This window comes from Anopheles cruzii, chromosome 3 (genome assembly GCF_943734635.1).
Source record: "Anopheles cruzii chromosome 3, idAnoCruzAS_RS32_06, whole genome shotgun sequence".
Lineage (NCBI taxonomy): Eukaryota > Metazoa > Arthropoda > Insecta > Diptera > Culicidae > Anopheles > Anopheles cruzii.
The window spans coordinates 52,098,591-52,168,760 of NC_069145.1; the positions used below are offsets into that span (position 1 = coordinate 52,098,591).

At 43.4% G+C, this 70,170-nt stretch overlaps 3 protein-coding genes and 1 non-coding gene across 8 annotated transcripts; 3 read left to right on the forward strand and 1 right to left on the reverse strand.

Annotated features, from left to right (window-relative positions):
- Positions 1-16,971: 16,971 nt before the first annotated feature.
- LOC128270578 (solute carrier organic anion transporter family member 5A1) lies at positions 16,972-22,541 on the forward strand. Its single transcript, XM_053007989.1, has 15 exons — positions 16,972-17,039; positions 17,122-17,440; positions 17,548-17,764; positions 17,855-18,050; positions 18,131-18,291; positions 18,382-18,489; positions 18,567-18,667; positions 18,823-19,063; positions 19,154-19,696; positions 20,432-20,654; positions 20,721-20,909; positions 21,007-21,155; positions 21,216-21,372; positions 21,461-22,343; positions 22,446-22,541. Exons 1-15 carry the CDS (start codon positions 16,972-16,974, stop codon positions 22,539-22,541), a joined length of 3,651 nt encoding a protein of 1,216 aa, XP_052863949.1.
- A 2,014-nt stretch (positions 22,542-24,555) lies between these two features.
- On the forward strand, positions 24,556-48,079 carry LOC128275018 (PRL-1 phosphatase). 5 transcript variants are annotated; one of them, XM_053013387.1, is made up of 7 exons: positions 24,556-24,792; positions 42,412-43,311; positions 43,530-43,848; positions 44,276-45,622; positions 45,744-45,910; positions 45,984-46,127; positions 46,224-48,079. In XM_053013387.1, the coding sequence occupies exons 4-7, from the start codon at positions 45,500-45,502 to the stop codon at positions 46,333-46,335; spliced, it is 546 nt and encodes a 181-aa protein (XP_052869347.1). In that variant the 5' UTR covers positions 24,556-24,792; positions 42,412-43,311; positions 43,530-43,848; positions 44,276-45,499; the 3' UTR covers positions 46,336-48,079. The 5 variants fall into 5 exon arrangements, with proteins under 5 accessions (XP_052869347.1, XP_052869346.1, XP_052869349.1 ...); XM_053013386.1 differs by lacking the exon at positions 24,556-24,792 and adding an exon at positions 38,184-38,912; XM_053013390.1 differs by lacking the exon at positions 24,556-24,792 and adding an exon at positions 38,187-38,912 and having other exon boundaries at positions 45,996-46,127.
- A 2,287-nt stretch (positions 48,080-50,366) lies between these two features.
- Positions 50,367-52,984, reverse strand: LOC128273410 (dTTP/UTP pyrophosphatase). The gene is made up of 4 exons (XM_053011365.1): positions 52,845-52,984; positions 50,986-51,230; positions 50,760-50,906; positions 50,367-50,685 (listed from the first exon to the last, which is right to left on the reverse strand). The coding sequence occupies exons 1-4, from the start codon at positions 52,932-52,934 to the stop codon at positions 50,541-50,543; spliced, it is 627 nt and encodes a 208-aa protein (XP_052867325.1). The 5' UTR covers positions 52,935-52,984; the 3' UTR covers positions 50,367-50,540.
- A 3,813-nt stretch (positions 52,985-56,797) lies between these two features.
- LOC128275799 (U5 spliceosomal RNA) lies at positions 56,798-56,915 on the forward strand. The gene has a single exon (XR_008269337.1). It is a non-coding gene; the product is annotated as a U5 spliceosomal RNA (small nuclear RNA).
- The last annotated feature ends 13,255 nt before the right edge of the window (positions 56,916-70,170 follow it).

Below are 70,170 nucleotides of genomic sequence, written 5' to 3' on the forward strand. Positions count from 1 at the left end.
CATAAATCCTTTACAACAAAAACCTTGAAATCTTTTTTGGCTTTCTATCAAACTTTTGTAGTCTGTTATGTCTCAAATTAATTATGATGCAAGATTTTTGCAACGAATATTTTCATCTACTCAGCATTCATTCAGCATTCCAAGGCAGTTTGCCCCAGCATATGGGGCGTAATATTTTCGATACACTGTATATGACTTTTTCGCCGCCTTCGTCTAATCTTTGCCGAATGAATCCTACTTTTGGGAACAGGTGGCTAGCATAAGGGCGTTTCGCAAGTCTGTCCCGATGGTCTGCCATGGTTGTGATGCCTGGACCGTGTTAAATAACAATTCCATTCCATGTCCGAGAACAAACGGTTGCGGTTTGCGGTTTTTTGGGAGAATTATTCATCGTGGAAGAGCCCGTTACATTTACAGCTGAACAGTGTGGAACTTACAACTACAACTCTCATCATGACGTTTTTATGGGCTTGAAATGATCGAGGGCGTAGCGGGTCCCATTATCCGGCGAGCTCATCGATTCGCGTTTCAGATGACTGATGACAGTTTCAACTGTGGAAACTCTCGCCAGGATGGTTGCTAAAAAGGAATATCGTTCTTTTGATTGATTCTGATGGCAAATCAGTGCGTGCGTCATCATCCTGATGGAGTTTCGAGTGCCCGAAACACGACGTTTTGTGCTTGATCTACCGTGGTGAAAGTGTGGCGAACGAAAAGTTCTGGGGGATGCCCAAACTTATAAAGTAAGATAATTACTCCTCAGTGTTGGTTTATTTATACCAACGATGGTACAGTTCATTCAGTTAATATTATTGTCCTTCAGCAGGGATCGATCAAAACAACATGTTTCTGTTTCAATTTTCGGCTTGATTAAATGGAAAACAGATATACCGTTGACGCGTCAATACAAGACGCTCCCCGGAACCTCCAACAAGTTACTTTCTCGAGAAAACAGTTGGTGATTCAGTTGTTTGGAAGTCTCACCTGATGACTGATGACTCACCTGAATAAACGAAGTATTTCGAACTTTTGGCCACTTATTAGTACGTAACCTTCACTTGGGGTTGTTGGTAGGGCTGAATGAAATGAATTTGTCCTGATTGTCGATTATCTGCCGACCGAGATTGTTCGCAGCATCCTTATGTAAGCCGGAGCTACATCGGAGTGCCTTCCTACCTATAATGTATCTGTAATCAGCATAGGCCAGGATTTACGTGGACCTGCAGTAGGTGATCGTTGAGCTACCTGCTCCAGTCGGAGACACCCATGTTGGCAGGTTCCTTGCAGATGCAAAATTGATCAATCTGTGCCCCCATTATCGTTGGACCTAGCTTGGATATGTTACCATTCTTTACGGTTTCGCCGTCTTTAGAAACAGCAGGGTAGGAGCGCCCCAATAGCGCTCTTCGAGAGGCCTCATTTGATAATACCGCTTTACAGAGCATACTTTTTTGTGTGTTCTAAAAATCTTTTAAATCATCGAAAGATTGATACAATCCTGCATACATTCTTGACACTCTTAAACTGTAAAGCAAACGTTTGCCGGTAAGCTGGGCATTGTGTGACCCAGTTTGCTCAAAGCGGCTTCTAAAATGCGTCATATTGTCTTTTGAAATCGTAAATCACTTGTGTACACATTGTGATTTGTCCCAAAAGTTACACCTCTGTTGATATCATGTCATGTTAGTGTCTTTCCGTTGTTTTATGCTGTTAGTAAAAAACGCAATGTTTCCTCACGCACTTCTCAATTTCCTCAGAAGACCTCATCAGCAATTGCGGCTTGACGAAGACCTAGCAATATCGCAGCTTCCCAGGTGTGAATTCGCACCTGCTCAAAGTTCTTTTCATAAACAACAAACACTGTGTACGATCAACAGTGACTCATTGCGCATCCCTTTCGTTTGTTTTAGACAACGGAACGGTCATTGACGTAGCGTTTGCGTAACGGAGAAGCAAAGCGATTTTCGCCGTGGGCGGCACTCACTATGCTTGTTTTCTCTTTATGTGTTTATGGTTTCTATTAACACTTTTCAGGTTACGATTGTGGTTTTTATCACACATACACAATGTGAAGAAAATGTTGCTATGCGTGATAATATTTTAAAGATTCATCCGGTGATGAATATTAAGACATGCAGTTTTGTAAATCCGTCCCCGTTGGGCGGAATTATTATAGCTAAGATGTGTAATTTGAACACATTTAACTTCTATTTACCCTTCGTTTTACTCGCCGAAAGTACCTGTCACTTGTCTTCGCAATACTGACTCTTACATTTGCCTGAATCAACGCATTTGTTCACACCGGTTAAAGATGTATTGTTCGAAATCCGAGTGGTTTCCTGGGACTATCTCCATTTGTGCGAATCAGTACAAAAATTGTGTGCTTCTTTGTGTGGTGATAAGTTTGAATTTACATGCTCCATTATTTTGGGTTCAATTTTTCTTTCTTCGATCGCGGCATTACGCTCACGCACACTGCAGCTGAACGTTATCACCCGATCACGACGGTGTAGCAGCGGTTATGCTTTCCCGAATGACTAAATCACGAGGCTTCGATTCAAAACAACTCCATCGTATGAAGCGAAAGCATACGTTACGTATCGCTGACGCTCGAAGTGACTACGGATGTTAGTGCGCCATTGCGAGTTGCTGGCAATGTGGTACTAAGTTATGTTGAAACGTAAGTCGAATCCAACGCGGGTGAATTAGATTAGATGTGCACGATACGATGACTATATTCAGTTTTTATCTCCTAAGAGCAGTATTTCGTGTGATAAGGGCCCTCGCATCTTGATGGCGTATCATTGGAATTTTGTAAATGACATTTTGCGCATTCTGCAAACAGAATACAAAGTACGATTGTTCAGTCTACACAATAAATCTTTTTTTTTTTCAAAAACAGCACTCCATTTGAAGGCATTACATGAACGATAAAGGCCTTAAATGATGCCGATAATGACTTCACGAAGTGACGGATCATGATAAAAAATGTGAATATGTTTATGTTCCAATTTCTGTATCCTGTTTGCTGCAAGGCTGGACCGTGACTGCACGTGGGTACCTCACGTAAACATTTAGTTATTCGAATATTTTCTTAGCAAGGACCGATCTCGATTTTACTTTTGTTTGGGTGCCGATGTACTACTGATTATTGTTTACGTTGTGATTCGTATTCGCAGTTCGTAATGTATTATTGCCAACGTCATGTACCTAAATATTCAGAAATTGTGAAGTATAAAGAAGAGTTACGCAGTCCAAGTAAAAGATTTGGAAAAAACTTGCGTATTTATTTCAATTGAATTTTATTTCATCTTTTACTGCTCCTTTTTGACGACTAAACAACCTCGAGGACGCGTGTCACTAGTGTTTGCTGTAGTACGAGAAGTAGAGCGTGTTAATCCCTAATTCAATTTCTTTTGTCGAGAAACTAGTGATTAGTGATTACCTTCAGTATTGCGAAACAAATCCAATTATGTGAATGATTTATGATCGCGACGAGGCGTATGTTACACAAGAATGTCATGTTACGGTGCATTACATGGTGTTGATGATCGCACTGCGTAATCTTTCATTGATGAAATGATTGGGCTTGAAACAAGGATTGAACAACCGAATTGGTGTGAATGTAATTAACTTGAACTAGTGAACCTTTCGAGAAATATAAACACAATACAAATAACCCCATAGAATGGTCGTTCTAACGGCTAAAATGGCTCGTTGATTGTACTCGAGGTGCTGGAAAATCATTCAGCTGGCCGATCTCCATTAATAAAGGAGGTCACATTAATCTAGAGATTTGGGACATTGAGAAACAGAGCTGTTGCTGAAGAAAACGGAATAAAGTAATCGGCTGTCACCGAGCACTTGTGACTAACTTTAATTGAAACTAATTACTAGTACATCCGTGCTACAAAGTCTTTTGTAAGCATATGCTGGGTTAGGGTATTGGTTTGGTTAAAGCAATTGGTGGTCGTTACAAATTTGATAAAATAGTGAAATCGTAAATGAAGATTAGTCCAAAGATTAAATCGGTAGACTATGAAAACGAAAACTTCTGCATCGGCACAATTTCAACTAAGCTTGCCGAAAGGCTTACTTCTCAGTTTGTAAACGCCCAAAAAAATCGCAAAACATCCCAGAAACATTATGAAGGTTTCTTGAAAAGATTTATCAATACTTACCAACCTACAGCCGTTGAGCGGTCCTGCTAAAAAACAGAGAAAAATCATTAAGTATGATCACAAAATCCCAATTAGTGATCACCAATCATCAAAAAAAACGATCTAAGTATCTTCCTCTCGAAAGCGACTTAGAGGGTTTCGAATTATGAGTGTTCGGAATTGTTTCATTTACTTGGTAGTATTGAATGATCTTGTTATGCATGAACTGATTGCAACCCACATGATTGATAGTGACTAATCTTTCTTCCACTCAGTCGCTTACCACCGACTGGAAGTCAGCTAATTTCACAATAATTACAGCTCGATTCTACCAAGCTAGTGTTTCGCCAGTAAACGTTTCTTACGTTTGTTTAGTAAACATTCTGAAGATTATCAACCGACCGACGGATGCTGCTTGACTTTGGGTTCATTCGATGGCTATTCACAGAGAGCTATTCTGATAATATATGGTGCACTTGACTGACTAACGATCCGATTAAACGATTTATTTCACCTGTTTTGGAAGGACTTTCGAAGGACGAATTAAAATAGCTAATGCACATCGATCGTCAAAGTGTAAAGGGTGAAACATCACGCAGCCAAACTGCTGCCACATTGCCACACATCCATTAACAGCCGTGGTAGAGTAACGTCCGCATGAACTGTGTTGCGTAAACACAAACCATTTGTTGCGCGGGAGGACGAAACTGCCGAAGAAAAGGCATTTCTTCTCCGTGTCTCGATACTTTTATTGGTTCAACTTGCGTCAAACGAACCGGACACTGATTGACAAGTGTGCGTCGTTTTCAATTCCTATTTTCATGCTACAACGCACATCTCGAACTTTTCGTTCGCTAAAACGACTTGCAACCGCGATCAGTGAAGACGCTGGTCTGAACCGAACGTTCCTTTACATTTTTGCCAAATTTTGTTTACCTCAATGTTCCATCAGTATCGGAGTAGGTTTAGTGTTATGATGTGTGCTATTTATACTTATATAACTCCTTTTTTTCGTTTAATTTACCGAACGTTATTCGGAAACTAATGTGTTCAATCCTTACAATAGCCTGGTTCATTTCGAGATATTTTTGTCTGATTTAATGTTCCACTGTCGCAAACAAACCTAATTAAAAAAAGCTTAAGATCACCTCGTTGGCAGCAAAAGTAATCAAGCAGAAAATTAGAATTGATTGACATGACTTCTCAACCTCCTATTGAGTACCTCTGTATCAAAACTTTCTACGCATTGCGATGTCATGAAAGCTGAGTGGTTGTGTTGATTGTGCTATCAAATTTGGATTTAGAAAAGGGGAAAGTATACTTGGGTCACGGAAGGTATGAAAAGTGTCCAGTACTGAACACAGCCAAGGTCACTTGTTCCTATTACCGATATTAGAGAAATCGATAGGCACCCGTTTTACTTAGTATGCTTTTATGGTATGCGAAAGTAACAAACGAACTTTGCTGGCGAACTTCAAGTAATCGTTTCACTGTTTTTACTTATTTAGCGAAATACGGTATGGCAGACGGTAGAACGTCCAATCACTATTTTATTGATTCGCGGCAGCTTACCGTCGGCCATGAATGCATCGTTAGATTATTTAAAACGATTGCTAGTCTGTAGAAGGGGTATCTTCATTCCTGTGACTCTGGAACTTGCAAAGAGTATCGAATAATTTACGCCACACACCGCCCAGCGTGGTGTGTGATTATTTGCTGGTCAGCAAAAAAAAAAACTCTCATCAACAGCCTTTTACACGATTCTTGTAGCTTTATGCAGTAGTTTGTAAATCTCATCTTTTATAATTAGCTTACTCATCTCCGAATTTAACTGAGATTTGACGAATTGTGGCTCTACTTTAGACAGCAATTTCTTTTTTTAATGGACAATTTCGAGGGAGATCACAAGATCAATACTTGTTGAATCGTCTTGTTCACTTTTACTGCAACTTTTTTAACACACTGTTTGTCGGCACTGTATCTTCGTCAAACCATATGAACCCTTTGGGGTCAGTGTTAGTTACCCCACGGTTTCTAACATTTGGACCACATTGATTAAGACAACGAATTCAATGAATTTCGCTACCAGGTCGTTAGGTGTGTTGGATCACTCTGACAACTCGAACTGCGGGAAACGACAATCGATCGAGCCAAACTCGAGTTCCGGTTTTATTTTCGCTATTTTATAATTTGTTTAAAAAAACGGTTCTATATAAAGAATATTCATGTAAAAAACTGGTAAACTACAACTTGACGCAGTATTTGTCATAGTGCATCAAAAAATCCTGTACATATCTCATTTTAAAGATGTTTTTGTTTAGAATCATACGTATCATTCGATTTTGACATTTGCCCTTCATTTGTGGAAATGGCGTCGAAACAAGAGAAGCATCGTCTCAAAGCTTTGCACCGTCAGCACGAAAATCCGAATTACTCGCGCGCCAAGTTAGCGAAATTGATGAATGTGGCCAAATCAACGGTCACCTATGTATTAAAAGTATTCGGAGAACGTTTGACGACAGTCAGAAAGACTGGATCAGGTGGAAGTCGGAAACAGGAGACCGCAAAAACGACGAAAAGAGTGATCGGTTGATTCAGGCGCAATCCCAAACTCTCCTTCTGATATGTCGCAGGCAAGCTGGAAGTTTCGTTTTCAACCGTGCGATGAACTCAAATACGAGCTAGTCTAGGATTCTAGAAGAAAGTAGTGACTCCAAATCGTGACGACAAGCAAAACATGTCAGCCAGAAAACGATCGCGGAATCTGTGCATAAAGATGTTCACGAAATTTGTTGCGTAATGCAGGATGATGAAACCTACGTCAAGGCAACCTTTAAACAGCTTCCTGAACAGGAGTACTATACGGCAACTTAAAGAGGAAAGGTAGGGGATATTTGCAAGGACATAAAGCTGTCGAAATTCGCAAGGAAATATCTCGTATGCGGGCTTTCTGTTCCTATGGTTTAAAAAGTGGCATTTTCATCGCGATCGGGACCATCAACCAGGAAATTTATGTCCGAGAGTGTCCAAATAAACGTCTGTTGCCTTTCATGAAAAAAGTACATAGGTTCTTTTCTATTTTGGCTGGATTTAGCATCTTATAATTATGGAAAAATGCCCATGGAGTGGTATGCCGAAAACAAAGTCCAAGTGGTGTCGCGACCAAGAAAACGGTGCAAGAGTTGAAGAAAGGGGTAAAACGAAAAGCTCGGCAATTCGCATTCCTTTAGACGGAGGACTGAACGATATTTTTTTACATATTCTGTATAAAATTACCTTTCAAAAGAAATATGACTTGATTTTTTAATAATTTTTTTGACTGATTTACAATTTTTTTTGTACGACCAGTTTTTTACATGAACACCCTTTAAGAATCAATGTTTTTGTTATAACCATAACTATCACACTAACTTAGTTTATATATTACTATATTACTTTGCTGAAAAAAGAAATTTCTAACTGCATCAGGCAACCTGTCTGCCTTTTACCGCCTGAATGTTTTATGAACGGATATTTCAGTAGCGAGAAGCGACGATTTCAAATTTTCCTAGTAGTTAAATATTAAAACCATAGCCATTTGAACAAAATCCATCAAAATGTATCAATGCGTATTATGTCAATCATGAGATAAACGAGAAACGAGGGTGTATACTGTGACAGAAATGGGTAACAACACAAGGTTCTGTTGGTTTCTCCACTCGAGCCAGTGTCGGCATTTGCGTTTGTGTACTTCTCGAAACGGTTCCCGTTCCATAATGAAACGCCATGTTCGTTGTTATTCGACGTAGTTTCTGCGCCCTCAAAAAATGGATAGACTTTTTCTTTGCTGGGAAATTTTTCTCACAACAATGCCCGTTGTCATTGTTGCATTATCGGCCTGACTCTTGAAACTAGGTGAATCGCCGTATAACAAAAAATAATATAATGAAACGTAATGCTCAATGTTACATTTTTTCCGTTTTGTTGTGCAAAATCAATTACCGTTGGGTGAGCTTTTTCTTACCATTTCAACTAACGGCGTGTGTGTATGGTTTGTATTTTTACAGGAACGAAAGTTGAAATCTTCAAACGCGGGTGCTACGTACTAGGGACAATTTTCAACCTTGGACGGCGGCCTTTTGAAACATGGCACAGGTAAGCTTGGCCAGGGTTTTGAAGCAGTGCGTGTATGGTTCAACATCATCCAAAGAGTGGTTGGATCCGCGCGGGGGCCACTTTCTTGAGGAAACAGCCTCCCACCGACAACTCAATCAAGCTCGCCTCTCGGTGGAGAATAGTGTTGGTGGTTTCACACCGATTTTAAGGTTACCTCTCACCACCCACTTCAACAGGATGTGGAACAGGTTTGTTCTCGTGCTTCCCATGAATGGGACCGACACCCATTGATTGTTGGAAGTGTCGTTTTAAAGCCACACCGAGCGATGGAGGATTTTTTAAATGTTTGTAGCGTTTTTTGTCGTGTGGCACCATGCTTACTCTACGTGCGGCATTTAACACGAAGCTTTAACCACGACGCTCCGGTCTTCGTTTCGTCTGATTCGCACGAATGGGAGTGAAATGATGGTTGAATGCCTGAATTGAGACTAGTGTTGCTATGCATTGCTGGTTGAAGCGTGGAAAAATAAGAAATTATGATGTAAAACTATGTCAAATGCATAGTCGGTCAACGGTATACTTACTTGCTATTTGCATTACGGCCCTGGATGAGGTAAAGGCCTGTGTTTGGAGGTTGTCACGATTTCTACTTGCTATGGGGTGTGTCGGACCTTGAATGAGAGTTTTAAGATTTTATTGTTGTTTCAATCAAAAAAGCTGATTTCTAAAATCGAGTCAGTTTGAGGTCATCTACATCGTTGCTCAAACTAATTTGATCGGTGCGATTGAATAGTTTGTCTGTCAAGCGATCTGTCGAACGCTGTGGTTCCACAATCTCGGAGTGGCTTTTTTAGTGAATCAAGATAGGTAATTACAAGTGGAACTACGATTTGTATTGTATTTGTATTTGTACAATTAGTTTATTCCATGTATTGAGTGTTGCAATTCATATATTGAAGAGTTTGAGGTCCAATATGTCTAATGATGATTTTTTCTCAGTTTACCACGCTTTATGAACGCTTGCCAAATCTTCTATACGTTACGTGGTCCATCAATTAGTTTTAGGAAAATATAATTTGCTCTTATCTATTGTTGTACACAAATTAATCGTTTCATTTCATTCTGCTTGTAATTATAAAAGTATTAGTCCCATCTTGTCGTGGACAGCCCTGGCGGTTTTTGGTGAATATCCATTTTACTTACCGAGGTAGACGTGGTAGGGTTTTTTACAATTTATTTAAGCTGCAGTGAACTTCAACTGTCTCGGATGTTAACGAATCTTAGTATTTTAGCACATTCTGGTATAGCACATATTTTAGCACAATCAATGTGGGGTCAGTAATGATTACACTATTTAATCATATTATACTATCATATGTTACAAATACATTCGATATTATGTCGCTCTGCCAAATTGCCAAAGAAATCTGCAAGTTTAAAACGCGGAAAAGGTTACGCTGTTACGCTTTAATTCGAATTAGCAACATTTCCTATACAATTACCAACGTTGTCATCGGATGTTGTTAATAAATACTGCATTCCAAGCAGTATTGGTGTCGTTGCGTTGCCGATGCTTCTTAGAATTGTAATAGGCTGCCTTTAAAGTGTTTGCAAAAGGCCAACCTAACTGTTCTTTATTACTTGCTTGTAACAAAGCGCTTGTTAATCGAAATATACAGTAAACGATATTTCAGTAACTAAAACGTAAGCACATTACTTCATGCTACTACAAAACGAATTTATGTGTTGCGTAGTACAGTAACGAGTGGTAAATATGAGATAAACATAACTTTTTCGATGCGCAACGCACCTTCTTAGTTATAAATAATCCGTCTTACCTTGTGATTTGAATTGTGGTGTTCTTGGCTACTCTTACCGACAATATGTAAAGCGTTTAAAAGAACACTAATGCACGATTTAAGTAATGTAACGAAAAAATTCCTTATTTGTATGAGCACATTCTGGAAGTGCTTTTTTGGGAGACATAACACCCCTGTCGTTATATTGTGTTGGTCGTTTTCTTCTAAATGTTATGTTTTGGATAAAGTTCATTGGTGCACTTCTGTTCGTTGTAGGTTAATCTTTCGTTCGAGACGAAACTCAAATATCGACTGCATTAGATCTATCAATCATTATTTTACGATCGACTGGGAACATATTTATTCGCCATGGCACAATTTAATGTAAATTTCGATTAGAAATAGTCAACCAAAACAATAAATTTTTGATACAAATTTGAGCAGTTCGCCGAGATCGCTCCACTACATTGTGAATCACATTTTTTTACTACTTGAAATAATTACTTAACTTGTAGGGAATGATGAAACACTCAAGTCTTTCTAAAGATACTGCCAGTCCCTCAGCTCTTATTTACCGTAACTATTATGGATGAACTTGATTATGCTACTGCTGTTGTGACGATGCGCGTCACTTAGTTTCAAAGCACATCAAATATGCATCATTCGCTAAACTCCACATAGGAATTAACCCGGCTGCTCAAACTAAAGCAAGCCAAAGCCATTGGGATCGGTGGTACGGTTGTGCAATGCTGCATATCGGCGCACTGCAGTAACGCCAGTGCTGGCCTGTGGTACTGGTCCCGTTCCCCCGCTTTCCACCGAAAAAGCACTTACATAAGAGCCTTTGCCTGTGAAGTAAAATTAGTACAAGAATAATTCTCTTTGATCGTTTACAGCGTTTTGAGATTGGTTGCTTAAACTACGATAAAGGAAAGGAAAAGCTAAAAGCGATAGTAAAAGATACTATCGCTATCCAATTGTCAATCTGCTAAATTATGGGCTGATGATTATTTTTGATTTAATTGCGAATCTAATGATCACTTTTCATCAATTGCACATGGAGATGAAAACGAAAGATGTGAAATATCTTTATTCTTCGATTCTTCGACAGTAGACCGATTGACAGTAGAGCAGTGAGTTGAACCGGAGGGGTCCTGACCTCAGGAAGCCAGCTAGTATGGCTTCCAAGGAGAGCGGCACGATGGGGAGATAAATTGATTTGATTTCTTCACCAGCGACCTGTAGGCGAAGGTGCACGCTTTTCGGTCTGTTGTCCTTCGTCAGGTGGTGCTTATTAAGTGACCTGTGTCTTTTTCTCTTTCCTAACTCAGCAGCAGTTCCGTAGCCGGTCGGGTGGCAACGTTGAGTAAAGTGTGTGAGCTTTTGACGCCCAGTGCTAAACCAGGCGTGAACGTCACGAAGAAAGCGTACGACGACGGTTGTCACAGTACAGTTGCTGAAGATGGCAAAACGATACTCGATGTCACCTAGTTTTTGGTATTATTTTTAATGCTCTTCAGCATGTTGCTTACCTGTTGTTTCGCAAATGGTGTGACTAGTGGTAATCGAAAATCGTAAATGGTAATCGAAACTGTAAATCGAAAAATCTTGTAATTTTCTCATTTGTTTTATGGTGTTAGGTATAGTGTCCTTTCGTATTTTGATTTTTGTTACTTTCTGGTTTTTGAATCACGCCAAGTCATTCTATCTGCATCTTCTGAACAACTGATTGATTCACCCCACCCAACTGATCGAGATCGTGACTTAAGTTTTTAGCGTTTTATTGAAGAATTTTTCACAAATCCGTAGATTGTATCTATATATCAGGTTGGGGAAAAAGTAATCGACGTTTTTGGCGTGAACTTCAAAACTTTATTTAAGATATTTCCAATGGTTCGATTTACGTCAAATATGCACCGTTTTGTTGGAAAATTTGTTGCCTTTTTAAAAAAATCTTCATATTGCCTCTTTTATACAAGGCTTAGTCGTTATTGGCGAAAAACTCGAGTAACCCATTTTCACAATCCTTTTTTGATCTCAGTTTTTCATCACTTAGGAAATTTTGTAATGCGCGAAAAAGGTGTCAATCGCTTAGTGCAAGGTCCGGACTATACGGTGGGTGCATTAAAACTTCCCAACCAAGCTCCCGGACTTTGTGACGAGTCACTAAAGACGTGTGTGACATTTCGTTGTCCTGATGGAACACAATTTTTCTTCCGTTGGCCGATTCTGATGGTTTCTGGTCAATTGTTATCTTCGAACGGTGCAGTAATTAAAAGTAGAGATCTGAATTTAGTGTTTGGCTACACGGAAGCAACTCATAATAAACGATTCCTTTAAAGTCCCACCAAATACCCAGTAGAACCTTCCTAGCCGTTATTCCTGATTTGACCACCGGTAAAGCTGCTTCACCACGTTTAGACCACGATTATTTTCACACAGTATTGTCGTATGTATCCCATTTCTCATCCCCAGTACCCATCTGTTTATGAAATTGTTCGATTTTATTCCGTTTGACTAAAATTGTGCAGATGGAAATTCGAGCCATAATGTTTTTTGGTGTAAATGGGGTGGTGCTCAAACATCGAGCTTCTTTGTGAATCCAGATTTGCGCAAATGGCTTAAAACTGTCTGACGGTTAATCCTTAGCTCCTGGTCGATGCTCTGACTACTAACATGCCGATCAACTTTGATTATTTCTGTGATTTTATCGACATTTTCGATGACAGGTCTGCCTGTGCGAGATGCATCTTTAACATCAAAAATAACCGAAACGGGTCAACGAACCCAAAATTAAACGTTACTAGCTTTTAAAGTATCGAGACCATAAACACCATGCACAATTTCAGCGGCCTAGCATGAATTTTCGCCTTTATCGGACAAAAACTTTAAAATATACCGAATTTTCTCTGCGTTGACCTCCATTGTTAACACCCTGTAACACACAAACGAATGGAACAAACAAAAAATAATGAAGCATTTTTTGAAGTGTAAAGTATCAGCTTTAAAACGAGCCTAAACTTGAAACTGTACGATCGATACTTCACGAGATATCGATCACAAAAGGCATCTGTCGTGAAAAACGTCGATTACTTTTTCCCCATCCTGATATATAAAAATGGTTGTTTGTCTGTCTGTCTGTCTGTCTGTACCGCATTTTCTCCAAAACTACTGAACCAATCCGCGTGAAATTTTGCACAGCGTAGTTTTGTGACCCCGGATTGTGAATAAGAAAGTTTGACCCTCCCACGCCTCCGGGGAGGGGGGGCTCCCATACAAACGTAACGTACCGTAACGCCCATACGTTACGTCCAAACGTTTCAAACAAATCGAACCAAACTCGGCAGGCGGGAGTTTTGGGGAAGGGGAAATGTTCTGGTGAATGTTTGAAACCCCTCCCCTCTTTACAAAGACCCTTTTTGTAAAGAGGGGAGGGGTTTAAAGGGAGAGGGGCATTAACCCATACAAAATCTGGGTTAATGTCAGCAAAGCTCGGATAATTTTCAAGCAATTTCAGCCAAACTCAGGTGGTGCGAGTTTTGACATGTATGCAACGGGAAGCCGATCGGATACGTCACCGGGAAACGAAGGAGTAACGGGAGGCGGGAAGGGAAATTGAACGAATACGTCACCGGGAAGCCCGATCGTTTGAAAAGTATGAGTAACGGGAAGCGAAAAGCGAAGCTGTTCGGATACCCCACCAAGAAGTCCTCTAAAACGCCTCCCAATCGAGCAATAAGGATGAAATGAGGCGCAGCGACGCGCGCCGGGATCTGCTAGTTATTTAATATTTCTCGACACCTATAAAGTTGTTCGCTTCTATGAAAATAATTAATTAAACGAATAATTCTTCGTCACAGTCGTGGTTTAAAGAGGTTAAAGGCTTAATTAATTCTAAAGTGTGCATTCTTTTCTGGCTACTTTTCATCGATAGCGAATTCGAACAGAATCGGTCGAACGAACGCCTCGAATGCATAAATAATCACTAATGGAGAGCTGCCGATCGGGTTCAACAATGCGATTACAGACATATTAACATTTCTAGTGAAATATCAGGTGTCATTGTCGTTAAGCCTGTGTGATGATGGCAATACGCTGATGAACTACCACCAAATTAAGTAAAGTATTAAAGTAAAAGAATCACCTGATTAAAGTCAAATTAAAATTAATCAATACTGGATAAGCTAAGATAGTTAATTTTTGAAAATGCTCTGAACTCTGTCTCTGAACATTAACCATCTTTAGAAATAATTTCTAGATTTCAGCTCTCAAAAGCTCATTTCACTGCAAAAGACGACTGCTATAGTCCATGGAAATATTGTCGCGAACTAGATGTTTGAAACCGTCAGAAATAGTTTCAGAAATTTAGAAAAAAACTCAATCTGATCAATTTCACGCGCATGCTTTCTACTTGTTTCTCGCTCAGGTGGATTTTACCACTTGTACTATAGATTACTTGTGTCCTTTGCAAGGAAAAAAAATCAGTTTCAGGGGCTTAGTAAAAACATTTCGTAGGTAAATCTTTTCCACAAAGTAAAGTTTGATTGTCAGAATAAAACGTGTTCCAGAAAATGTTATTCATAACTACTACCGGTTTCATAACTCCCAACGTCACATATTTGTTTGGCGCATTCCAAACATAGCAGTTCATAACTCTCGGCAGTTTGGTGTAGGTCAGGAATCATTTCAATATGTTTGGCTGTAGTAAATAGTCCCCCAGTGCAACCGAACAATGTTTGAAGCAGGGGCTGTTAGTATTATTTTTAACATCGAAATATTGTTGCATTAAGCACGAGCTGCAAACCGAAAATAATATCATCGAGGCAATTTGAAAATTCTTGTATTAACGCTCACTTTATTTCTTTTGCAGTTTTACATAGCTTAACGTTAATATCTACCTATCCAAAATCTTTATTATCATTGTAATATCAATGTTTACCTTTTTTATTTTCATTACGTTACAAATAAACTTTATTTGTAACAGCGCAATCTAATGTCTAACAAATATTCAAGCTAAGTTTATTCAGAAAACACTGCAAAGTTGAGCAAGACCCTAAGCGGACGTAACTCCCGCCATGCTGTTCGAGCCTGCCTAGCTCGTCGATTTTAATTGAAATGTTTGCTTTCTTCGCGAGAGTGTTTTGGTAGATGGGTGAGATAAAGCACGCTTTCCATCAAGTTCATGCACGAATATAACGTGTCATCTGTCGTGTGAATGCGTATGCTTCTGAAACTTTATCTTCATTGAACGGATGTTGTTACTTCAATGATTTGTTTAGGTTGCCTTTTTCCTCTCATGTTGTCTATAATTCCTTCTTACCGGATTGGTATCGAACTGCTGTATTTACTTATTTTGTATTATTGTGGAGGTTTTATGTATTATATATTTTAAATATATTTTTTTCGTTTAAGATGATATTTCAGTTATCTACTTGGTTTCCAATAACTTAGTTCAGGATGTAAATACTCTTGAAATTATGCTATAGGCAGTGAATACATTTTTATTGCATTTAAAAAAACATATCTTGCTACGCGGTAGCAAAAATCGTATGAAAATCCATTGGATCCATTGCATTTCCCACTGCAGCCATATCAGATAACGGGTCTTGGTACTTTGTACATTGCTCTCTAACCACGCAGCATCAACAAAACGAACTATAAAACAAAAAAGTCATCGTTTGTCGGAGGATGTCTAGGCTCACGTTGGTGGTAGCCTGAAACGTTACCTTTGGCGGGTCAATGAACGACGAGCATCGCAAAGTTCTGAATAAATTATAAACTTATTCTCCAGCCAGCCCACCGTGTCACTTTATTGCCAATGCGGGCCTGGTTTGTTCAGCGTCCTATTTACTCAGCTGTTGGAATACAAATCCACCAGGATTCAGTAACATACTACACTTTGCAGAAAAGTTAAAGCCCTTCACCGTCAGTATCGTAAGGTGCACAATGTTGAAAGTGTATAATGTGTAGATACAAGTTAAACTTAGCCACTGTAAATTGACCACCATGTACCTTTACGCTGACTTCTTTTGAATTAATTTCGCAGTGTAGGTACCTCAACAAAAATATGTTTATTTACATAACAGATTGCTGCATTTCACAAGATTGCGCCTTAAGATTCCAAAGCACGGAATCATCATCTCGATTCTCTTTCTAACATCAACCAATCCATCATCAACCCATTCGAACTCAGGCATCGTGTGAATGTTGCGTAAAAATTACACTTCGGCTGATGAGCGCACCATGATCTGCCAACGGTGTGGTCTTAACGATGATTTGATGAGCGGTACTGCATACCGCTGCCTGGCTAGTGGCGTCGGTGCTTGACATTTCGTTTTGGCCAACGTTCTCGCAATATCCAGCGCAAATATTCAGTGGTCCACAATTAGGTCAACAGTATCGGTACGGTGCATATAAATTTTGTCACCTTTTTGGCAAACTTCCTCTTGTCGCGCCGTTACGACACGCTGCTTAGCTTTGCCTAGCAGGAAATAATTCGTCACTATGTGAGTGATCCCGGCCTTTTGATTTTTAATTGATAATTTGTCTTTCTTGTGTTTGGCGAAATTCCATCTGCTATTTATCAAGGGGAAAGCGTGTATGCCCTTTAGCTAATGAGTACTTTTGTATTTTTTTACTTTCACAGGAAAAAGTATAATCACATTCAGAGTTGTATGTCGGTACGAGCAAAAACTCGAAGCTGATAACGGTGAGCTGCTCTGGGCTGCGTGAGCTACCGCTGCACAGACATGTTGTCTGTCGAAAATCTGACTGGATGTTGGGTTCAGCCGAAGAACAGTCGCTAAATATTTGCCTACCGCAAAAGACGAAAAGAATCTCCTGTCGGCTCTCGCTTGGAGGACTCGCTTGGAGGCCGTGAGCTTTGTTGTTGTTGGTCCTACTTTTATTGGAGTAAAATGAATTCTTCCGGCGTAGCAATCGATGGCAGCGCGATCAGTGCAAACACACAACGGAAAACGCACAGGTGAGGGCTGAATTTTCAGGACTCAATATTTGTTTCACCTTAAGGACAGTAGTTTACGGTTAATTCGTTTCAAAACCATCAGGCGAAACGAGTCGATGTATGCGATGACCGGGCTCTACTCGGAAGCGCAAACCGACGACAGTAGCGCGGACATTCCTCAGGACACGGAGTCGGAATCGTTACCGATGTCTATGAACACTGCCACAACCACAACCACCCCGGCTACCGCAACAGTGGACACCACCGTCATCAAGTGCCACAGTCGCCAGCCGTCGAGCAGTGTGATGATGGACCGCGACAAGCCGTTACCCAACCTGCTACTGATCAACGACGACTACATGCGGGATTGTGGCATCCTCAGCTGCCGGCCGTCGACGGTGCAACATTTTGCCCGGATCAAGGTACAGAACAATTTGCTAGAAACCAATCGTGACCGATATGAATGCACATTATTTATTGTCTGACATCAATTGTTATATTCTGTTCTGTTCTGTTCTTCCAACAATAGGTTTTCGTGCTGCTTCTGTCGATCCTGGTTACACTCCAGCAGGCGCTTAGTTCTGGATACATAAACTCCGTGATAACTACCATCGAGAAGCGTTTCGAAATTCCATCGAGCCTGTCCGGTTTGATAGCGTCGAGCTACGAGATCGGCAACGTAATCACTGTCATATTCGTTAGCTATCTGGGCAGTAGGCGACATATTCCGGTTTGGATCGGCATAGGTAAGAAGGGGCGCCATCGGAAAGTGTTGAGAAACACAACTTATCGTATAGAATGCGGGCTAATTGATCCGCTCAAATTTCTAACCGCAGGAGCCGTTATCATGGGTATCGGATCGCTCGTTTTCATGGTGCCTCATTTTACTGGCGAAGCGAACCCGGGTATCATGATCGACAATAAAACATCCGACAACATCTGCCGCATCGTGTCGGTGCGCGAGCAGGACATGGGACTGGGACGGCTATCGAACAGTCTTTCGAATCCTCCTCTTACTTCGCACAACTTAAGGTAATATAAGCAACTCCCCTAGAACTAGAAACTGTTTGAAGCAGATCAACTAACAAACGCTGCCCTGTCTTTTACACCAGAGGAGACAACTGTTTGAAGAGCAAAGCATCCACCTTCGGACCAGTGATATTGTTTGTGATCGCGCAAATATTGCTCGGAGGTGGCGGAAGTCCACTGTTTACGCTAGGCACGACGTACGTGGACGATCACGTTCGCAAAGAGAGTTCGTCTATGTATATCGGTAAGTGACGCGGTCCTTTCATGAGCTATTTATTTTCAAAGGAAACACATATTTAATATGGGTCACATTTGTTTTTCTACATAATCGTAGGTGCAATGTACAGCATGGCAGCCTTTGGGCCCGTGCTCGGATTTCTGCTCGGAGCGTATCTCTTATCCTTTCACATGGATTCGTTTTCCGGAAGTGACATCAATATTGGTATGTAAGAACGAAATATTTTAACAAATTGGCAGTATTGAGGAGGTGTTGCATTTTGTTTCCCGTATCGCCATCAGACCCCGATGATCGACGGTGGGTTGGTATGTGGTGGGGCGGTTTCTTAGTGTGTGGATTGCTGCTCATCCTTGTGGCGATACCATTTTTCTCTTTCCCCAAGGTAAGAGCTATGAGTAACGTATTTGTTGTTCCGCAACAGTACGTCACAAAAACAACCTCTGTTAGAGTCCTAATGGAGGCCATGGAACGCCATGTCGTGCCAATAGTTATTTTGTGGTATTCATGGTTCCTCCATTCCCCCCCATTCCCGCACAGGTACTGACACGCGAGAAAAAGAAAATTCGCATTGCCGAACAGCGGCTACCGCAATTGCAGCAGTTATCGTCGAACAATTCGAGTAGCTTACCACGGTCCCAACCGAACCTATCGCAACCGCCAGGGAGTCTGCAGCAGCAACAGCAAATTGGGCAACATGCTCAGCACAACCCTAGTACCGGTCCGGCGGCGGCGACAAACAAATGTAGCGAGGACACCGGATATGGCAAAGATATAAAAGGTACTTTGAAGGTTGCCATAATTCCGTCACGGGAAGGGAAAACAATCCGCTCCGCTCCCCACTACTCATGATTTTTTTGCCCATTTGCAGACATTCCGCAGTCGATGTGGCGCCTGGTCACGAATCCTGTGTACATCTGCACCTGCCTCGGTGCGTGCATGGAGCTGATGATTGTTTCCGGTTTTGTGGTATTCCTGCCAAAGTACCTGGAAACGCAGTTCAGCTTGGGCAAAAGCCAAGCGAGCGTTTTTACGGGGTCAATTGCGGTACCCGGCGCTTGTATCGGAATCTTCGTCGGTGGCTGCATCCTGAAACGCTTTCAGCTCAAGCCAAAGGGTGCCGTACAGTTTGTGCTGATATCGAACCTTGTTTGCCTGTCGTGCTATGGCTTGCTGTTCTTTCTGGGTTGCGAAAATCTCAAGATGGCGGGCACAACAATACCGTACTACAATAACTCGGCCCAAAGCGTTGAACCGTTCCAGGTGAATCTGACGGCGGCATGTAATTTCGGCTGCGAGTGTCACATGTACGACGTTGAGCCGGTCTGTGGCAACAACGGACTTACTTACTTCAGTCCGTGCCATGCCGGCTGTACGGCGTTCTCGTCCAGTTCAAACTACACCAACTGTGCATGTAAGTGACTTGTGTTCCTTTTATACGTTGTATAAATGGAGTAATACTTTAGGATAGTTGAAAAGATGAGTGAGTCATTAACAAATTTTAATCGATTTCGAAGGCCCGGAATACTGGCTAAACAAACCGCACGAGCCAGGTGAAGGGGCAAGCTTTCTAATCCATTTGCTACTCCGAGTAGACAGGATAATCTCGATGTGCAGAGAAAAGAGTATAAGATCAAATTCAGGCTGGCAACATCAGCAGCCCTATGTGTGACAATGGCAAGCGCAGTGGTTCGATTCAATGAAAGCACGTTGGATCAATAAATTGTTTTTGAATTTCTATTCGAGCTAGTTTCTTACTGGACATAGGTTTTATCGAAAATATTGTAATTATTTGGGTGTTTTCGTGTCCAAACTGTGGACATCCACAAGAAACGTGTTCCTTTTGGACATGAGATCGGGAACACAGATGTATAACGATTACTATTAGAGTAAACATAACTTGAGAGTCAAGAAGGTTGCACTTTTTTCTTAAATATTTTTATCCTCATAAAACCGATGATAATAGGCATAACAGTCACCGTGAACCTAAGGGGTACCCAAAGGCAACCTAAAATAAGAATGAAGATTTTAAAGAGTATAGTAATTTTGTTATTTTGGTTGAGCTATTGTAATTTATTAGAATTACTTTCTCTGTACTCTGCGACAACAAATGTGGTGAACCGTATTATTTTCTCCTCTCTTAATGTAGGTGTCCAAACGAATGTAACAAACATATACAAGGGTGTCGAAGGAGCGCAGGCACAGGCGCTGAATGCGCACGAAAACTTTGCGGAGGTTACTGTAGTCCCGGTTGCAACCGCTGGTGTGTGCAACACACCGTGCAGAACGATTTATCCATTTCTGATTTTGTTGTTCTTTATGACGTTCGTCGTGGCGTCTACGCAAATGCCACTGTTGATGATTGTTCTAAGGTAAGCATTATTGCCATTTCAGCGAAGCGATGGACACATTATAACGATTATGTTCTTGATTTATAGATCTGTCTCGGAGGAGGAACGCTCCTTTGCTCTCGGCATGCAGTTCGTGATATTTCGCCTTTTCGGCTACATACCGGCGCCGATCGTTTTCGGCAATCTCATCGACTCGTCCTGTCTGCTGTGGAAATCAACATGTGGCGAAAAGGGAGGGCGTTGTCTTCTCTATGATATTGAAATGTTTCGTTACAAGTAGGTTTTCTGCAAATAAATACGGCCCAGTTCGTCCCATAGTGAGCAGGGTGCTATTTTTAACAACTCCTATTATCTCTGTGTACTCCACCAACAGGTACGTAGGGCTGTGTGCGTCAATTAAAATCATTGCCTTGGTGATATTCATCATCGACTGGTGGCTAGTAAGGAGGCGGAAATGCTTGGACAAAATGAACCCAATGTCAGCGAATGAGCTTGTCGGATCGATCATAAGTTTGGATAAATGTAAGTGATGTGACACCAATTCCAAACAAATATTTTCTTATTGATTGGTTTTTCCTGCAGTATTTGAAGAAAAATTACCCATGGAAGACACCAGTGCTGCCGTCCCCTTCAATGGGGAATGCGTTTCCGGCGACACAATGACGGACAACAGCAAACGAGTCCTAATCGCAAGCCGCCATCAGCGTAATGATTCGAAAACAATTCAATTAGAATATAGGTAACACTTGGAACGGAAATTCGATATTCATTCGATCCAGGCACGGTCATACAGGTACTAGTAATTCTTTTTCTCTGTTGCCTCCTAGGTATGATGACGGTGGTACGCACCAGACATACCGCCTGCCGCCGGTGCGCAAGCACTACCGCAGCAATTCCTGTGATATAAAAATTCAGCGTAGCAATTCCGCCACTAACCGGGAGGTAGATTTTCACGACTGGAAGTTGAAACGCTTCATGCGCCGTCACACGCGCAACAATTCGCATGACTACAATAACGATCTGCATCGTCATCAGCAACACTCGGTAGCGACTGGTTCTTCTGTGCAGCTCGGCCGGTGGATCGCGTTGCAAAATAACAACGCCGGAAACGCCGAGCAGCATCAATCGGCCTTATCATCGGCAGCTCCTGCTGGTGCCAACAACATTCGCTACATTTTGAATCACTTAAAACAAGCAGCGCCCGGAGCTGCGCCGGAACATGTAAAACTGGCCTACAGTAATAGTTGCAGCGGAGCTGGTGGCAGCGGAGTAACGAAGAAAAAGCGCCACACGCGCAACTATTCGTACGGGCAAGAGTTTTCCTTCTTACCGAATAACGTCATTATTCGACTCGATAACGATATCGCTAATAAGTTCCTAAGCTCGACGGGCGCCCCGGTTGGAGGAGGCGGTGTTGGTACTGGCGTGTCTTCTAGGAAAAGTTCCTTCTCGCATGACGTGACGGCGGTGCTGAAAAATAATGCCGCACACGGGGCGAAGCTAAACAACATCAAGCAACTCAACCACAACCATAGCAGCGATCTCACTGAGGAGCTGGAATCGAAGTACGGTAAGGGGCACTCGCGCACCAATTCCAGAGATTTAAATCTTTTGAATTTGGCCCCACTCAGCGCGGGAAGTAATGGGGGTGCGAGCGCGGGGAACTTTGAGACCAGTTGCGAACGATCGGCGGGAGGGATACCTGATGAAGTAAGTTATTCACCATTTCAAGTAAATGTACCTTACTAACAAGAGTTTCTTTTCGCAGATGTAATGTGCGATTTTCGATAACTTCGATTTGTACGAGTTAAGCCTAGCGTCCGGCGTGTGCCAACGTTGGTCGACGCACGCATGCTCAACACGCTAGACAGTAACATCCGTCTAAGGGCCGGAGCCCTAAGTGTATAAACGCGCATTAAATAAATGGCAAACGATCTGCTATATTGAACACGAAAACAACCTTGACATCAACCAGGAAAGGTGCCGAGGAAAGTTCGGCAAGACCGTCAACGGCACTTTACGATCAATAGGAAATCGCGATGGAGGATGGCGCATCCGATGTCATACTGCAAGACTTGCCATATTTCATCACCGACGACGAGATTCGGAAGGAACTGGAGAAATACGGCGAGGTAATCGACATCTGGGAACGACGCCATCCAGAAGGAACACCACTTGCTGGTATTCTGATGGGAGTTAGAGTGGTGAGGATGGTAAGAAGCCAGCATATTCCCTCACACATCACTATTGGTGGCGAAATGACTCAGGTCACTTACCGCGGCCAAATTAAAACCTGCCGTGCTTGTAGGCAACGTGTGCACCATGGAGTTAAGTGTTCAAAGCTCCGTTAGACATCCCAAAAAACACGAAGCGTCCAGCTGACGCGGGATCCGAAAGCGACGCTTCGTGCTCCTCAGTGTGCGTGACAGCCAAGCGCAAGCCTGGTCGTCCGCCGAAGCACACAAAGGCTTAAGCCACTATCTTTATCTCCTACCCTCGATCTATTCTTTATCTCCTAAACGATCTGCTATATTGAACACGAAACAACCTTCTACAAACCATTGGCGCGCAGTGGAACCGGAACAGCGGAAATGAAACCAGCAGTAGGTTCGCCTTGCGAGGAGCAGGTCAACCTTCAGATTTTGGAAGAGGAGCTTAGTTATTAAGAAATCGCTGAATTCGAAAATAATGACTGCAATGACAACAACGAAGAGAAAGCGGAAGCGGATCAAAAGCAGCTGGAAAAGAAACGCGAAGAAGAGATTGCGAAACTTAAAGATCAGATTGATACGCTTTTGCAACAATTACAGGCCAAATGAATTCAATGAGACAATCCAATCATTCCGATGCAGTCGCCCGGATCATCATCTTCTTTGACGATGCCGCAGCGACTCCCACCTTTCACCTTTCAGCTTTGGGAGGCAGAAACCCATATTAGAGGAGGAAGAGTTTACAGAGTTTAATCCACATACGATACGATAAGATAACAAAAATCAGTTAAATTTTTCCTTTCTAAATTCAAATTCAATTACAAAAAGAAAATAAAAAAATTGCGTGAAGTTAAAAAAAAGGATCAGTGTTTTATGGTTTTGTTCATGCGGGTTCATCGGCGGCTGCGTGCGTTTCCAGTGGTAATGAACATCATGCCAGCGAGCTGTCATTTGTTTCATTGGTGCGTCAGAGTAACTTCGGTTCATTCGGGAAAACTTTGGTGTCGAGTGGTAGCGTTTTTGCGTACGTCCGTGATTGTGAAAGAGAAAAATCCTTTCCAATTTCCAAACCGCACTATCTGAGCGACAGAAATTTACAGTTGTGCTCCTTCCGTTTGTCTGTGTGGAAAGTCTCGCGACGCAGTGTACCAAATCCGATTCGAGTCGTTTCGACTGGGATCGTCCAAAGCAAATTTGCGTTTCTTCTGAGCAGTAAGCAATCCCGACGAGCGCGCGATTCGCGCTATTAGTTGGCGAAAATAAATCCATCGTGTATCCTCTCGTGGTGGTGTGTATACGCGCCTCTTTATCATCATCTCTGTGCCAGCAGCAGCAGACGGGGTGAAAAAGTAAAATTGCCGTGGCGGAAGAAGAAGTCCAATAAGTGTACAGCAGCAGCAGGATCGTGCGTGTGTGCGTGTGAAGCCAGCGAGTGCTTGTGTGCGTGCCACTTTGTCAAAACGTCGTCGTCGCCGCCGCCGCCGTCATTACCACTCGGGGTGTGTATTGCTCTGCAGTTGAAGTGAAATTGTTGTTCTCTCCAGCATCTATGCATCGGAAAGAAGCTGGAACCAACCGCGGTACCGTGGTAGCGAAGGAAACCTACGTTCCGGTCTAGAAGCGGTCCTGTTGCCAAAAATCAAGGCCCGTGAGATAAAGATTGGAAGAGTAACAGAGTAGCGAAAGGATTGGCTCGTGGCTTGCAATATTGCGAAATTTAGTCTGCGATCGCCGGGCAATTACATACTGCTGCTGTGTGTGTTGGTGTGAGTGAGGAAGGGTTACTGAAATTGGTGAAACCAGACGCAGAGCTGTTTCGCCACCCAACCTGCCGTCTGCTGCTGTATCGCACGCCGTGGTCCAGTGCTTGGCACTTGTGTGTTTCTCGACCAAAATCTACGCGGTTCGATCCCGTTATACTCGCTAATTCAATGTGTATGGCTTTAGTGGTAAGTAGCGACCGCCTTCAACCCACAAACTACTCAACATTATGGTCATTTCCTTCGCCATTGTATCGTAACATGTTGGAAATCAGCTGTCGCAACAGCGCGTCTCATTCATGGACGATTCATTCAACACCGAGAAATACGGATGAGCATCGGTTCTGTGAACGGAACGAAAGGCCAAGTTTAAGTTGCTTTTGTTACCAAAACCACGGGTAGTTTATTGCCATTCGTTTGTTGGGATTTGACCATGGCCACACCACCACTACTACGATTCCGACCCGTTCTAATACCCGTTTCAGTTTTGGTACATTCCCCGCCGTCCAGAATAAATTTATAACTCATTTGTGGGTGTGTTAGACCCACCGACGCTCTAGACGGATGTGCAGCGAAACGGAGAAGGAGATGTAAAATTTTCGCATCGCACAATCCGCCGGAATAGAGCGCAAAAAGACGGGGAACGCAGGAGACCGAAATTGATTACATTTGGTGTACTGTTTGTGCTGTTGGAGTGGAGAAAGTAGTATGGCGCAATTCGGTCCGTGTGACACCTTCAGGGCTGTTGTGGCCCCGTTTACGTCATGGGCTCTAGATTTTCTCTTGCATATCGATCGCAGGTGCCCCAGCGGCGATTTGCCCATTTCACGTACGTTAAATTTAGATCGGCCAAGGCAATGAACTTCCCTGCGGCTCGCGAAGCCGCCCGCCGCGCCCGGGCCAAGCAACGGTCTTCTGTAGCAGAAAATGTAAAAAAGGCGGAACGAATCCCTCTCGGTCGGCCGCTGGTTCGCTGTTGCGTGAGAAAGAACCCGCCGCGAAATGTTGGGCCGACAACCGCGGAATGGAAGGATCCGAAGAACAAAGACGAGCTATCCGACACCGCGGTTGACGCGCCTTGCGGAGCCCGAGCGGGGGTTCGGGTCGGGCGGAAAACGGGTGGAAACTATCATAACTCGAACTGTGTCCTAGATATAGTTGCCGAGTGCCGCTCCGTGTCGTTCCGTTCCCAACACACACACACGCACATGCGGTGCCTTGGCCCTATCCGGAAGGAATCCGGGGAGAAGGAAGTTTGTGTAGTTCCAACGTCTGGGACGTCGGTGTAATATACCAAAAACTACATCTACAATGGGTTCCGTTTTCAATACCGCGACAAACGATGTGTTTTCGTGGCCTTAAAATAGGTTCCGCAAAATCTAATGAAGCTGCGGCCAATAATGTTGAAATATTCCGTTCCTAAAGGCAATCAATAACTTTGTTCAATGTGATTTCTGGGCGGTCTTTCTGACCTGATGGTGTGCCTGGTATGGAATGTTGTTTACCTTCGATAAACACATCGTTTGAAGCCCTTTGCCGTGGAATAATTTATGATGCTTTTAGGCCAAATATCTCCAATACACAGGAGGTTAGTTGCGTGTTGAGAAAATATGTAACTTTGTTGGACATCCTCGACATCCAAAACTCGTTTATTAGCTTATTATCGGTTAGAGTACTTTCTGCGTCGTATAAAAATCAAATAACTAATTTTCTCAAGATCGTGGATGGATATTTTAACATTGATTGTGCCGGAAATAATTCGGCCATCGTCTCGAAAACCACAGTCCAACCAATATTTACTTGATTTATTAACTCGTAGTATCTCCGGAACATGAGAACTGAGCGAAGCGAACGGCTTGGTGGATTAGTTCCAAAGTCTTTCATTCTCATCTTCTCCCCAAGTTATGCTACCAAATTCGGTGTCCGTTTCCGAACCCCTTCTGAAATTGCACCATTTTTTATCCGTCTAGACGAAAACCCCTTCGCAACCCGATCCGTCGAAGATCTCTTCTTGAAATTACCGTTCCCAAATATCGCTTTCATACTAATACATGAAAAAAGCACGCATCGTCTCGTGTCTTTGTTGAATTTTTTGCATTTTTTTTCATTTATAGCACAGGGCCTGCGAATTTGTGTGAATATTAATATTATGTAAAAGGCTGGTGGAGTTTCTACTATTACCAAACTTGCGTTTCATTCGCAGATGAACTAAAGGAAACGACTGACTGTCGAATTCTTTTCGTGGTAATCAATGTCAGTGCTGATCGAGATTTTAAGTCTTTGTTTTAAGGTTGGTTTTCTTTCATTAATTGCGGCCTCATTTTTTAGCATTTTTAGGCGAACTGAATGTACGCCTCTTTTCAAGATCTAGGTCTGGCCATAGATTCGAATGAATGTTTTTACACATCAAAAGTCTCACTTAACGCGTTAAAAACAACGAATCCATTCTGTGTTCTGAATCAAGAAAAATACGAAATTGGCGGCCACAGGAAAAAGGGGTACACGCCGGCAAAGAGGGACCAAGGGTTTTTTTTTGTTGCTGAATCCCGTGTCTGGTTGGTTGCAAAGGAAGTCGAGGGGGTTGAATAACCTTGATCGGGTCATTACCCTTCGGTTCTGCAACATGTTGCTCCGCAAGGAATCGCAAGTAAAGGCAGAGCAAACGATGGCGGCGATTGAGATGAAAAACGAAAAACCAAAAACGGTTTTCGGTTTCTTTTGTTGGGAGTCTTTTGGGTTCGCAGTGCAGCCAGAGAATGGCCACGAATGCACCAAAAATTTTGCGCCATTAGCAACGAAAATGCATGCGGCTCGAACGAACTGACGTGACCGCCGATTCGACGGGGGCAAACACATTATTCCGTGCACAGTGTGTCTTCAGGCTGTTGCTTGAAAAGTTGTTGTTGGGCTTATGTTCGGATCCGTTGCACCAACAACTGGCAAAAGTAATTGGCCTCGTATGCACTGAATCGGGAAGGGTTAAAGGTAACGCGATCATAACTCCATTATATTTATGTTCTGCTTGAATGCTTCTGTGAATGCTACACGTTAGGACCTTCACAGTTCATCGAGTGCCCTCGACAAAATGAAGCCGCGATCAAGAAGCAAAAAGGATGTCGGATACAAAGAATATAATACAGATGCGGAGTCATATCATGAGGATACATCGCACAGCTTTACACGCGTTTTCCAGCCATTATCCGTATGGAGAAGAATCTGAATTTTGTTATCAGTTTTTAAGCTCGTTGGTGAAGATGGAAAAATATATTAAGCCGCCCTCTGCAGAGGAACTCCCTGTAGCTTGTGAGTGGAATTGGGGATTTGGGACTGGTACTCTTTAAACTGCTCCCTGTCAGCAACAGCTTTAAGAGAGGTCGTACAAATTTATGCATGCCTTCAACGATGCCCGCAGCTGACCCGGTGTAACGATGTTGGATATGCACCGAATTCCTGGTCTTTTGTCAGTTGGATAACGGTTGCAGAAAAGAGGAGGAAAGGTGCGGATGAACCCGCTGCTTCGTGTGTACGACTCCAAACGAAGCATAATAAATGCAGCCACTGCTGCTTCGCCATTTTGTTTCTCTGCACATTTTGCGCACTGCAAGGAAAGGAGCAAACGGGCGGTCCCTTTTTTTTACTTGCTTTGCTTTAGGCTTGGTTTTAGCGCGATTTTCTGTTTCACCGTCTGTCCGCTCAAAGATGGGAAGATCATATGTTGTGCGGTTCTTGAATGCGGATCAGTTTTTGCTTCAGTTCAATGATCTTTACTTGCATGATCGTACCTCGAAATGACACGCTCGCTGTTTAGTTGAAGCATGGTCAAACTCAGGGTTTTTTATGTCCAAGAAAAACGGACTGGGCCGTTTTTATAACTCCATAACCTCAGATTGTATTTTCGCATTAGATATTTAGCACTGCAATTTCCACGGATGTTCTAAAGGTTCTATTATTATAATGACCATCATTATGCACCTTTGATGCGGCTACCATTCAATATACGTTTCATGGTGCCAAAAACTAACATTCGACATTAATAATAAATTTAAATGCAATAGATATGAAAATGGCCACAATATTTCAAATGTACTTTCGGCTAATCGATTGAACTTTCATCTTCTATAAATTTATAAAATTGGATTGATTATCATTGCAATCGAAATGAAAAACGATCGTTTCGTTCGAAATGAGCTGAGTGAGTGACTTTAAAAATGCCCTTTGAAGTGGTATGTGTAGCGGAAAATTACGTGTTCAAAGAAGAATGGATAGACTCCAATAATATGATTTACAGGGTGAATGTATAAAAAAATGCAACAAACTTCAGACAGCTGTGATTTCTAAACCTCTCGTCTGACAGCTGTCAGATTTATTCCAGTGACAGCTCATTATATTGTTTAGAAGCGTGCAAAAGCATTTTGGTGCGAATTTTTCAGAAGAAAAGTTATTCGTGATGGAATTCAAGCGTAACAGTGTGATTTCATTATATTTGGCTGGAAAACCACAAGTGGCTATCGTTAGAGCCCTCCAGCATTTAAATGTTAATAAATCTTTTGTGTCTCATACCATCGCTCGTTACAGTGATACTGGTGGCGTAGCCTGACGTCAAGGAAGTGGACGAAAAAAAACAGCAACATCACCAGAAATGGTTCGAAAAGTGAAGCAGTGACTTGATCGAAATCCGCGTCGCAGTGGCAGAAAAATGGCCCGTGAGCTGAACATATCGCAAACTTCCATTCGGAAAATATTGAAAAACGAGCTTGGACTAAAGCGCTTGAAGATCCAGAAAGTGCAAGATCTTACCGATGCACAAAAAAAAGATAGACTCGAAAGAGCCAAAAACTTGCTTCGCTTGGCCGCGAGTGGTGAACTGCCGAATTTGGTTTTGTCCGATGAGAAACCATTCGTTATCCAGCAGTTTGTAAACAAATAAAATGATCGTGTTTACTTGCCAGAGAGGTCAGCTGAAAATTTACACCTTCGGTTGGCCACCAGAACTCAAGCGCCGGCCATGGTGGGGGTGTGGGCCGCCATAACAGCCGATGGTCGCTATCTGCTCGTATTAATCGACCGTGGCGTCAAAATAAATGCCGAATATTATCGCAAAATATTCTGAAGAGTGTATTGGAGCCTAGGGCACGCAAACATTTCGGTCGCAGACCTTAGACATTCCAACAGGACTCAGCACCATCGCACTCAGCACGCGCTACCCAAGAATGGTTAAAAAATGAGGTTCCTCGCTTCATTTCCACCGCACAATGAGTACCAAAATCTCCGGATGCCAATCCGTTGGACTATTGTGCCTGGGGTATTTGAGAAAGCAAGGTTTGAACTAAAAAATACCAAACTTTCGATCACCTCAAGCAAACGCTTCGCCGAGAATGGGACAAAATACCGCAGAGCCACTTGCGGGCAACGTGTTACGGTTTCATTGGCCGTTTGAAGGCCATAATTCGTGCCAAAGGTGACCAATTCGAACAAACCTAATTTGTTCTAAAATTTTATGAAATTTCCGACATTTTTGGCTTTCATTCAATAAAATTGAATCAAAAATGAAAAAAATATGGCGTTTTACTTTGTTGCAGTTTTTTATATTCACCCTGTACTAATTGTTATACTAATTGTTAACCCTTCGACAATATCAACCTTTGAGGAATGTTCTGTGTTTGGCGTTCCCGTTAAATACTAAACAAATTTTGACTTCACCTTCAAATCTTATGTGCAGATAATGTTAGTTGAATTGAATTGATCGTATTGATGTGATGTACACTACTTTCTAACGTGATCGATGCATGCATACTAATGATGCCAACAATTGTGACTTGATAAAGTCACAACTTTTCTTCCAAGGTTTCTTTAATAATTCCCATTTTAATGTGGAAGACATTTTGTGAACTAAATCGTGTAAAACATGTTGCTCAATAGTGACGATAAATTCCCATTTGCTTTACCTTTCCTTCGTGTTCTCTAATCTTTCAAGTATCTTCCCGTGACAAGAACGCAAAAGTCAATTAGCTCGTTTAATTGAGCTCATCACGCAGCGGCGACGATATTCGTGTCCGTTTTGGAATGTCTTTCAGCGGGCAGTATGACTCCGGTACAATCTCCTGGGTGTATCACCCTACAGCGCGCGCGGGTCCTGCGGGGATTAAAGGTCAAACGTTTACACTAAATGGAAGCCGGCAGTTTGATAAAAATATCCAGTGTTTGAAAAATCGATAATAATACGCCGGTGTGGCATTGTGGCGCAATGTTGCGACACTCGACGAAGCGCGCGGAAGGGCTAGGTCAATAAGGGCCCGTTGCACGTGGCATGGAAAAAACGTCTTTTGGATTTTGCGTGACATTCGATATTCTACAACTTTCTGCTCCGTTTGTTTAGTCTGTCGTGTGATGGTTGCTGTCCAGTGGTGGTGGTGAGGGAAAAGGAAGCGCAAGAATAGTCTTGTGGCTTTTGTAGCTTTCGTAGTGCTGCTGCTGTTCCGAGCGTCCCGTAAGTTAAGCTGCGGAATGGACTTTATGATGGATCGTTTCTGATTGCTCCGAGGAAGTGATAAACAAACAAATTAATTATAGTTTGAAACTATTTATTGGACAAGTTTTCTGGGTGGCACTGCGGTACTGAAACACTAAACATGACATGTTGATTGCACTAAACCGATCAAACAGTTAAATAACGAGCGGGTTTGTTACATGAAAATTTCAAGCAAACGTTTCTAAATATACTGGTTTTTATAAGCTTTCAATATAGTATGTTCAATTACGTAAGAGTGGCAGAGGTGTAATTGACAATGTTACGATCATTACTCCTTCGAGAGTCCAAGTTTTGTGTGACCCACTGTTCTTCTCTGCTGTTAGTTCCTCATTAGTACTCTGTAACCGTGTATGCCAGAAACAAGCGGTTAGGAAATATACCGAATTGTTTACTCGTCAACGGAAGGGCTCATTCTGGGACAGCACTTGAAACAGATGTGCCATCACAGGAGCTAAATAAATATACATTTTCCTCACGAGAGTACGTCTGAAAAGCGTACATTGTTGAGCTCGCGGGTTGAATGAATACGTTACGTCTAATTCGCAAGCAATTTGTTCCGCTATTTGCCAATTCGCTAACGTGCGAAAAGTGTGGTTTTGCAGCATGCAGCAAGTGTCTTACGCAAAGTAATGACAAATTGGTGTTTTAATGCAGCAATATAAATCAAGGAATATGCCAACGTTCAAGGATCAAGGAAACAGGCTATGACGCTATGACTTCTTGGCATGTTTTGAGACTATCACACCGTTCAAAAAGTCCCGGGACTACCATAGAGATGGCGCTAATAATGCAATTCATATACCAGGGTTCGGAAGTACCAACCTTCAGATGAGGTGTGTCAAAATTTGATGTAATTCGAAGCATAACCAAGAAAGCTATAGTGGTTAAAGTGACGCTACTTTTGCAATCCTGAAAAAATGGACCAAAGCGAGTTTCGTGTGTTGATAAAACATTGTTTTCTAATGGGAAAAAACACTGTTGAAGCTCAGCAATGGCTTGAAAAACGTTGTCCGGACTCTACTCTGTCTAAACCAACCATTTTTCGGAGGTATGCTGACTTCTATGCGGTCGTGCTGATAAAAATGATGCGGAACAATCGGGTCGGCCAAATGAGGCACTAAATCCAGAAAACACCAAATAAGTATTGAAAATCGCGATGGATGACCGCAAAATGAAAGTGCACGAGATAGCTAAGATGGTGAACATATCAACTGGTAGTGCATTTACTATTTTGCACCAAAAAATGGATATGAAAAAGGTTTTCTCAAAATGGGTGCCGCGTTTGCTCACAATGGAACAAAAGCCACCATGGCACAATTCAATCAAAACGATGATTAACTTCAAAGAATTAGGCTTTCAACTGCTTCCTCATCCGGATCTGGCCTCTAGCGACTACTGGCTCTTTACGGATCTCAAAAAGATGCTCCAGGGAAAAAGATATGGCTCGAATGAGGAGGTGATCGCTGCTACTGAGGGTCATTTTGAGTCAAAAGACAAACCGTTCTACAAACATGAAATTGAAAAGTTAGAGAAGTGTGGAATAATTGTATTACACTTTAAGGAGATTATGTTGATGAATAATTAAGAATTTTGCCGATAAAATGTTGTTTTCATAGTTAGTCCCGGGACTTTTTGAACGATGTGTTACCAGTGTGTGAGTACCTCCACAGCATTTTTATTTTCTCTCTTTTATGTTCATTTCTTAGCGATTATTGGTTAATAATTTATTTTGTTACTCGTACGTTTAATATCTTAACGCGTTAAAGAGAGGGTGCGGAAAGTCTGCTCATTTTTTGAGGTAAATATTGAAACCCTGGCCGTCGGTAGATGTTCGCAACGTGCGCGGCGCTCAACAGTTTATCGGCAGCATGTTGCAAGATAGTAGCCATAACGGGGAGTGTCTTCGAAGGTAATGTTGTCCGGCAAGAATCAATCAATTTTGCTAGTCGTGCACTCCACGCAATTGTTTAGGGGTGCAAATTTACTACTAAAGATATTGGTAAACAACTGGAAAACTACGCTTCGAATGGTAGCGCGATGACCTCCGGCTGAAGCTAACCTTGGCGCGTGGCATTCGTCCTCGTGCCGGCAATAATGCCTTAGTGTGATTTTTTTTTCATTCGTTGTTTTCCTTATTCAAACAACCACTGGGCGGCGCGCCTTGACTGGTGTCACAGCGAATGGGCTAGATTTATTTTCAGCGCAGGTCGCTGCGCTGCTTCTGCCGCTCGATTTGCTGAAGCCGTCTGCTCGGAACGTGCCATTACGATTTCGGTCTAATTTCGTAGCCTCGGCGACCCACGCTTATCGGGAAATTATAGACGAACGGAAGTTCGATGTCGGCCACCACGTCGGTTGTGGATGCGATGCCGAGTGCATTTCTCACGTCGTTCGAATCCCGAATACTAACTGTTACACGTGCCTCGTGAACTACCACACGTCTAAGTGGCTCCTGCTTACCCCCGTGGCATCTGCCTCGCATAGCTCCGGTTGCAGCATATGGCGAAATAGGTTGTAATGCGTTGGAATTCTTGGCAATCTATACATTTTCCGAAACGAACATTAGCACGCTTCGACTTCGACGGGGTCGGTGGACAAGAACAAGTTCATAAACCTGGACGCTAGGAGTGCGACATCAGAGTGCGAAGGATGTCAGAGTTCTGGAGGCATATTTGGATTTGGTTTTTGTCTAGCCGTGTCCGCTCTAAATCAATTCTCTTAATGTGTTTATATACGTAAAGTTTGCATCATGATTGGATGATCTTATTACGTCAATCGGTACAGTTACAAAACTACACGCCTCCCACAAAGCGGTGGCAACCGTGATTGCTACTGGTGCTCATGGAAACCACAAACGGATGCAATTATGCAACCACAAATCGATAGTCAAATGATGTCGGTAACGAGACACGGGCCGATAAAAAGTGCTTCCTGCTTCCTGCACCCGTAATCATCACGTTCACTCTCCAACGGTCGTCGGTGTCGGCGGCGCACTGTTGACGAAACGGACGAATGGGCGGTCGTGTCACGACCTTTACTGACTTAACAAGGGCACAACAAGTCCTTCCATGCGCTATCCTTCACCTCCGCACGGTGTGCCAAGATGTGGCGCATATTCCCGGCTGCTGGTCGGGTAAAATTGATTCGAAAGGGCTTCTGGCTACTGTCGAACTGGCAATGGTCTGCCCTACAATCCCTGATTCTGGCCCTGTACACTTGTGGCCCTTGCCCGGCACCATTTGGGGTAAGATTTTGTTAAGTATGAGGATCAATACTAACGTTAGTCAATAACGAATAACGAATAATAAAGTATAACGAAAATGTAATTTAATCGTCATAACTTCGGCTCTTAGTACCTTAAGCTTAACGCCGGACACCTCTGAGTTCATACCTGAGTGATTAGCACCACATTCTGCTCTTACATCCGACTTCAGCCAAATGTTTCTTCTCGTGTTTGCCTCTTGGTGCGAGTTTTACCCGTAAGAAGCCGCAAAAGATGCCAACTCTAGTGCTGCTCTGGTTTACATTGGCACGTTTAAACTTTGAATCATGTAATTAGGTCATAAAAAACGTGGTTAGCCATTTATTTCCGACCGCGCATGAGAACGTGCACGTCCACGAGAGTGCTGTAGCCAATAAAGCGGTAAAGTGTTGCTTTTTCACGCAAAACCCTCACCATACAATCCATCCCGCCAGTCCGCCGGCCGGGGTTGACGTGGGAGATATTTCAAAGCAGCAGCAACTAACGACACACAATTGTCAACATTTGAGGTGGCGCTTTCCGCCCCTGAAAATGGTCAGATGACCGCGCGCAGTAAGACTGAGGCGCAGTTTCCGATTTCGCCAATATTTAGAAGCAGTGAAAAGTTTGGCGATGCTGAGTGGAGATTTTTTGTTCAGACTTACAACACCAGCTGTGTCCTGTCAGTTGTCACCCCCTGAGGACTCCACCTGGGATTTTTCAACCTTGACCAATGTTTATCTCCCCGCGGACCGTCACATGACCTCTATGCGCACGCGGTGATCTTGCTTTTGCGCCAGGCACTGATTGATGAGCTGACAGAATGCAAACAAAACCTTCGCGTTCGAGGGTGACTTCGATCCTTGAAATGTCAATAGTTCTCTCCGTTTTTGATTTGTAATTTTCGCGCGGTTGTAGATGGATGTTCGAAAAGGCTTCGATGATTCGGCGAAGAAACAAACATTGTTCCCATAGCTCCCGATAACGATCTTAACCGGATGTGCCTTCCTGGACTATTTTCGTAAGGAATATGGGGTACTTTCAAATGTTTCCAAATCGTGGCTTCGTCGAGCGCGTGTATCGATTGTCGGTGACACCCAATACTCTCAGGTGATACATGAGTTGCTCGGCAATGTCTGCCTGTAACTGGTTCTGTGAAGCCACCCAACCGGATCTCTGCTGGGTGAACGAACAACTTGAATGTATTCAGCTGCCGATTTGAGCCTCTTCTCACCAATACGGGGACGATGGGGAAACCATTAGGGCGCAGAGAGCTATCTACTGGGGTGTTCAATAAGTTCGAAGCCTCGATAACACCCTTTTTTTTTGTTATGTTGATACACTCTTTCTATAAACGTATGTGATGTTTCATTTCAATCGGTCGCTCAATTCTTTTTTACCAGCCATTTAGTATCGACATGTCACAGTATGTTTTACAATGGAAAAAATCAAATATCGTGCAGTGATTGAATTTTAAAAGGTTTCAAAGCAAAGGAAAATTATGAACGAATGTTGAGATTCCTTATACACATGAGGAATCTTCGTCTTCAATTGAAGGGTGTATGTCCAACGTTGGTTAAACAAAAAAATGTGTAAATCAGTCAAAAAATTTATTAAAAAATAAAAAAAAAAAATATTTTGAAAGCTCGTTTTTTACAGAATATGTAAAAAAATATTATTCAACTGTCATATGTCTTAAGGAATGCGAATTGCCGAACCTTTGGTTTTACTCCTTTCATCAACTCTTGCACGAGTCTTCTTGAGGTTCCGGTTGACGATGGCCCAATATTTTTCGATTGGGCGGAGCTCTGGGGTGTTGGGAGGGTTCATGTTTTTGGGCACCACCTGGACCACTCCATGGCCTTTTTCCCATGAATACATGATGCTAAATCCAACCAAAACAGAAAAGAACCTTTTTTTTCTAGGAAACGCAAAAGACGTTGATTTAGGCACTCTCGGACATATGGTGGTTGATGTAAATGCCACTTTCAAAACCATAGGAACAGAAAGCCCGCATACGAGATATTTCTTTGCGGATTTCGACAGCTTTATGTTCTTGCAAATCTCTTCTACCTTTCCTCTTTCAGTTGCACTATAGTACTCCTGTCCAGGAAGCTGTTTAAAGTTTGCTTTGACGTAGGTTTCATCATCCTGCACTACGTCTATCTCTATGCACAGATTCCGCGATCGTTTTCTGGCCGACATGTTTTGCTTGTCGCCATAATTTGGAGTCACTACTTTCTTGTTGATTGCCAGAACAGCACGTTTCATAGTTCGATGCACGATACTTCCAGCTTGCTTGCGACATCTTGGACGGAGAGTTTGTGATTCGTTGATTTGGCCATATTCAACAATTTCTCTAACTTGGCGTGCGAGTAGTTCGGATTTTCGCGCTGACGGTGCAAAGCTTTGAGATGATGCTCCTCCTGATTCGAATGAATTCGTCACGTTGAAGTTGACCAATTTTTGACAGGCCCACCCTTTAGTACATTAAAAGGGGCTTTTTTAGTTAAAACGTGGTCGTACTTGCCTTCAAGACGATCCATTTCAAAATCGTCCAAAAACAGACCAAGCACCTGAAATCGTAGAAAAAATACAGGATATCGTATTGGAAAATCGTCGAATCACTGAAAGAGGTTTAGTACAAGGCCTAGCCATCTCATTGAGCAGTATAACCAGTATTTTGACTGAAGTTTTGGGTTCCTGAAAGCTGTGTGCAAATTAGGTACCGAATTCGCTAAAAATGGAACAAAAACGCATTCGAATGCAACATTCTGGGTAACATTTGGGGCAAGGATTTTGTGCGTCGATTCATCATTACGGATGAGACTTGGGTCTATCACTATGATCTTGAATCAAAATAAGAGGCTAAAGACTGGTGTGAACCCGGTTCTCCGGATCCGAGTTCGGGGCCAGAAATCGCCCAAAAAAGTGTTCAGTATCAGTTTTGTGGGATGCGAATGGAATTTTGTAAGCGGATTACTTACACACTGGTAAAACAATAAATTTCGATTGTGGTTGTAACCTTTTAGACCAACTGAAAGTGAAAATGGAAAAAATCCATGAATTAAAGTTCGAATTGTTGCAGTATCCACCGTATCCACCAGATTTGGCCTCTAGCGACTTCCATCTGTTTTCAGACCAAAAAAAAACATGCGTGGAAAACGTTTTTCATCAAATGGAGACGTCATAAGAGCTGCGGAGAAGCGTAGTTTGAAGCCCTTCCAGATAATCACTTCAGGGATGGAATTTATAAATCGGAGTCTCCTTGGCACAAGTGTATTGATGTTCAGGAAGGCCATATAAAATAGTAAAGTGCATTTAAAACCGTAAAAATGTATTTTTCTTGTCGAGGCTACGAACTTTTTGAACAGCCTAGTACAGCCAAACCCCAAACAGGGATTGTGCGTCACGACAAGCATTGGCCATTGTCGTTTGCGCACACAGCCAGCCCCCAGTACGTCGCGATTGGTGGCAATCGAATGATGTGAGTGATGCCTGCCCCCCCACCGGTTGTTATCTGACCGGGGGGGAGGAAGTGCCGGCCGGCCCATCCGCCACTTGGAGCCACGCTTAACAGTGAGGTTGAAGGGTACATAAGCCGTTGGCGCGATGAGACACTAAACCCCACGGACACAGAGACACGCACACGCCGTCCATCAATCTACTACGACGACGAATGTCGTGGGAACAACGGTCGATTCATCGCGCCTGGCAATGGCTCGCGGCAGAGTCGCAGAAGAGTTTCTCACGAGTCTCTCAGTCAGTTAGTAGAGCGCCCACAGAGAGCACATCCCCGGGGAAAGAAGCTCCGGAAGCTGAGAGGAAATTGTCGGCGAATAGTTCGCGAATCTGGTGCCTTTTTTGCGTCGTTCTGTGTGTGTTACCAGCGAAGCGAACCATGGGTTTTCCCCTCGCTTCGGTTGAACTGTGTGACTAAGTGTAGAGCCCCGTAGCTCTCAGTTCGGTTCCCGTGAACCGCCAGTGTTGTTGTCAACTTCAAACTGAACATCAAACAAAAATAAAAGTGTGGCTGCTGCGTCTACAACTCGAACTCGAAACCCACTCCGTCAAAGACCAAGCGTCCCGTCCCGTCCGTACGGCGTAGATTGCTTAAGCTTCCCGAGCCAAAACCTTGTGGAAACTTGGCGCGCGCGCGTATGTGACCGTCATCACGGGTGCATCTTTCGTTTTTCATGATTGACAGTAAGGGGGGGCCGTGTCCCGAAATCGTATCACAGCAGCAGCTGCAGCCACCACGATCCTCGCTCGCAGCTCATCGATACAGCGCCAAGCCCGGAACCGTTCGACCCGGGCGACGGCGAAGGAGACTTCTGCCACCGAGTGAGCTCTGCTGTCGGCGCGCCATCGTACAGGCATTCTTTAAGGAGAGCGTCACATGAGGGGATCGGGATCGGGTGATCAACAAAACTTAACCCAACAACACCCACCGCGGACCGCGGGTGGACCGAAAGTGTAATTGTTTGGACGGGTCCTGTTGCTTGACCAGCAGCTGCTGAAAGGAATAAGGTCTCTCACGTAAGTGGCCTGCCTTAGGCTCAGGTTTCTCTCCTGTTCGACTGCCAGACACGTGAGGGAAGATTTGCATCTCACGGGGGCGCTCAGAGCTTATCAGCGCGCATTGCAGTTGGCGTTAGTTGTTATCTTTCGACCGCAGAACCATTTGCCCCGCCAGTGTGATAAGTGATAAATTGTAGTTGCGCATCCTGTGCGCGGGCAGCTCTTCGTTGTCTGCGCGGTCGGTGGATCGATAAGAAAATGAAATTGAAGCACAATCTGCAGCAATGCTATCATCGGGGAAGCAACTTTGCATGCTCGAGCTCAGGCTCCTACAGGGTGGCCCATTAAGGACTCTTTTTGCATTTGGTTATGAAAAAAACGACGTAATATTTTACGATGCTTGAACGTTCATTTGAAAGGATGTCAATTCACCAGCTTAGCAGTAGCCTATTAAATCGACCTATTGCTGAGTACATTTTCGACTGTCTGTGGCCACATATCGAGAATGGCAATTTAAATTTCGGTCTTGATGTCTTCTTATGGTTGCTACTTCGTTCGAATAATATTTATCTTTCACCGCAGCCCAAAGATAACAAAGGCCAATGGTGTCCAATCTCAACTTCTCGAAGGCTAATTCATATTCATATCACGTCGGGGTCACCAATGTAGAAATCTTGTTTTATTTCTCAATTTTTATTTTTATGATCGGGAGATATCGTTTAGTGCTTCTGAATGCATTGAGTGTCACACATGAACTAACTTGAGTAATATCCGATTGTGCGGAGAAAACATTGTCAATGAATACTTGACGATTTTTCGTAAATCCTGCTCGACGATGCTACTCGACTGCTCGAATTCGTATACGCGTACTTTTTCGAAAAGATATTGCTACGACGAGGTCGCTACATTCATATCACCATTTCTGTTGAATGTTCCATTTCCGAACACACGATCGTGGCCGACGATGTATGGCTGTAGATGGTTGATGTCGATAAATTTGGTGAATTAACCTCTCAAATAAATGTTCAAGCATCGAACAATATTCAGCCCTTTTTTATTTCATAACCTAATGAAAAAAAGAGTCCTTAATGGGCCACCCTGTACTTACTGCTGTTGCTTAGCGCTGTGTCCCGCAAGCCCGTTGTTTGGCGTCAAAGCATCGGTTTGTTTTCAAGGCGTCGCTGTTTTGTTTTTATCTGAGAAGAAACGCACCGGGCCCCGGTATTTATAAGCGAAGTTGTTGGGTGCAAGAAATACAATCTAGCACCTTGTGTGTTGCGTCTCGCCAAGAAAATGCAAACGGTGCAAGAATTTCCACTGACCACACCCGGGCAGAGAGAGTGCGTTGGCGGGTAGAGGCGGGCAATCTATTTTCATGTTCTCAATTCATCAACCACAAGCATCAGGAGTGTCTCGCGACCGCGACAGGGAGCAACCCCGACGGAGAGACTGCTCTCACACAGCTTCGGAGAACGCTCCTCAGTATCACATTTCACGGGCGGTGGAACTCGTGCGAAAAGGAACTACGAAGCGCGCAGTAGACCTAACACACGCCGATCACACGATCTTCTAAGGTGACCCAACTGCGCGTTCTATGGGACAGACTGGGCTAGGCGGTGGGCGGCCGACACAGGACGGCAAAATGTGGTACCGCGGGGGTTTGTAATTATCCCGCTTTTTTTCGCACGCAACAGGCGCCACGTACATCGGCGACATCGGCTCTCTTGGGAGGATCGGGATCTTGAGTGCAAAACATCTTTTCCCACACATGAAAAAGAATGGGTTTTTATTTTGACGAGCGGACGCGACCGACGATCGACGGGGCCTGCGATGCACAGCTGCGGGCTATATTTACTCGGCGCGTTTTCTTCTGGCCGCGAAGATGCGCAATATGATGGTGCTGCTGCCGGTCGGTTCTCGAACATCATTGAACTCGCTTCGATCTGCTCGGCTTTTTCGGCTTCTTCTGATTGTCTGCCAAGTTCAGGCTATTTTGCCCATCTCGGGACATATCTTCTAAATATCGTCCAGCTCAAAATCCATGATGGTTTTGAGTTGTGAGTTCACAAATAAAAGGTAGTGGGTTGGGCTATGTTTTCTTAGCTAAAAATAATACCTTGAATATGTCGCGCGACATGCCGCGAAAATTCCGCGCTCTCCTCCGGCGGCGTATAGATGATGTTTTCGTCGTAAATGTATGTCCACAAGTACGGGTTTCTAACGTCCAAGTGATAAGACCATGACTCAACCGCACAACCGTCTCTGCAATACTTTTTTGGTTTTAGGCTGTGATGTCATCGACGTACGTTTGTGACTCTTTGAAGAATGCGAAACGGTTGCTCCATTGACGTACATTGCAGATAATTGTGGCGGCGAGCCGTTTGGTGGTAATACATTGCAAAAACATTGGCAGATTGGCCAAACAATTGGCAATATGTAACGACCAAACCGAAGGAGCTTACCTTGATCCTGGTTCATTTATCGGCACACTCGGTTTCAAGGCACAAGAATCAAATCATACATCTGTTGACAGTTGACTGTAGTGTTGAGCAGCCTCCCAACGGTGACTACGATTTGGGTTTTACTCTAGCGCTTGTTGTGTTTGGCTGAGTGTTTACAGTGAGTGCACCTCTGCCGCTCGTGTACGTCTCACATCTCGAAAAACTAGAGGCCGCCTTTGTGTAACCGACCCGATTTGCGGTAGGGAACGTGTAAATTGTGTCACGCGCAGTGCCACTGGTGCGCCTCGTGCCGCGATGCTTCTGGAAACGACGGAATGACGGTATAATTAGAAGGAGCTTGCGAATCCGCGCGTAACCCTCCGCTGACGGCGAACGTCGTATCGATAATTAAAATAGCGACGCCACCAACCTTCAAGAGGAAGTGGACGACGTAACCGGTGTGGCCATTGCGTTGTGATCATGTTCCTGAACCTGAAATTAAACACACAAAAAAACACTTATTTCGCGTCCGACCGCTGGGTTTGCTGACGTAAACGCTTCGCAACGTTTTGCGCAATAGTTGTCGCAAAGGAGGAAACGGGCCGGTTTGAGAGGCACAGCGCGGCACATTGGTGGGCGGCTGCTGCTGTGTGTGGGGAGCCACCACTGGGCGATAAGATAGAACCCAAGCCGGTTCTATTCGCACGCGGACGGGTGGTAATGGTGGTGGTGGTGTTCCAATGAAGTCACCGATAAGGTGTGACCACTACCAAAGTGTGGCGCCAAAGTTGCACTTGAAAACATGTTTCTATCGACTGAAAGTGTGTTTGTGGGCCAATCGAACGATCGACGTACGTCATATGACGGCAGGAAGCAGAGAGGAATGGCAATAATGTCCGGCACATTCCAAGTTATGCTGTACGGCATTTTGTCAATTCTGACGCAGGCTGACAGTCTGGGACTGCAGATAACAGTTTCCGTGAGGTGTTTAGTTTTTGGACACCAAAGATAACAACATCTGATGGAATCATAAGAAAGGCTCTAATCGTTGTCCTTCCAACCCTTTTCTCTTCCAGCTGGTGCGGCTCGTTCCAACCTCTATGGAGTTTCAGCTCGACAGCGCGGAATACTGCCAGGCACAACACAAATAAGCGATTCGCACGCTCTGCCACCCCTCCCTCCCCCAGGCCGAGTGTCGTGAGCGTCAAGCGGAGGACTCGGAACGCAAAGTTGCAACGCGAGGATCGAGCAGAAGCCGCGCGCGGTGCTGCCAGGACAGGACAGAAGAGCGCGACATCCGACTGACCGACGAGAAAGTTCAGAGGTAGCGGTGAGGTAGCAACAGTGGCGCAGCGTGATAGCCAGGATCTAAACGGCTTGCGAAAGAACTTGCGATCTTTCGAATGAGAGGCCCCGAGCTGGCGCGTAGTAAATTGGAGAAGCAAGTGCTACACGTCGACGTAGTAGAGCACATGCGATTGTTTTGGCCGTAGCCTTCACCAGTCAAGCGAAGTTGTTGTCATTCATTGTTGCCGTCATCGCCGATTAGTCGCCATCTTAGTCGCCGGCATCTTAGTGGGACTCACTGTTTTTGTGCAGCAAAGGAGTGCAGCACTACGATCGTTGGCGCTAATTCAAAATCATCAGACATCAAATCTCTTGTGTTCCTGCCGTTACTCGCAACCACAACAACAAAACAAAGTAACGGATTTTCGTACTCCACGGAGAGCTTACTGGAACGAAAAAGCGTCCCACATCGAGCTCGTTCATCCGAAGCGCATACCGCGTGCATACCAGGAACATCGACATTTCCTCCCCCCGAAAACGTGGTCCCTTGGTTTGGCTGCTGAAACCGCACACGACAACTATTGACAGGCGAGCTTAAATAATCCCATCGTTCGTATGCTTCGGCGGCTCCCCAGCATAAGTGTGCAACAAATTCTTCGACAATTTCATGCAAAACTCGGTGGCAGAAAGTAAGTACCTAGCAACCCTAGCCTAGATCCATATCGATCGCTTCCGACTGGAGCAAAGCTTGATTCTAATGTTGTGTTAGCTCGTCAACTCTGTGTTCGCAACTTCTGTAATCTAAATCTAAATTAGAAGCAATAGTAGATACGATTTTTGCTCCCTCCAGTGGTCGATTATGTACACTTTTAGCATTGTGCCGACAACTAAAATTATTTATTTTCAGATTGAGACTGATTGTAAAATAGATCTACATAACATAGTGAAACCACATTTAAGAGTCCATCAAGCAAAAGGAGAAGAAGGAGTTGCTTGCAGCAAGCTATCTAACTTCCTTAAACTACTTTTCGGCGACAAAGTTTTGTCCATTTCATCCGCAAACTGACCAAGTGAAAATCTTACAAAACCTGAGGCAAACAACCAGAAGGAGCACCTATCCACCGAATTTTGATTGATGAAGCAGAAAGATTCATAGAAACTGTGTAACATTATTTCAGAAAGTTGGTGGCAGTGTTTTTTAGACCTGAATGTCGATGGATTAAAGTGTAAGTTTCAGCGTAGACATAATGGTTAACTTTTTTTTTTTAAGTGTCCTCTCAGGTGCATTATTATTGACAGGCTTTTTATTTTTTTGGTCTAAAGTATTCGAACACGCGTTTTGTAAAACACACGTTGCTTATGGTTTCTATCTAGCATTAAATCTAGAAATTCTGGTTTCGACCTCTGTCGGTCGGGACAATTTTCATGGATTGTAGAACATAATTAATATTGATACTAATATTGACTTTTGATCACAAATCACGAATGATTTTTTTTTGTAGATGCATTAAGCAATTCAATTATTTATTTTGTACCTTGGTCCTAATTCTAAACAGTTTTTAACAAAAACTTGGATTTTTCTCCTATTAAGAGACTCATCCAAAATATACGGTATTAGTAATAGGATTTTGTATTTCTATTTCGTAATTGCAGGTTGCTTGGAAAAGTTGATACAACAGTCTTTACATGAGTGTTTCGTTTGTTTCGTTGATGGTTTAAACGAGGGGAAAATCATTAGTTTTGTTGCAACACACTTGAAGAAAACACGCAAGCAAATTCACTGAATCCAGTGGTAGCACATTTCGACCAGCGCCGTTTGCCTATTTTCACAACGCCCAATGAGTAAGGTTTTAGTCAGCAGTACTTACCGTTCGATTTGAGAACTCTGCGGGTCCGTCGCGCGTGTGTGCTTTAGTGTGGTTATAAAGAGACGTGGTTTTGAATGCTGCATGCTGAGAGGAGCATCTGATGAGATAAAAGATAAGCGTAGCGCGAGTCTCAAGACAGATAATTTTCCGTTTTATGAGCCTGTTACTCGGTTGACAGTGGCTAGTACTGCGTCTGCCTTTGCTGGGCACCTTTCTTAGATACTTCCCCGACACGAACTGTTCCAGAGGAAGTTTGCAAAGGTCACAGCGTTCATCTTACGCTGACGTAGCAGTCAAAACCCACCCTTCGAACACGCCACACTCAAAGTCCTCGTGATGCCGGTTGCGTGAACAAGAAGAGAAACAAGAACGAACCAACTGACATCAAAGATCGAGATCACCGAAAGGAAGTGCACGAAATCGCGTAAAGAAAGCGTTCGGCAAATATTCAAAACATTCAAAAACATCGCATCGTTCAATACGCAAAACTACAGAAACGAGAAAGGACGGTGTGACGGAGATAAGATAGTAGCGAGAATTGTTTGATTACAGCTGAAAGCTGAAGCGTTACCGAAAGCTGAAAACAAACCAGTGGACGGTGAATCATACGGTCGTCCGTGGCGCCACCCATCGCCAACCGAAACGCTCAGTAAACCACAAGGGCTTGCGAACAGATTATCAACGGTTGCCCAACAGGCGTTTGTTTTGTGATAAACTTTTTTGAAAGCTTAAAACCGGCTGGGCAAAAAAGGACACTGTCGTCGTCGTCGTCGTCGTCGTCGTGTAAAGAGGTGTGATAAGGATTCGCGAAAGCGTGCGACGCTTTTGTTGGTAAAAGAGAAGCGGTAAAAATTGACTGAACGTGGGAAAAATTGGTATCGTATTAAATTGCCCATTAAAAGCGCATTCCTTCGCCGTCGTGTGTCTATCAGAGAAGGGGCGTCTCCATTGCCGCCCACTGCCCGTTGTAGGTGAATCGTTGTTTGCCACTCGAGAAGCAAGGATTTTTATGACAACCCTCATCATGCGTCAGAAGGACATCAGACCAGCACCGGCTCGGATTGAGTTTAAGGGAATGAAATTCCTGATTACCGATCGGCCATCAGACGTTAATATTCTTCCGTACATCGCTGTAAGTAGCAATACCTATTTGGTGAAACTTTTAGCCTCTGGTTGAGCTTGTTTCATTTCATTATTTTAACAACGTATGTTTTGATTCACTTAATCTATCATTACTTTTCTGTGCAATGTAGGAACTGAAGAAACATAACGTGTCGGTAGTGGTTCGCGTCTGCGAGCCAAGTTATAAGATCGACGAGCTGGCCAATCAAGGCATTACCGTGCGAGACTTGGCATTTGAGGACGGTACCTTCCCACCGAATGAGATCGTGATGGAATGGTTCGAAATTCTGAAGCAAAAGTAAGTGTGTCGCCTTGGAGTATGGCTTGATCCTGGATGGCTCTGGATAAGCGATCCCACCAGTAAATAAAAGCTTTCTTTACAGGTTTCAAGAGGATCCGGAGGCATGCGTTGCGGTACATTGTGTGGCAGGTCTCGGTCGGGCACCGGTTCTGGTGGCACTAGCTTTGATTGAATTAGGTCTTAAGTACGAGGCAGCTGTAGAATTAATAAGAGAGTAAGTAAATGTTTGACGTTTGACGTTGACGCAACAACATCAATCCGCTGCTCTCATACTCTCTGTTTCTCTCTTTTTCGGTTCGCAACGAAACAGCAAACGAAGAGGTGCTATTAATGCCAAACAACTATCATACCTAGAAAAGTATAAGCCCAAGTCACGATTAAAGCACAAAAATGGTCACAAGAACTCGTGCTGCGTGCAATAAAACTATCAAAATTCCCACCAGTTAAAGTGTTCATTTTAAGCAGGAGACAAACAAACGAAAACAACATTTATAACCAAGGATTTAGTTATCCAGGCAACAGATCGAAGTGGTAGGCGGACGTGAAATGATCATCCGAACAGATATTGTGTAGATGATCAAAATGATCGAAACGAGTCGACGGATAAACTGCGCAGCCTCTGGTGGTTCTGGCTTGTTGAGTGAATTATTTTAATGCAGCCCGAAGTAAAGGATATCAAGGAAACAAGGACCTCGAATCGATCACATCGGTCTCAAAGATAAATGCCCCCTTCTATTTGTCTTGATTTGTCAATCAATTTTCTTTTTTCTGTGTGTCTAAGGAGGGCCGAAACTATGTAAATTATTTTATTCTCTGTGATGATTTATAGGTGTCTTGAGGTGATTGACTTATATTCTGTTTCCTGTTTTAAAAAATAAAAGTGGTCTTCACAAGGCGGCTGTTAAGTGAGAAATCAGGCGTGGTTTACTCCGTCGATTCGCTTCGATCATATTTGTCGTAATAAAACCATTAAGCACTGAGCAATAGTTCAATGCTGTGAAATAGTTGTACAATAACACTCTGAAACAAAACAAAACTAATTAAAGAACTATTCAGCAGCGCTAGGAAAAACGTTTTTCTTTAACTTCCTTCACCGTCCCATATCATTTTTCAACACAACCGCATTATCAATGCAGGCCTCGATGTGGGAACTACAGTTCCTTCCTGAGCATTGCCATTCTCCCTCAGCTAGCAGGATTATTATTAATAATTGAACAATTGTTTGTGAGTCGCATGCAACGTGCGGTGGTAAACCACTGACATAGTGAAAAACTCCGAAAAAAACGATTGAACATTTTCCGGATCAAATTGATTCCCAGGCTTACTACTGAAACGCGTGAAGCAGAAAGTAAAAAACACGTCGCATAGTGTTCAAATGAATCAACTGAATGACCTTCGTCTCATGTCTCGTAGAAGCTTTTGCAGGCTTGAAGCAACGTAACGTGCACAGATATTTGAGTGTTATAATGGGAATTTGCGCCTCCGTCGTTAGTGCCACATGACTTCTTAGGTGTGATTTTTTAACTTAAATTTTGTATCTTCAAAAATTCACGGCTGAAGTTTGGGGACTCACATGAAACAACTAACTACTTCCGGGAAACCAAAATAACCGTTATTGCGCATAATATTTGTAAATTCGTCACAGGTGATCGCAATCAGCTCTTCTTGTTTTTTTTTACCAAACAAATAATTTGGTTTGTACTGAATACGTAGCAACAAATAATGCATTTTCGCATGTCCAGTGTAGCAGCGAATCTGCGATCGGCTTAAAAATACTAGACCGCCTACTGCATACGATTTTACTTATGTTTAGGAGCATACCGACGTTTCGTGCAATACTAAATGTAACATAATAGGCCCACAGTGTGTTATTTTAGTAGTTAAATGAATAAATGTATACCACCTGCGATGTTTACGCCGTTAACTCGTTATCGTAACCGGTAAAAATTCACGAAAACTTTTAACGAAATCATCGAGTTTGTGATCGTATAATGATTTTACATGACCATACGATGCTTTATGCGTTGATAGAGTCTTCTCACGAATGTTATTTTAATCGATGGCTAGTTTTTACTTTAGACTTCAGCTTTGTGCATAAAATCCTTGCGTGTCTGTAGTAGATCTCTTACCTAGAAAAACCAGGATGGGCAATCTGGTCTAGTCCTGAACAATCATTCCATAAATGTTTTATGCTATAGTAGATGGGGCACACTTGTGCTGCGCTTTACTTTACTAGTGATTATTTATTTTTCCTGCCACTCTTAATAGACCAATTCTTTCGAAGTTTCCTCCCACAACGCAGTGTTCCATTCGACAGCCGATTATTGGAGAAATTCCTGAAGAGCTTTTATGGTTGTTCTCTCGCCTGTGACGAACCTTCTTATGCTGCTAGCATCAATTCATTATCTTTTTTCTATGCCATGCAAGGCACGATTTTCCGCGAACGAAGTATAGGTTTTATTGTAAATGAATTGATTCGTCATTGAAACCATCAAGCGAACGACGCAGAACGAACGAACAAACGAAACGCTGAACCATTAATAAGATGAACAATGTTTACAATCTTCCATATTGGAGAGGGCCGGACGAGAGTATTCAGGATCAGCTCTACTACTCTTGGGGATGGCTTTTACGCGAATGTCTGCATGTGTGTGCTTACGGTGGTGTGAATTGACATATTCGTTATGCGACTTGTAGCGCTATATGTTTAATAATTAAGTGAACAGTGTTTGCGATTTGTTTTAGAAGAATCATATCATAAATCAATATACTTTGAAAAGGATCACTACATTAATTATTTCAAGGGAAGGATTTTTGGATGTATTTAGCTACCCACGGCTGCTGAGTGATAATTTGGTTCTGCAATGGTCAGATTCAATTGATTGATATTTTGATCTTTATTGTCTAATAGATTTCACTGTATCTATTTTCGCGGTGATTTAGAAGAGGTTATTCAATTTTGTTTGCATGACAAAAAAAACACACACACCTAACAGCAAACATCCACGAGGCAGCGAACAAGATTTTTTGGCGGCTGGAACTTGAACACGGTCCGAACATTATGTTGCAATAATAATAATAATGAAAATAGAAAAGAAACAACTAATACAATATACATCGTCAGCCCGAAACTAAAGAAAAGAAAAATCTGTTCTCAGAATTCATCCATACCACATTTAAGAAGTGGAAACATAACTACATTAACATACATAAGACATATGTGCATTAAAACGCGCAATCATGCAAGTGTGACTACATTAAACTCTATTAGCTAATGATGGTGAACAACAAATATTAGAAAAGTGACGAAAACTGTACGCAACTACGATCTATAGATATATACACACACATCTATATATATATAGAAGATATATATATATATAGTTGAGCAGTGAAAATTATGAAAAATGAATCACTAAAAATCGCAAAATAATAAAACAGTCACACAGCTAATGCAAATAAACTAACAAAAAACTGAAACAGCAACATACACGGTTCGCACGAAGATCGACTCAATTGCTAAATCATATTCATATTTTATACACAATGCTAAAAGAAAACCAATGAGAGAACAAAAAATCATGCAACAAGCGAAAAGGATAATCGAGTTGACAAAGCCAGCCGAAACTTGCAGTGATATCGGCTGACAAAAGAGTTATATTGATGGAAACGGTGAGTCAAGGGTCAAATCGCGAACGACAGTTTTAAGTGTTTAGAAGCTACTAAAACCAGCGGACTAGAGGGCCGAATGATTTGAGGTTCAATGTAGAATCCGAGGGTTTAACATTAACGGTTAGAACACAGTGTGGTTATTGATGCAATGGGGTAAATTGTGTAATGTTGCCTGCGTGTGTGTGTGTTTGTTTGATTGTTGTAATTCATCAATTGTGAAAATAGAACAAAATAATAAACACACACACACAGAAAAGGGCAAACATCAATTGTCACTTGAGGCAAAAGAGTCTTGTTAGTTCATAAAAAAAAAATACACGCAAACATTGGTGAACGGAGTGCAACGCCAACGATAGTGTCTGTGGCTAAGATATGGAACATTACAAACCACATACACATATATACTACCTGCGGGAAACAATAAAGCGATCACACAGGACTCGACGATCCACTTCCTTGCGGTCGGCCTCTAGGGGGAAAATTCGGGAAAGTCAAGGAAGAAAAACACTATCTGTGAGAATCTAACATGAAGATGAAGAATTGTAAAAAATCAGCAAAATAACTCGACACAAGGATAGCAAGAAAAGAACGAAAAAATTAAACAACAAACTGAATACTTATACTGAAATAGATATTGTAATTTTATGGAATGATTTGTATCAACTATTATGATGGAACTACTCTTACTTTCTTGATATGATGACCTCTAATGTGTGTTTTCAAATCTGAAACTAATTCACAATCTTCCACAATCGGAAGCAATAGTTCCTGTTTCGTCCCAATCTACGTTAGATTAAGTTACAATTTACTAACTATTCTCATTATTTACCTCTTTTTTATTTTTCTAATCGTTTGACCAAGGTTTGCAGTGAATTTCGTGTTATTTTAGTCCATTTGTGAACACGTGGAAGTTCAACATGTATTTGGTTTTCCTAGTCCTATTCCATATTGGCAATCACTGCATTTCGTAGCCGAACAATTTGCACAGTTCTACCGACAACCGGTACATTGGTAAGCCAACGACGGTGAAGTAGTCTCCTTCAATTTTCTCCACCAAGTTTCCTCCCAAACCCTGTATGCCATAGCCGCCAGCTTTGTCTCTGGAAATATTTTACAAAAAGAAATATGACTTTCAGTTTTCCTATCGCTTGTTTGAAGCCATACGGAACATTACAACGGCTCTCCTGTATCAACGTAGGCCTTGATCTGCTCGTCGGTCGCTTTTCCAAAATGTACTTGACAAGATTCGGTAAACTTGACCTCTTTCTCGTGGTGCTTTATTACTACGCCCGTATAGACAATGTGCGTTTTTCCCATCAACCTTTAAAGAAACGAGTTCACTTAGTTTTGTGAAGTACGTGGTGGATCAGAACAATGATGATTCGTGGCGTTTTGCATACTTTTTCAGAACCTCAAATGCACGTTCGGGAGTTTTTGGTTTGCCATACATCTGCCCATCCATCGTGACCATAGTGTCTGCACCAATAACGATATCCGGTTTTGTTCCTTCGTCTTTCGAAAGCCGTTCGTATACCTCTTGTACTTTGCCGTACGCAGTCATGGCAACATATTCATCAAAGGAGTATTCAGCGGGGTTCAAATTCTCTTCAAACGTCGATGGACACAGTGTAACAGTGGTTAATCCCTGCCGGAAATTATCAATGTGCAACAATTGTTTGATTCACACTTTCGAAATTTAAAGGTCCCATCGATTTGATTTGATTGATGCAAGATAGCTGGCTTTTGAACGGCTGGATAATGCGTACCATCGGTACCAAGTGTACCTACCTACAGGAATAAAATAGATCCCACACGTGATCCTTAGCCTCTTATCCAGCCACTCCTATCCCGACCTCCACGCGGTGCCAGCTGGGATACGAGCAACTAAGGGAAGATCGGGTAACCAACGAACTTGGTCGTATGCTAACAGGGAAGGAGGACTTTTTATGAATTTTTGAGCGTCTGTTTTCCATGTTAGGGGCGGCTCAAAACGGCATCTGTACTCCAGGTAAGGGGCGGCCGAACAAACTGGCCGAACTGGAACAATCGGCTCAGACCAAAGCAACGAAAAAGGACTAGAGATTGGAAACTCGGGACGTGGAACTGCCAATCCCTCAATTTCCAAGGGAGCACACGAGTGCTCTCCGAAGTATTGAAATCCCGCAGATTCGACGTCGTAGCGCTGCAGGAAGTGTGCTGGAAAGGCTCAATGGTACGTACGTTCCGGGATGGTCATGCCATCTACCAGAGCTGCGGCAAAACACATGAGCTGGGGACAGCTTTTATAGTGATGAGCGAGATGCGGAAATGGGTGATTGGGGGCCAAACAGCCCTCGAATGTGGAGGTTGAGAATTAAAGGCCGGTTCTTCAACATCGGCATCATAAACGTGCACAGTCCTCACCTCGGAAGTACCGAAGGCGACAAGGATGAATTCTACGCGAAGTTGGAGCGTGAGTACGACCACTGCCCAAAACATGATATTAAGATCGTCATCGGGGATTTCAACGCCCAGGTCGGCCAGGAGGAGGGATACAGACCGGTGATTGATTGGCGTTGTCGGCGGAACCGAAGCCGACCCACAACGCCTAGGCAGCAGTATTGCGGTCGACGGCGATGAGTTCGAGGTAGTCGACGAGTTTGTCTACCTCGGCTCAATGGTAACTGCGGACGATTCTACCTGCCGTGAGATCCGGAGGCGCATTATCAACGGAAGTCGTGCCTACTATGGGCTCCACAAACAACTACGGTCGAACAGACTTAGCACCCGTACGAAGTGTGACCTGTATAAGACCCTCATAAGGCCGGTTGTTCTCTGTGGGCATGAGACGTGGACCATGCTAGAGGAGGACCGGCGAGTACTCGGAGTTTTCGAACGACGAGTACTGAGGACGATCTTTGGTGGCGTACAGGAGAACGGAGTATGGAGGCGAAGGATGAACCACGAGCTCGCGCAACTCTACGGCGAATCCAGTATCCAGAAGGTGGTTAAAGCCGGAAGGACACGTTGGGCAGGCCATGTTGCAAGAATGCCCGAAAACCGCGCTGCGAAGATCCAATTCCAATAGGGCAAAAACGACCAGGGGCGCAACGAGCAAGGTGGTTAGACCAGGTGGAGCAAGATCTGGCGGAGAGTACTCGGTGTCCCAGGGATTAGAGAGCGGTGGCCAGGAACCGAGCAAACTGGAGAGGCTTTGTTAGTCAGGCCATGTCGTAAGACGGAAGGCTAATTTTTATTATTATGATGCAAGATAGCTTACCAAATTATATATCAGTTCTTGTCGCCGTGGTGAGCCACTAGCAAGTACGACTCGTTTTGTTCCGATTTGGTTTAAGATTGGTTTAAGCATTGTAAACTATTTAAAGTAGATTGACTTAGTAAATTAGCCGGCGATTTGCGTCTAATCGGAAAAGATAAACAAAGTTTGACATACTGACTGACCGCCAATGTTTATCAGTCTCCTACCTACAGACTTAAAGCTCAGCGTGGGCCTACCAATCAATTCAAGCATTGAGCTTTTCCAGTTGCCAAGTCGACTAGGGTTTCTAATCTAAAAAATAACTTGTATCAGGAGTGTAATGTGGCGACGGAATTATAGATTCTTATTGAATAGTTTTTTAATTTAATTAATATTCAACAATAAATACTCACTATTCGAAATTTAGCGTTGTTTCAAACCCCGAACAGCGTGAAATATTTCAATTGGCCCATGGGGAAAAAAAACTGTCGAAACATTTCGAATTGTAGAAAATTCAAAAATAGATTTCGTAATCCGTTAACTTGGCAAGAGCCGCCAAAACTTGAAAAATAAGATAAAATATGGGCAAAATTCTTGAATTGAACAGAATTGTGTTTTGAAGGATTTTTCTAAAGAACTTACAAGACCATATTTTTAATATTCTTTTCATTTTCTTATGCGAAAATTTCGTGGATGTAAGGTTCTGGATTTCATTACACCAAGGACAGGTATTATAAATACGGCCCGGTCCGTTCTTCTAAGATTAAAGAAAAAAAAGGGACAGGTATTCAATGGACAATGGAAGTATTTGGGATTCTTTATAATGACCTACACAATAAGCATTTTTGCTGGGCTCTCCATCTTATTAATTCTTCAAGGGATCCATTAATAAGCAACTAAAATTGCGATCCTTGAAATTCACAAAAAATCTTTCATGTGAAAACCGTTCGTGAAATTTCGACTTATATTTGAAAATGAAATGAATAGCGCAATGCGAAACGTAAATGTAAGAGAATGCTTCTCATCAACATAGTTGATGACCACGCCATATTCTGAGTTTTATGGTGACCGAATCATTCATATGCGTCATTTTAAATTCCGTTCAACTTTACCAATAGACAAATTCTGTAGCTAAAGTTGGTTTTTACTCAGCAATACAGCCGAGCAGAAGGATGCAGTAACCGTTTGACCCGTGCAAGAAGGATAAGAGTTCAATTATCCACATGCTCTCTGCAAGCGTCTTAACAACATAAGATCCTCTTCCCCGTTTAAGCTACGCGCATTGTATTCGCACTTGGGAACGGACAACTTGCATAGCGGTAATCGTTCGCATGCTCTCACCTAGTGGCCCAGCAATTGCACGGCGACAGAGGGTAAAGCGCAAGATGCCATCGGCAGGATACCGTGAAAGTGAGGCTTCTTGCATCGACCGGAAACATCCGGTGGAACCTGGACGGGGACGAAAATGTAAGACACTACAATTAACAAAAAGCCTACCAGCCAACCAGCCGTTGCCGGACCAGCTGTCGATTAGCGGGCGTAGATTCAAATTACACGGCCGGCGCACGTATTGCTAGAGGCCACCAACTGCAGCGCGCAGGGTCGGCGGACATTGAGCCCACGTAGTGCGTGGTTCGTTCACGTGGGGCCTTTCATTCATAAAATCGGACCACGGCGCAGCCCACGTTCCCGGGCAGGTGTGTACGCTCGCCACTGCGCTCCTCAGCCGTCAGAGTCCGGTCTGGTGGGTCCGGTTTGTGGCGTCATTCTGCCCCGCCGCCGTGCACCGTGATTGTCGATCGGCCATCGAGCACAACACGCGTCCGCGTGGTTGCCCGCTTTCCTCCCTTCGCCCTACTCAATCCCTTCTTTATGCTCACACCGTAGCAGCGTAGGAGCAACATAGCAACAGGTGAGCGTCAGGTGGAGTGAAGACACCGTGGCTGGCGATAATTATTCCGAAAACTTCGCGGTGACTTCAGCCTTCAGCTGCTGGAATCCGTGCACCTGACCGCGTATCAATGGCACGCGTCATTCGTAATGGCATCCAAGCCGTGTGTGCGGTTGCACTTGATGATGGGACTGTCTACACGTTATCCCCCCGTTGGGCATCGATATCGATTCTGCACGTCGCCGTTGAGGCCGTCATCACGAAGGACAGGTAAAACCCACTCTCAAATGGAATGCAGTAGTGTCGGAGGGTGACAATTTATGGCCCGGAGTGTTCTTGGAACGATAAGCTTGCGGTGGGGTTTCCGATGATCCGATGATTCCAACCTGATTCCGATCTTGAAAGCTGGTACTATTTGAGACGAACTGAAAGACACACTGAAGCTTAGAATCTGTTGAACAAGTTTTGTTAGGGAGAGCAATATTCGTTGGTCACTGAAAGGGCAACTAACGGCTCATTTTTTAATCATTCAATTTCATAACATTTGTTGGATTCAATCTTGTGGAGAAAATGGAGTCAGTGGGTTCGACTTCTAATACGAGAGCGCGCCCAGATCGCGCCTGATTCCAATGATCAAACTGTCGCCCCAGAGCCGGGAGCTGTGTCCAAAATTCGAAGTTTTCCACCACTTCGACCGGAATCGGCACAGGCCCAAGATTTAATGGTCCACTTCTCATCCGATCCGTTCTGTTTGGCATACGGCCGGCCGCGGATCTTGCCATCGGAACCGCGTCGGTGACAATTCCAATCGACCACGTCGTTGACAAGCCGCACTCACTGACTACCGGGCACCCGCGGGTACCGATCCCAGGCTGCAGGGCAGCTTTCTCTTGCGGCACGGCCTTGAGTCGACCGTTCGATTTGGTGGTGGGCTCCGTGTCCCATTTCTTTCGCTGCTCGCTGTTGGTTTTCGATCGACTTATGCAATTTCTTCTTCGCCGAACACCTTTCACTCCGGACCAGGAAGGTGTCACCAGAGTGCTGGAAAACCGCAGCCCACCGATAGTAGTGGGTTTAGCTCAGGTGTTCCGATGGCGGATCGCCTGTTTTCATGGGTAGGCACTAAAAATCTTTATCACCTTCCGCTGGCAGCCGCACTGGCACTGTAAGGGAACGTTTAATGAGCGTAGCCGGAAAAAGTATTTTAATTTAGCGACTTGCGTGAAGGTTCAATTCCCAGCAGCTCTCGCCGGCAGCCTGATGCGACAGCTTCATTCCGTCGGTGGCATTGGGCTAGTAGGTGCTAGAAGCTGATAAGTGATACTGGCAATATGTTGAACTAGTCTCGCAGTCGTGGTTAACTTTTCGGATGCTCTGTTAACTTTTATGTGCACTTTATCGGTAGAAAGATGCCTATACCTTTTGCACCGTGCGTCAGAAGAAACTGAACTGTTTGACAAACGTTTACGTAACTATTAACACCAAAATGTGTTGGATTCTCAATTCGTGGTGTGCGCGTTGCCAAACAGGGTATTGGCCTTCATTGGAAATGATCTCGCTCATTCTGTCTCTTTGTGTGTGTTTTTAAATTCCCGTTTTATTGGTGTTCAGCGTCAGGGTTTCAGGCGACAACCACACTTTCGCATTTTTTCAACGTGCTTATTACACGCTTTTATGAGTTGCACCGTACAAGAAGTTTGCATTCCGTTTCGGTTTCATTTGCTGCACCGTAATTAACCTATCAACAGACCGCATGGGTTAGGAGTTTCGTGTATTAAGTAACTACACTTAAGTAACTACTTTCTACAAGTTTTTCTATATTATTGGAACGCTTCACTCCAATAAGCTGTTTAGCAATTCGTGTGCCCGGCCACTTTCGCACCCTTTTTCTGGGTCATCTGTTCTGTTCTTACCCGGGCATTCGGGCAGGACCATTACCGGTTTTGCTCCTTGTCTGTCTTTTAGCTCGTGTATTAGCATTGTCCTTCAGTTCAGGCTTCAGTTTGGCGAAACGGGGTGCGATATGCATCGCTAGAGCAACACGGCCCGGTGAGATCTGGAGGGTACTTCAAGCCGTTCGGCGGTACTCTGATCTCTCTTCAAATGTCGAATAAATCTTTCGCCTTTTACTAAAGATTTCCGTGGAGAGGGATACTCTAAGGAGTCTAAAACCAATTTTTGTTCGTCTCGATTCCGATTACGGAATCGAGCCATTACAGGAAGAAAAAAGGGTTGCAAGGTGCCGGAGGACACAGTTTCTATGGCACATAAGTTTCCAAACTATCAAACTAAACTGTTGTCCTGCCGAGCATACACCGATGAAGACTCGTGGCTAGTTTTGTTAGCAATCAAGTTCGAGAACTATCAACCGGGAGGCAGATACAATACGTAATAGTTTTATACCCTTTTGGTTTGGCACCAAAAATGCTACTTCTTCCTCTAACGGGCAAACGAATCGAAAGTGGCGGAACCCCTTCTGTTGTGGCCTTGCTGTCGGCCATGGGAGAGGCAAAACCATCGAACTCCGAAAATCTCACGGTTGCTTCTTCCTGTTCACGAGGCACCACACTCTGAATCCGATCGGGGCCCAACCGAAACGAAACCCTATGCCATTTCCCTTTATCGGAGGATATCACCTATCATTCCAGGTGACTGTGTGTGTGTCTGTTTGCCGCCAACCCTTGCCGCCGGAGCGGAAGTATGAGCGGCCTTTATCTTCGCCCCGCTGCCTATCCACCGATTCAGTCCCAGAGGCTTCTCCTCGGCCTGTTGGTCTACGCTGAACGCGGAGTGAAGCGGAAATGGCGGCAAGCAGTGACCTGCGTCGACCGAAAACCGAATTTCAGCTACTCACACACTCCGATTTGCCGATCGACTAGCGTGCAAATATGTGGGTCGTGAGTTGCCTCAGCGACACCCGCCCCCCCCGGGGGGGGGGAGGGGACTGCCACGGAAGCCGCGACAAGAAGCCCCTCTAAAGTGACTGGGCAAGAGAAACAAAAGATGAGCTTTACAGGAGCGGAAGTTATGACCCGTTTTGCCGGCCATGGGAATTGGCGGGAATGTCTGTGATATCGCTCGCCACCGTCTGTTCTGCAGTGGCACTTTGGCATGTGTGTTGACTGACTAGGGCTGCCTTGGCGAACTGGCAAGACCGACAGAACGCGCGCGTGACCGAAGGTAGGTTCCGTTAGAAGGATGACATTTAATTAACAAATCATTGATATCTGCTTCCGGTGGTTTTCGCCCAAACAAAAGGGGGGCCGTCCCACCCCAGGCGATGCTGGTATCGTGTAATCATCGGATTATGTGACCGACCGACGACGTTCTTCTGGGACAAACCACATTCCAGGGGCCACGGGATAGCAATGGTAGGGGGTTTGTTTAAAAACAAACCTATCAGATAAACAGGTGAACGAACCAATCGTGGTCCATGTCAGAACAACTCATAAAAGGTCGGAATGCGATAGAAGATAATCTTCTTCTTGAAATTGGATGTTCAGTTTGACCAACTAAGGGCGTAAAATGTCATCTTTTGTCACAAATTATTGTATCGACCGTTACGTTACTTTTGAAGGTGGATCTTGAGCTAACACGTTGCCCGTTAGTAATGTGTGAAGTTTACCAACAAATCAACGCCCATAGAAACCGTTGGTACAGCGTGATCGTAAATCAATATTTATGGAGTGACCGAACAGAAAAATTGGAAACTGGACTCTGAATTTTTGAATAAATCACTGCAAGTTACTATTTTTTAAGCCCTACCCATTTCACATCGATTGGCAGCTGCTCCCCATCGGGGTCTCAAAATCAGAACATTCGTCATTGTTACACAAATGCGGACCAAAACTTGTTCCCTTATCACCTTATTTTTCCTGTTTCTGTATTTCCACTCACTTCATATTTTATTCAGTTTGTACACAGATTGTCAAGACGACAGCAAAGTGAATGGCCAACACACGGCCCAGGAAAGCCCAGCCTTTAGGTTGTAAGTCGTTCAATTTTTCCAACAAATCAAAGGCGCGGTGAAGTTGGCTTTCTGCATTTCGGCATGTTCTAGACTTGTTTTTGGCATGTTCTGGAGTCCAAAGAATATTATATGCTACAGGAATACAGGGTGATCCATCACGATTCATACTATTTAAATGTTAAATAACTCCGCTGTTGTCAGTCGATTTTGACATGAAAAAGATTCTGAAACTTCAGTCTATGCCGTTTTAGTCATGGATCAATTTACGGTAAAACAGCGGGTTGAAATTATAGCACTCTGAAAATAAGAACATTGAAAATAATCGTTCAACTGTGAAAACTGTGCGTGCTTATTAATGCCAAATTTCTTCTGACTTTTTTCTGTGGGGCTATTTGAAGAGTAAGGTTTATGCCATCACTAACATCACAACGGGAATTACTGCTATTACGTAGTCCATTACCGAAATGTTGTCAAATACAATGAAAAATGCCCAAAAAAGGACCGCTTTTTGCGTGTCTAATGAGGGCGGTCATTTTATCGATATTGTATTCTGGGTCAATTGTTGATAAGCGGTTAATTCTATACACTAATAAAATCTTGTCTATTTGTCGAAATCGAGTTCCAAATAGCGGAGTTGTTTAACATTTAAATAGTATGGATAGTGAGGGATCACCCTGTTTCAAATCTAGTGGCTTCGTGTAAAGAAATGTTAAAAACTACGACGTTTTTGAAACCTTTTTACTAAAAAGCCTAGGGTTAGGAAGGCAAGATTCCCGAGCATTTTTGATAACGCAAGACTCACCAGTACTCGGTACTACATCGGTAGTTTATGTGAAGTTTTGTAAAGTAAGTACATATTAATTTGTGTTACTAAAACAGACTCGCACCATGCTGATGTGATTATGATGAGACGTCATTTTGAATAGTCTGTTGCGAAAATCAACCAGTTAATGAAATTTGGTCGAAGTCGAAAATTAATCATCTTCCTCTACCTTGTTTCCAAATTACAGATAACTCCGAAGGCATGCCCAGCAGTGGGAAAGATTCGATATCCCACCGCACGTATGAGTGACGCCGGTCTTTGGAATTTCTCTTGAAAAAGCTGACCTTCACAAAAACCGGACTTCATTTCGGTAGGCAATTCGTTTGGATATTGGAGCGCCTACGCAGAAAAGTGCCCCGAAAGAGCCAAAAGTTTTCCGACAACAAATGATTTCGTTTCGAAAACTGTAAACGAACCATACAATCTAGTGAAACAGGTCGTTTATCCTCAGCCTAATGGAATTGTAAGAATATCTGAAGATAATGTTGGCTGGCCACCTTCTCCTCCAGAGTCCACACTACTGCTGCTCTGCCCAATGGCCCGCTGGCTGATGCTGCATTGATTTCCAGCAGATGACGAATGGGCGTACGGCGGTGCGTGGTACAGACGCTCAATGACCCAATTACGGCCATGACTTTGGATAAATTATTATGTCAGTAGCGTGGGCGACGGCCCAAGTTCAAGACCCAAACGCAGCCGCGCACGTGCCCCATTAGGCTGGAGTTGGGCACGGTGCGGTTTATTTGGTTTTCTGGCGTCCCTCGAGTTGGCGGATTGCTTTTTCCAGCCTATCCCGGACGGTTCGGGACGGGTTCCGGAAGCTTTCGTTCCAGATTGGGGCCGATGGTCCGCCTAGCTCGCTTTGTTTGAGCTCCTCTTTCTGGCGCAACTTGCAGCAGTAAGGCCTTTTTGTTTTCGCTGCCAATCAAATCTCATTACAATCTCCGCCACCAAACGCTGGAGTCACCGGGAAAGGCGAACACTGAAAGTGTTAGGGGAAAGGTAGTCGTTGTGGGGTGTCCGGTATACGTTATGCTGACTGGTCCGATTGACTGGTCGTTCGAATCGAAGGTGAAACGGGGTCACCACTGGGCATTTCCGGTCTTAAAAAGCAACGCCCGAGCCCGATGTGTAATGGGCGCACTCAGTAGCGGAGCGATGTTGTAATTTGTTGCAACAGTTTTATGTAAACACTGTTCGGCGTCATTCATAATCTGGGTTGGAGATGCGCCGGAATTTAGGGTGATGATGATCATGTCATACTTAAAATTTCAATATAATTTTTTTTAAATGCGTCTTGTGCCGGACGGCCGGAGGCTCAAAAGATGAGGCTCGAAACATACGTTTTATTCCGTCTGTAAGGGTCGAATAGGTAAGTAAAGTTGAGATAGCTAACTGGAAAATAGAGATAGTATTAGAAGAACTTTCAAGAGGGTTCTCTGCTGTGATGCGGAAGTTTGGAACGGTGTAATCCTGAGCTGCAACATAACCGTCCGTTGTCAGGCACGTTTTGTCATCCTAAACGCTTTTCAGAGCGTGACGGTTGCAGCGCCACATCCTAGAATTCGCCACACGGACCACACCACAGCCATGTGATTGGCGGACAAAAACGACAGCGTAAAAAAAGTCTTTCTGTAATTATTGGTTTCAAGCTCCGAGAAGCGGTTCCGATGTCCGTTGTTCCGATGGTCGTCGGAACATGTCGATATGTCGTCGTGCTGGTTCTGTTCCGTTGCGTTCCCGTCTTTTTTTTTTGGTTTCATTCTTGTTGCTCGTTGCGTCTGATAATTATCTTCTCTTCCGGCGGTACGGTTCTGGGCAGCCGACGTCATTTCCTATCATAGCACGGAGTCATCGGTTTTTTTGCTATTTTATCGCAGCGCGATAACTGTTGGCATGTTTCTGTTTTGTGGGACGCTTTTTGTGCGATTTTATGTTGAGCAAGGTTGCTGCATTGAAGACCCTACGAAGCCGGCAATTAAGTGTGAGCGTTAACACACTCGCACGGGCTATCGATGTTTTGGAATCCTGGACCATGGCATGGCATGCCATTTGGGTTCGTAAGTGAAAAGTTTTCTCTTAGAAATAGCTCATAGTTCTCTTAGAAACTTAAAAGACATTTAATTGCCAACTGAAAATCAAACTAACAAATTTTTATTATATGTTAATATTGATTTCAAATAACAAAATTGTGGAAATGTGTTGACAGTAACCATTTGGCTTCGCAGTTCGCCTTTCGTTGGGTCAATCAATGTAAGCAAACAAATAAAAAAACGTACCAAAATACGTGTGGTATTTAATATCGCAGAAGAGCTTGCAATTTCCTGGCACGGTTTTCCACACGATCACTACCGGGTTTGCTATATGATTCTGTCGGGCGCGAGCCGCGATGATAGACACACTTCCGGTCGACACAGAACCAGTCATCGGTTCTACAGGTGGTTTAGATGCAGTTTTCATATCGCCGGAAGTGGTGCAAAAAGAAAAAACGGAAACCAGATATCAACCCGTTCGTCGGCTGGGCGAACCGTTGGGGATGGCATCCGACGCATCGAGACGGCACGACGATGATCGTTATGGACGATGCTGCTGCCGTCCTTCCTGTCCGTCGGCAGACGTAAGAAAATTGGTGGCCTCATCGTTGGCCGCGGTCCAAACAGCAAGAACGGTCGTTGAAGCTCGCCGACTGAGTTACCTCAACAGCAAACGGAAAATGAGTTCAACTGTCTGGGCGATTTGTGGTGCAGGTTGTCCGTCGCAGTGTGATGTATGAAAGCTGCGGGACTCAAAGCACTTCCCAAATCGTGTCGTCCACCCGTCGTAACGGCGCGCACTTTTCCTGGTGCTTTCCTTCGGTGATCCCACAATTGCTGAACGAGCCAATCGACTTTTTGGCCCCCATCGGTGGCGCAGTGACAATCAATCCTATCCAATCGTCCAGTCCTTGGCACATCTCCGGTAAAATGCACTTTTTCCCGGGTTCATATCAATCGCCGCTCTGCTGGGACGATGCTGAAGGATGGTGGTTCTCGCTTGATGCCTTTTAAAATTGATTCAAATTGATTTGATCCCCCGGTTTCGGTTGGCGGCGTGTTTTGGGCGCGGGATGCGATCTAGAACTCAATTAAATTTGCATCCAAGTGCCCGCGCTTTCCGCGACCGATTGGAGATTAAATTCGCATGTTACATTTTGCAATTTCCATTCCGTAGCTTCCCCCCCGGTGGCTCGGCTCGACCATTACGATTGGTTTTTGTGAGGTTAATTTGTTCGCTCCAAATGGAGCAGGGATTGTGTTCCTATTTTTTACTGTGTCACTCTTTGTGTAGGACTTTTTTCATAGTGCGTTTAATTGCTACAACGAAAGTTTTTGTGCGGTCGCTGTCTCGCTCTCTGTTTCGTTTTGTAGAAAGCAAAAACTCGACCGAGATAGGCATTTAAATTAAATGAACCCACCAAGCCTGGGCTGGCTGGGACTTCTGTGTTTGGGCGCCATATCAAACAGTGTGAGTTTATTTGAGCACTGCAATTCAATTTCAAGTGTCGCTCGTTATCCGAAAACGAATGTACCAAACACGGTTATACTTTATTTATTTCGATTTGTGGATATGCCACTCTGGTAACGTCACCCAAAAATTTGGTATTTAAAATACAGAATATTAGGGTTAACAAAACCAAGTAGGGTTCAGATAAATTTCATTCAAATACATTTCTTGGGCAACACAACTTTAGACAATTCTATACAATATATGCCAGGCTGTTCAATAAGTTTGGCGAACCTGACCGCTTGCATGTTGATCCTGCGGTAAACTCCCGTTGTTCCTCCCGTTGGCCAGTTGCGAAACCTTATCAGGTTTTCAGTGACAGGCCGATTCTTTGAAGTCGAAATATTCTGAATATTCCTTCCAGCTAACAGCATGCTAAACGTAAACTTCACTCACTTTTCGACAGCAACGAGTGACAAAAAGCACAGAGATTTGTTATTTGACCCAATATTTATACGCAAACCCTAACGGTAACTAACGGAAAAATAACAAATCATTGAACACCATTAGGCGAAAAGCGGTTCGTTAATGGCTTCGACCCACATCAAATGTAAAAGAGAACAAAATGTTGCTGCAAACATGAGATCGTACGGAAATTTGATGCTTGTAGCGATTTAATCTGCTACCTGGCCACCTCTCTTAGTGGTCCGATCTGATTTGACGGCGACGGCGTGAAAAAACATTATGATTTTAAAGAAACTGTACACCTGCGCCATTTCCACTTGCGAGGAAAACAGTTCACGACCCCGGCGTACCCGGCCACGGAGGAAAGCATAACGATTTTTTCGGCCAGCCGCGGCCGACAATCGATAATCGGTGCTGCTGCTCCGAAGGTGGTTTGGAGCGGCGAGCGATTTGGAGGTTATGGGACTGCGGCTGACCGGTGATGTTTCTTCATCTTTCGTTACCGCTGGGAGATTTGGCTTTCTGGCGTGGCTAAAGGCGTGGCGAGGAAATGCTGCTCTGGACAGGTGAAAAATTTCTTTTCTGTTTTCCCTGCCGAAAGATATCAAAATGTTTGGCTCGTGGAGAATCGGTGGCGAACCGCGGTGGGTAGCCGTCCGTCAAGACGGAACATAATTGACTTACCATCGCGAGGATGGACCATTGGGGGATCGTGTTGTGTTTTTTTCTGACCGTATTTTGACGGATCTCGGTTGAAAAGTGGATTACTACGGCCCGAAGGTGCTCTCCGTCCACGTGTCGGGAACTTTGTGATGTGCGTTCGTACGATCGAGGCGAAAAGTAAGTTTTCAGCTACAGTTGAGTGAACAACAGTTTTATAACCTCCGAAATGCTCTACAAAGTTTTGTCAAGTCAATTTCAAGACATATAGTAGAACGTCTGGCAACTGGTGTCGTCTGAAACCGGTCAGAACTTGCGGTACCGAAGAAGTATAAATCTTTCTTTAATTTCTGCTTTAACGACACACTACAGTTCTGGATAAAAAAAACTCTAACATGGTTAACACTTTTCATTTGTTGTTTTACAAATTTTGTTAATTAGTACAATGGTAATCAAAATGAAGATAAGCACAATGTAATGTTGACGAAAAAGAGTTTTAGTGTTGTAAAATTATTTAAATAATATTTAGTATCAAATAAATTGCTAATTGTTTTTCAAAGTTTTTTCATAGACGACACAAATGATAATACAAGGGTGGCAAGAAATTCTGGCCTGAATACATTATCGTAACTTGGGAAATTCATTGTACCTAAAATTCAGCTTTTATTAAAATACTGCAACTTGACAGTACATTCTGATACATGCTGTTACATACTACATGAAAAATATGCTGGACATGGAAAACCGACTAGTGAACATACGAGTGCTCCTATCTGACATGACTTGGATAGTATAGTGCTATACTATGAGCCTGATAGTATCTTAGTAGTATTCTGGTAAATTTAGTTTATCACTTTTCTACATCAATGGGCCGAGTTTTATGGAACGGAACTTTCCTTTGAAGTTTTGTCGATATTTAGCCCTTCAAATGTCCTACTATTATTGATTCCAGAATGACAGATTGTAGTTCAACACCAACTCATTCCGCGGGTTCTCGCTTTGCGATACATGGGCAGAGAATTTACAAGTTTTTTCGATATCTATCCAGCTTGGGCCTGATTGGAGTTATTTGTTACTTTGGGTGTTTGTAGCATTATAAAATAATAACCTTCTCGCAACCTGAATAACGAAACAAATGGAACTTAATATATAAAGGATAATTTGACTATTATTTCACTAATATGTTAATTTTCTCATTGATTATTTTGTTCATATTCGCAAATTTTCGCAAACCATTTTTAAAGAGTAGCGTATCAAATGGAAAGCGCAACTTTTCAGCAAGTCGACCGAAACCTAACCCTCAGAGTTCCTCTCTAGTTGCGGCCAGATCGATCTCCGCAATCGCGTCTCACAGTGTGGTTGAATAACGCAACCAGTTTCGAATATGGATCGCTTTACCACCATAACGAAAAATTTCACAACAATCTCGGACCCCGGATCCCTGTCGCTTTCGCTCAAAATATGTATCGAAACCAATATGCAGCGAATGTGGGTTCGATCGTCTAAGGCGACGTACCATCTTAAAACTTCTTCTTTCCCAAGGCAAGGGCAGAAAACTTTCAGGAATTTGTTGAGCATCTATCCAACCGCAGTGTCACTGCGGGAAGGGGAAGCGAACATTCCTTCCCCAAGGGTTCAATGTTGTCGTTAACCTTCTAACCTGCCGGCGTCGTTTGGATAGCTCCGGGAGGTAAAATTCTGAAGCAACATGATGCTGGTTGATGATGCTGATGATGAGACACCAGCCGTTTGACACCACTCGTAACGACCGACCGATGTTCGAAGTGGGGATTGGCAACGCCTGACAAATTGGATTAGCGACGGGTTCGCTGTCGAAGAATTGAATTAATTCGCAAAACTGTTATCAAATTATGCCATCGTTTGAAGGATTAATGTCGGGGAATAAAATGGCTCGGCCTTGATTGGGATGCGGATGATCTTAACCCGCCCTCCCGCCGCTTATTAAACTCCTGAAATTCCAATCAGAAGCAAAACGCTTTTTAATATTTCACAATTATGAATCTGTAAAGTTTAACACCGAGTACCGAACCAGGTTTCAAGGGTACGCACTGGCAAAATCATCATTATGTGATAAAATGAGGCAATGCTTCATCTGTCTCTCTCTCTTTTACTGTCTTGTGATTTGTCCGTTCAATTGGGTGTAATATTTTCAGTCAAGGCAATGGCTATTGGATGGCGTTTTTATTGGTTTGCCTCTGTTAACATTGGGCGCTGGATCATCTACAACTACTTTCTCATACGTGCCCCAAATTGCATAGACTTCAGGAGTTTCTTCGATTCGACTTTATAGAACTCTTTGACTCATAGACATCGTCATAAAATATCTAAACATAAATATATACGTAACATTATATAAAAAACACAATATAAATGTATGAACATCACTAATATTACTCCATGATCAATCAAACAACTCATAGCTCATGCCATTACTGGGATAAAAATTACAAAATTTGAAGAAGTAGCTAACACCGTTTTGCTTGTTTATTTTGATTGAAAACTAAGTTTGTTTTCTTCAAATAAATAATTATTTGCAATGGAAGAAGTTTTCTTACCTTAGTGTTTTGATACTAATGGCATCAACACGAGTCCAGTGACGAATTGCTAAAATAATCGCGTTGATAAACTTCCGGCATTGCGAATAGTAGTTTCTTTAGTGTTGAGTTTTGAGTATAAAGTTTCGATTCAGAATTCTAAAAACCGATTTTTACAATTAGACCTACTTTTTTATCAAAAGAGTAAGAAGAGGATACCCTAAGTAGTTCCAAAACAAAACAAAAATCCAAATGATATTTGGACGATACATTTTTCGTAACCAACAAAAATTTGTTCCCTACAATAATACAACAACGACATCAACAACAACGCTTCACAGAACTTCACCTATTGGCAGTCAAAACATCCAGATTCGGCAATGGCAATAATACTATTACAACATGAATTGACAAACGTATATTAAAACATATTACAACCGAGTTGCCACATCACTATGTCACTATTAAGATCTTGTTGTCAATCTTGTTAAGTAAGATTAAGTTAACTATTAAGTAAATTTAATAAATACGGCCCGGTCCGTTCAAAGATAAAAAAAATACGTTCATTTTCGTTAACGGTAGAAGTGCTCAAACTGTCACGAAGAGGTCCAAAGTTTAATTTAACAACATGTTCCATTGACGAATAGCTGAATGAAATCTAGCTCTTGTAGTGCGGTCTGAAGTGATAATAAGTGCATATGCTTATGCTCCACACGATTGCCCGGTTCGAACAAACAGAACACAGCCCGGTTGTTGACGGTCGCGACTTGCCGGACTTGAGGACTTGCCGGAGGACTTGAGGGCTGCCGGAATCAATGCGCTGCGCTGCCCGTTATCAGTGAGAAAATATTTAGTTTTCTAATTGACTCGCGCCGCGACCCCGGAACGAGAAGGTTATCTGCATATTACATTTGCGCACTTGCGGGGCCACCACAACGCCCAGTCTCAGGAGGGGACACGCGGGACAAAAACTCGGCCCAAGCATGATCAAAAGTTATGCTGCGAAGGGAACCAACGGAGGGTCTTTTTTTGTGGTTCTGACCCGATGGCATCGCAACAGCAGCCCGGATCCAATCAGCAGCCCACCCCAGCACCACAACGTCTTCGGGTTAATTGGGTTTAGTTTACCACGGCCCACACTGCGGTTCGGAGTTTTCCGATTAAAACCCAAGACAAATAAAAATGGACTCCCAAAAATGGAAACGAAACTCCTCCGGTTGCGTAACGCTGGCCCATTCCGGTATTATGGTTTGATTGTCCCGGGCGGTCTTGGCTCCAAAAATCCGTATGAGTCTATATCCACACAAAAAAACCACGCACGGTGTTGTTACTCAATCGCGCGCCGAGAGCCGTGCGTTTCTGCGTAATTTTCACTGTCACTTCAAGCTCGTGAAAATACAGCCCGCCGGCAGGATAGACTTCCTCGTGCCGATGGAGCCGAGCCGGTTGCGGGAAAGAAGAAAATTCGGTGGAAAAGCGGCAATTCGCGTGCTGTTACGTGTTATCGCACCGGTTTTCCGTTCACTTCCGCGTGGAGCGGAGTCGGCTTTTTTGGCGCCTAAATGGCGATCGGGCAGGATAAATGCTGCGGGGGGCCATAATTGTTGGAAAATAAATTTCCACCGTGTCGGGTGTCGTTACGCGGCCAATGATAAACGGCCGCGCGTGTGATAATAGGTGATTTTTCCAGCCTCCGTGGCTGTGATAAAAAGTGAAAACTCGAGCCGATGCAATATTCAGCAGAGAGGGGTTTGTGCAGACAAACGTACCGGAATGTGTGGTGCATTTTCGGCCGCCCCCGGGGGTGGTTTTACTGTGGCATTTCCGTTTCGTTAAGCCGTTTTCTCTTCGTTTCATCGCCGTGCGGTTGCACAATGATGTCCGCATGTGCGCGGTTATTTGTTGGTCAATGTTGGAGTCCCACCGTCGAATGTGGTGTAGTTTTTTGGGCACAAAGCACAAAACACCGCCTAAGGTATCATTTGTGTGTTTATATTACGATTGATTCGGGGACGCCTTTCCGTAGGTTTTTTTGGCCCCATTTCGGGCGCCGAATTGTATTCAAAACATAAAGATACACGCGGTCTCCACCAACAATGTAGCGGTGTTCTACTTGAATGTGCAAACCGTTTTATTTTAATAAGCTTCACGTAACCAACTTCAAAACAAAGGTCGGAAAGGTCGGCCTTAGTATTCGAGTAGACTTTTCGTGCAAGATAGTCCCTGTTTTACAATGCAACAATGCTTTGCTTCAAAATTATAATGACGAGAGGTAGAATTAAGTTTACGAGGGCTGTTCAAAAAGTTTTAAGACATTTGAATTTTCGCGGGCTACGTATGTTCGAATCTGAATTTTTTTACTCATGTCAATCATTTATGGTGACAAGTTCGGCCATTTTGAATAATCAGTCAAATTTTGACAGCTGGTTTGCTCGGATAAAATTTGGCTCATCGGCGATGCCGTCTTTATCTCCTAAAACGTATCGTAGCATCGTCCTTCCATGGCCTCCTTGAGTTTCCGGAATAGCAAAAAAAACACAGGGGGCCAGATCTAGAGAATATTAGCATCATTAGTGTGTTGTTTTGGGCAAAAAATCGCGCAGAAACAACGATGTGTTAAAAGGGGCGCGTTTCCCACAAATCCGGGCGTTTGTGACGGATTTCTTCGGGCGAATTGCGCATACCGTTCTATCTTTTGGCAACATCTCATGATACACCACGACTCTGCAATCGAAGAAAACTGTACGCAAAACTGTTCACATTCGATCAAACTTGACTTTTCGACGTTCACATCTTCCCTCTGAAAAAATATTGAACCACTGGTAAGCGCTGCTCTTGGTCTTTAAAGCTTCACCATAAGCCACAGTCCACATTTCGATTGCGTCCGAGCACCTAATTTCGGGTTTTCTCACAAAATTTGAAACAAATTCTTTGTAATCCATTTTTATGAATAAACATAAATCGCAAGACACGCGCACAGTACAACAACTGTCAAAATTTGACTGATGAAAAATCGAGAATCGAACATACGTAGCCCGTGGAAATTCAAATGTCGCGATACTTTTTGAACACACCTCGTATAGCACAAATTAAGGTCCAGCAAAGTAAATAGGTAGCGAACGCAAAGACCCGCGAGTTTACGTGCCTTAGTCACAGAACTAACGCCCCGTAACGCATTCGTGACTGTTTCAGCATCTTTCCGATTGTGGGCTGGTAATAAACATGTTAACCAAACGCACTCCATAAAACAGGTTTCCTGCCTAAGCGCAGCTCGGATTCCCAGCGATAAAATGTTCGAGACGCGGACCAATGCCCAACTTCAATCTCCAATGATTGGGCACCATTTAACGGCTATTAAGCGATTACAGTAAATGTGTAGGTCCCTCTATGGGGACACATTAAAAGGGGACCCTCGCGATCGATCGATCGGTCGGTGGCGCCAGACAAAACCCTTCCGAGCATCAGAAGACACCAGACCGCGGGACGGGGGGGGGGGGGGG

Bases quoted from the DNA above. Each gene is read 5' to 3' on its own strand.
- LOC128270578 (XM_053007989.1), top strand. From the start codon at position 16,972: ATGAATTCTTCCGGCGTAGCAATCGATGGCAGCGCGATCAGTGCAAAC. The intron at 18,490-18,566 runs GTATGTAAGAAC...TATCGCCATCAG, and splicing joins CGGAAGTGACATCAATATTG to ACCCCGATGATCGACGGTGG. The intron at 19,064-19,153 runs GTACTTTGAAGG...GCCCATTTGCAG, and splicing joins ATATGGCAAAGATATAAAAG to ACATTCCGCAGTCGATGTGG.
- LOC128275018 (XM_053013387.1), top strand. From the start codon at position 45,500: ATGACAACCCTCATCATGCGTCAGAAGGACATCAGACCAGCACCGGCT. The intron at 45,623-45,743 runs GTAAGTAGCAAT...TGTGCAATGTAG, and splicing joins ATATTCTTCCGTACATCGCT to GAACTGAAGAAACATAACGT. The intron at 46,128-46,223 runs GTAAGTAAATGT...GCAACGAAACAG, and splicing joins GCTGTAGAATTAATAAGAGA to CAAACGAAGAGGTGCTATTA.
- LOC128273410 (XM_053011365.1), bottom strand. From the start codon at position 52,934: ATGCTTAAACCAATCTTAAACCAAATCGGAACAAAACGAGTCGTACTT. The intron at 51,231-52,844 runs GTAAGCTATCTT...AATTTCCGGCAG, and splicing joins AAGAACTGATATATAATTTG to GGATTAACCACTGTTACACT. The intron at 50,686-50,759 runs GTAATGTTCCGT...AAATATTTCCAG, and splicing joins GTTGATACAGGAGAGCCGTT to AGACAAAGCTGGCGGCTATG.